We start from the raw sequence: 72089 nt of genomic DNA, 5'->3' as shown, positions 1-72089 counted from the left end.
TAAACCCTGCTGCACTTATGTCTTTGCCGAACACAGATAATGAAGATTGTGTGGACCATGACTGCCTTGATGTAACTGAATTTTGCACCAAGGCCGAGACCTGACATTGTTGATGAACCTCGGCCTGACTCTGATGACATTTTCTTTGTTGATGGTTCATGCTTAAGAGACAATGTTGGTCAGTTGAGAGCAGCATTTGCTGTATGCACTATTACCGGAGTTGTTGAGGCTGCTTACTTAGAAGGAGTATACTCCGCACAGGTGGCCAAAATCGTTGCTCTGACTCACGCCTGTTTGGCAGCAAATCAGATTCAAATCACCATTTACACCGATAGCCAGTATGGGTTTGGTGTGGTTCACGACTTTGGACAGTTATGGTCTCAGAGGGGTTACATGACATCATCTGGTTCTCCCATCAGAAATGGGAAATATGTTAGACAACTGTTGGAGGCATTGCATTGTCTAAAAGAAATCTCTGTAGTGAAATGTGCAGCGCATGGAAAGGGCACAGATTTTGTTTCTCTAGGTAACAGATATGCCAACGAAATTGCACATTTTTGCGCTGAGCAAGGTTGTATTTTTACTCTAGATTATACAGGAGAGAGCCAAGAGAGAACCAAGCTCAACTTGATGTTAGCCATGGCAGACACTTGGAATGAGCTCAAGTGCCTGCAGGAAGAGGTCTCAGAACAGGAAAATGGAGGATGGGTCAAATCAGGCTGTGAGAAAAGGGACATTGACATTTGGGTTTCAAGTGATGGTCGAGCAGTATTACCAGATGACTTATTGAGCCCTATGGCAAGGCAAATTCATTGTGCTGTGCACCTTAGAAGGGATGCGATGATGCGAGTGTTCACACAGATGTGGTACAATCCACAGTTTCGAACGGTTGCTGAAGGAGTGTGTCAGAGATGTGTTACTTGTCAACAGATGAATGCTGGAAAGAAGACTGTGGTTACATTGAGTCACATTGGGAGGTCGGGAGGGCCTTTCAATAGGATGCAATTGGACTTTATTGAGATGCCGAAGTGCAACGGATTAAGGTACATTTTAGTGGTGGTGTGTGTTTTCTCACGGTGGGTGGAAGCGTACCCAACAAGAAGGTGTGACAACCTCACAGTGGCAAAGCTGCTGTTGAGGGGGTTGATTAGTAGGTTCGGTTTTCCAACCTCTTTGGAGTCGGATAGGGGGACACACTTCCACAGCGAGATCATGAAGTTGCTTTGTGCCACCCTAAATGTTGATCAGAGACTCCATTGCAGTTATCGACCAGAGGCTTCTGGGATAGTGGAGCAGATAAATGGAACTTTAAAGGCACGGATGACAAAAGTGTGTTTGTCTACGTCTTTGTAATGGCCTGATGCATTGCCCTTGGTTTTGATGAGTATTTGCAGTTTCCCCGATAGAAGAACGGGTCTTTCCCCACATGAGATCCTGATGGGGAGGGCGATGCGATTGCCAGCAGTACCGTCTACAGCTTTGATAAATATCACTGATGACTTAATCCTTGACTACTGCAAAGGACTAGCTGATGTGGTCCGTTCTGTGTCTCAGCAGGTGCAGGCTGCCGCTGTTCCAGCTTCAAGTGTCCTATGCCACGATTTGTGCCCGGGAGATTGGGTGCTTGTTCGTAAGCACGGGAGGAAGAGCTGCCTGGATGCTCGTGGTGAGGCCCTTATCAGGTGATACTGGTAACGAACACAGCAGTGCAGTGCGGAGGATTGCCAAATTGGGTACATGCTTCCCACACCCGCAGAGTTTCAGCACCCTTGGAAGAAACAGCTCCTCTCACGAATGAGAATCCAGCTGTGGCAGCATGGCCACAAGAAGGGGCAAGCCAAGCGGTGAGGGTTGCTGGAGAAGCTAGTTGCTCGTCAGACCAGGCCGAGGAGGTTCACGTTATCCATAACCCCGATATCGACTCTGAGGAAGAAAGTGACATTGGGAGTGGCATAGAGTCAGATTCAGTGGAAGGAAGTGGTGCGCAGAATGCCAGAGAAGAAAGCAGAAGGACTGAAGGCATAGAAGAAGCCTGGCCTGGGAGACAGAGGAGGCTGAATCTGAGATTGGCTCCTGAGAGAGATCTTGCCCCTGTGTCCGAGGTCTCTGAATCAGAAGAGAGTGACGAAGAACAAGCTCAAAGCTTGGGGAGATCAAAAAGGACAAGAATACCTTACCAGAGATACGCTGCCCCGGAGTGGACTTACGTAGTAACTGATGCTGGGAGTAATGAGGTCCGGGGGGTTGAGGTCTGTGAAAGTGACCAGCAAGAGTCCTCGAATGAAAATTGATGTGGAACTGCTAGTTCCGGGACTTGAAATCGAGGGTGTGTTGACCAACATCGTTCCAGATCCCCCAGTTTTGAGTGAGGTACAAATTCTGATCTTGCACAGACTGGTTTTCCCATCGTTTGGATTTGAACTGCCACCACACCAAATGGTAGATGTTCATCTTGAAATTTCGCATCATGTTCTAGCTACAATTGGATCTGAACCTATTGTAGATTGTGAATGAACTGTGTTTTGTAAATAAGTGTTTAAAAGTAGATAACCTAGGCCCAAGTGGAAGAAGAAGAAATGTAGGGACTTTCCGTAGAAGAAGAACGAGGGTTAAGGAAGTCTTTTTGGACTGCGTAAATAAGGAACTAAAAGTACTGTAAAGGGAATTTCCAGCCTTTCTGGAGTGGTGTTTGAACTGATTTGAACAGCAACTTGTGGTGGAGAAAGAGACTCCAAGGGTTCGCTGCAGAATCCAAGACCGATGACAAAAATGGAGGCTGGAAATCCTAACCGTATGTCCAAATGTATGCTAGGTACACTCATAGGAGGAGTGATAGTTTCAATAGTTGTAGTTATCATAGTGTCAGTTGCTCCTTCACATGAGGTAGGAGTCACAGAGGTGAAGGGAACACCTACACCCAGTACTTCAACCAAGAAAGAGGGTTATCGTAGGAGCTGAAAAGGCTTTGCTAGATCAAGATAGTCGTGGATTGCATGTAGATTTGTCTAGAGGTGATTTTAAGCTTAATGCATATGCCAAGCTGTTATATGAATATGTGGAGGCGATGGATGCGAAATATTGTTATGTGTGTATGCAGTTGCCTGTCTCAGTGAACGAGGGGATTAAATATCACCATCTTCCACTGACGCATGGAATTTCATGTAGTATGTTGTTTAGTATGTTTTATGAGAGAGGTCATTATGAGTACTTCTTATCGAATTACGATGCAGTGCTTTCAGAGGTACCAGCTTACAAGCATTTGAATAAGTATGATTATTACAAGCAGGAGGACAGGATTGGGAAGTATTTCATACCGACTTCAACATTAGATATAGCATATGCCCATAGACACAATTTGACTTGCTCATTAACTGAAGTAGAGAAGAAATTTGTAGATCAAGTAGAAGATATATATAGACAGTTAACACAAACACGAGATACTGGGGAAAGTCCAGTAGAGTGGACTGCGGAGGAGAGATCTCACACAGCAAAGGGGAGATATGGCCCTATAACATTGGACTTGGTGCAGAAGGGGAAGCTGTGTGTGAAACGTTTACAGACCTATTATGATAAGATTTATGTGGGACAAAGTACGTGTGATCATGTTTTCACCATAGAAGCGTCTACAAAGGATTTTCTGCAGGGTTTGGTGCAGGTGGTGCCAACAGTACATTATGTGCGCGGAAAGAATGCTTATGTGAGATTGCCTGCAAATTGGTATGGAACTTGTTATTTAGGATTCATTTTTCCCAAGATTTACCATGCAGAGGAATTAGAGCTTCTGGAAGATGAAAAGCACTCTAGAGTGAGAAGAGGTGTGAGTGCGGGAGCAGTGATTGGAGATATCTTTGGAGCAGTGATACCAACTCTGGGAGTGATTCTGAATGATGTGAAGATTAGGAGATTGGCTACTGTTGTTGACGAGTTTTCAATGTATACAGCTAAGTCGTTGATACTTGTGGATGGAGAGATGTTGTCGATAAGGACGATGGTGATGCAGAACCATCTTGCATTAGATGTCTCACTGGCAAAAGAGGGCGGAGTCCGAAAAATGTTGAAGGTTCAAGAGTGCTGTACTTATATGCAAGATAACAGCAAAGATCTGAAGAAGTATATAAGCAAAACCACTGTGATCCATCATGAGATCCAGGATCTGACTGAAGAGGGTGTTTGGGAAAAAGTTGGGAAAGGATTTGGCAGTGTGGGGAATTGGTTTTCAAACTTGGGAAAGGGCATTCTTTGTTCCATTCTGAAGTCCATCATTATCATAGTGGTATGTGTGGTTTGCTTGTGGAGCTTTGCCAGAGCTTATCAGTGGTACAAGTCGAACCAAGTTGAAAGGTCCCTTAGGGAACAAGAGATAACGATTGCTAGACTGCAGGACAGTCACTATCAGAATATTAACAATCTAGAGAAATTCCGACAGGGGAGAATGGCTACGAGCTCTGTTTAGGTCGGTTCTTTCTCCAGGTATTTATGGTATTGATGATGACACGGGTCATCAAAGGGGGAACTAATAGAGCGCCATGAGGTTTTGAAAATTGTAGGGGTGCATCATAGTCACATATAGTCTGCATCCAAATATATCCTTATGTTGATTAACAGATGATCATTAGAAGAGTGTCGTGGCCTGGAATCCTCAGGATCGAACGTTGCAAGTAATGGTCCACCTCTCGACACCACCACGGTCTGAATTAGTATACACAGACTCAATGGAGTGGTCAAGCGGGGGAAGGGTAGGAAGGGGACAGCAGGGAGGGAGACCTGGAATGACAACCAAAACAACTATAAGCAAATAGCAGTAGTACACAGTGATCTTCCTTTCCCCTAACTAACCCTTACTAAGGAGGGTCTGCCCTAACAAAAATTAGTACCTGTAAAGAAAGAAATATCTTCTCCGCTGATTCTGGGAGTAGTCACACACATGGAGACATGCTGTTAGCTCTGCAGAAAGAATACCATGGTAAGTACTTGCAAGGCACGTTCAACATCAGATAGAGATTCGAACACAGGTTAGTGCTACCTACCTATACAACTTTCCTGTAGACTGAAACAGGGGTGTGGAAGAGCCGTCCTCTTGCTCACTCGCTATACCCCTGCTATTGGATATATATAAAGGAATCAGCATGAATTACATGACCAGTGTACGCATTCCACAATCTCAAAGAAGAACCCTATCCAGCCAGCAATTCCAATGAGTCTTAGACTGATCTACTGGGTAACAGCAATTGTATGCCAAAAGAAACTTGATATAGCAATGTCACCAGTAGTTCTTGGAGGTGCGTATAAAATAAGAGTTTTGTATACAAAGAAATCAATACTTATCTTTTCTCTGCAAGAGCTATGGGTTGCTCGCCAACAGGGAAAAGAGACGAGTTGGGCAATCCTGCCCTTTAGAGGAAACAATAGGCGTTTTCCCTGCAAGAGCTACTAATCGCTCGCCAACAGGAAATACGAGTTTTGAGTGCTTGTTCCCCCACCACCACCAAGAGTTACATAGGCAAGCCAAAGTGTGACGTCCAGGAACAAGATTCACCTCTCTTCTCCGCGAGAGTAACGGAACTGGGGCTCCAAAGAAAATGTGTGGTCCGCAAGGAACCGGCAAATGGTTCCGTCAAATGGAGCAACACCAGGTTAAGGTTTGACCCCCACACAGCCACTAAAGGAATCGGAGCATGGCGCTGACAAGAGCACAGTGGAGGAATCAACAAGGTCGGTGCATTTGCACCCTTACCATCCTCTTCACTCAGCGCGACTCCTTCTGGAAAAAGTAAGCGGCAGCGTCCTACTGCCCTGGATGCGTTTAAGACTAAATGTCTCACGCGCGTCATGAAGTCATTGACGTCGTTGCGCCGAGGCTTCTGGGAAATGTAGTTCCCTCAAGTTTTGTTCGTCGTAATGCGCTGAGTCAGTGTTCTTCTGAGGCCCTGCCGGTGGGCTGTAACAAAGAGTCAATGTATAATGTGAATGTAACGTTAGCGATATAATTAGTGTTAGTCAAAAGAGTTCATGATTTTTAAAATGAAGCTGCCTATCGTAAAGTGCCTAGTGAATTAATGTGTGTGAAAAGTAATGCATTAGATTTAAACGTGCACAATATTAAAGTATGCACTTGTAGGACTGATTACTTATATACTGAATATAATGAAATATAGTGCTTACAGATGCAACGTTTATTAATGTGTGAAGTTTTGATGTATAGAGGTCTAACTGAATGTCTATGTTTTCCTATGAAAAGGCCTACACGCGTTTCCTATGTTAGCTGAATTGTGCAGGCCGAGATTTACTTTCCTGGGAAGGCTCTCATATGGAGGTAGTCAGCGAATTTCATGTGCAGGGAAGGATTTTCCTTTCTCAGGTTCTGTTACAGGTGCAAGGACATCATCCTCGTTAGCTAAGACTAACCTTTTGTTTTAGGAGTTATGTATGGAGGAGCGTTTGCTACATGAGTCTCCAGGAATGCTGATAATTTGGAAGATGCTACTTTCTGCGCTGAGGGAGTCTGAGACTCAAGGACGTTTCAACCATTATTGGATGAAGTACAGGTTTCGATGGAAAGTTACCTCCAGGAGGTGTCCAGCAGAAGAGGTTTAACGAAGACGGGTCTTCCATGTTGTGCATTTTGTATTAGGGATAGTGCCCTGAGGGAGGTGAGGGAGAGAAGGAGCAGATGAGGGAAGGAAGAGATCGATATTGAGGAGGGAGACTTAGAGCAAGCTTGGTAGCTTTGGCTACTGACCCCTACAATGTGATTATACTTCTTAGGAAGTCTTCACGAGCTGACACCTTTTTCCAATCTTGCCTTGGGAAATGCTATGCAGGGATGTCACTTTAGTGTTAGTGTAGGGACAGACTAATCAATTTATTTATAGGTATCCATGAAGACTGATTTAGATATTGGAGCAGTTATCCTTTGCTTGATATTCTTAGAGTTCATTATTCTTTTTATGCTTCATCGAATTAAGTTGCTGCGTAGATTAAACTTTGTATTAGTTCCCATGTACTCTCTTAACCTCGTCATGAGGTGCTTGTAAGTCCAGTTATTTTTGGCTTTGTAATAAACCCCCTAAACTTAATTCGGAGTTATTGATTCTTTAGAGTATTACTTGTTTGGTTTATTGATCTTGTTTGGATGGATTGATTTCTCGCCTTTACACTTCACAGCAGAGAAAAAGGTCCAGTCGGCCGAGGATTCTTAAGAGATGGTAAGATAAGATAAGAATCCGGCGTTACCAGTCTTAAAGGACAGTAGAATTTAGATGCAGCTACAATACAAGCGATAATATAAAACTTTCAAAATAAATCATGTTACGGAAATTGTCCTGACTTTCCCATGCAGTTGCATGTCCATTTCAATAAATGATGACAATGCATGCTTTTCTAGTTTTCCTATATTGTGGTTTCACACTGATTTATCACAGCTTCTCTATGTACAAACACACTGACACCGGAAATCAGCCATCTATGTTTAATGAAATGCCTATTTATGTTGCTTGGTGCAGAAATATAAACATGTTCTTAGTTCTTAAAATATGTTGTATTCCAGTTTGTGTGGCTTTGGAAAAGATTTTTTAAATGCGTCACTTGGCCGGAAAAGGGCATGTCTTCAAAAACAAGTTTTATCAGGCATCCCAATCGGAGCTTCCGGATTCCTTGAGAGTTGTGAACATTCCAGTCCCTCCGGACAGACATAACACTCAAATGTAAAGGAGCCACACGTAGAAGGAAAGTTATTGTGAAACTCGTGTTAGAGCGTTGAAAGATTTGACGCACATCTGGCAAATAACTCATGACCCTGTCCTACTTTTCGTGCCACCTTTTCAAGTGACGAGTTAATCTGTGATATTAGACTTGGGTCTGTAGTCAAGGACATAGGGAGACTCTGCACGAACCACTGTTTAGCCAGCCCAGTGGACAAATGCACCTACTACATAGCTCTTTTGTATCCTGAAGATTAAAGGTTTGTATTCTGGTGGGCAGACCCGACCTATCATCCTTCCAAGGCAGATACAATGTATTTTTAAGTTGTCGTGTCAGGATAGCTCTTTGAGGATTTTCAGAAACATCAATGTAAGGAACCAGTTGCTAGCATTAAATAAATACCTTAGCCTTACATAAACGAAGAAAATGGTTTTTTGTGAAAAGGAAACTACCACAGATTCATGTATGCTGAACTTAAGATGATACTGCTTTGAGAGACCATGTAATACACTAAACAGGAGGGAGGCCCTAAAACGAAGCTCTGGCACTCATTAGCCTTCTGATTTCCATCACCTGACGACATTATTACTCTCTCCAAAGAAAATATAACCAATGTAGAGGAGTGAACTCGTGTAATCCTTCACCAATTAGGTGATATTCATTCTACTGTTGACAAAGTTGGAGTTACTCTTAGGCACCCGGGCTGTGATGCACACAACGTGTGTCACAAGTGACACTGTGGCCCTCTCGTGACACATCACCTTCCACAAATGATTTGAGTCACTGCCACTGGGGTAACTGCAGTTGCTGGAGACTGAATCATTTACACGTGTCTACCCAGCTTAACTCCATGCCCAGAGGCAGAATATCTACTGCATTAAAAAACACACCACACACCCGATGCAAAACATTTGTAAATCTGGCCCTGAGTATTCTCTGCTTACCTCAAATGCTGCCCTGTATAGCTCTCACCACTGCCTGCACACAATAATATCTGCCATTAAAACAAACTCGCTTTGTCTCATTTGCTCAAGAGCATGGCAGCCAGCACTGACAAATTGCCTAGCATCTTTTTAAATGTCTGTTATGTGCAGTTCTCAGTACAGTTACAAGGTTTAAGAATGTAATTGATGGAGAGAATCTGAGGCATAAATTGACTTCCAAGTGCTCATTTTCATGAGTCATTTCATTGAATGTCCAGAAGCAAAAAGATCAGAATTCTGCACCTGGTTGTCCTATGAAGGTGTCAATATTAGGCCATAAGAGCACTTCAGGGGATAGACAACTCGTCTACATATCTTACTTTGGTGGCTGAAAGAAAATGGTGTATTTGTTTGGGAGGATATGAGTCCTTTACAAGTAAAAAGTCTTAAATCCTGTCATGTCCAACATACAGGTTTAATAAATAAACCTGGGCTGACCCCTGGTAGCTACGACACAGAGCAGACAGGATTAATTTAAGAGCAAGAGTGTGTATAGAGGAGTACCAAAAAAAATTAAAAAGTTCAAAACACTACACAATGTGTTCTACCATCATCCTTAGTCTTTTTTATGGAGCTGAAAATGCTCCAGTGATCAAGACTGAAGCTATATCCGTTAAAATAATCTTGAATCTGCCCCTTTGCTTTAAGGTCCCACTGATGTTCCAGAGGTCTTGGATGTCACAAATCATTTAAGTTAAGACTTTTCTGATTTTCTGAAGTAGTTCCTCTTGGACTCCTCTAAGGCTTCCAGAACCTCACAGATAGAAATTAGGGTCCAGGACATCCGACATACTCCATTGGAGGCCACCAGTAGGATCCTATCAAGATGCAGTTTTCTCAGAGCAGCGAACATTCCAGGGACAAGGCCACTTGCAGATTCTTGCATCCCTGTAGGCACATAGGGCATCAGCCAACTAACCTTTATAGTCCACTTCTCATTCCTGGGGACAAGTGGGAGCAGGTGCCGCCCCTCGGGTCTCCAAGTAGGTGACAGACAGCAGGTCGTCTTCTTCTGTTGCCTCAGAAGAGTTCTGATGAGCTGTAAGTGAGGTACCACTTTTGTAGGATTCACCAGCCAGTGGGATAGGAAATCTTAAGGATAATTCCTAACCAATGAGAAAAAAGTTCCCAGGGACATCCCTTCCGACTTATGGAGCACATACTGTTTGACTTACTGTTTGCTTACTCAGTGCACTAATTTGAGGAAATTCCAATCACACAGGACTTTTCAGGGGCGGCTCCTCCGCTAAGGTGGAGGAGAGTCACCCCACTGAGCAGGTCCAAAAGGAAAAGAATAAATAATAATAACTCATTGTTATTAGCATTTTATTTGTCCGTTGTTGCTCAGCTGTATAGGGGCAGGGCTGTGACAGAGGCGCTGGAGGAGGAGTGGTTTGCACTCTCTTAAGTGCACATGACGGTTTGGCCGGCCATCGCAGGCCGGCTAAACTGTCATGCGCACTTCGCATGTTCTCCACCCGGCTGCATTTCAGCCTGGGTGGAGAACATGCCCAGGCTCCCTGTCCCCATCTGAGCACCGAACCACAATTCTAAGACCAATCACAACGCTGCAATGCAGCCTTTGGATTAGCTTAGAGGAGCCTGGAAGCCTAGGTGCTTTCTATTCGTGCCCTGGAAGAGGGCGAAGAGCACTGAGAGGCGGCAGCAGCACACAGGTAAGTGTTAAACGATTTTTTTCCATTCCCTCCCCCTCCCCCCACGACTCGCCCCCCACCCCACCTGTGTTAAATAGCAGCTGCCACTGGGACTTTTCTGTCCTTGGAAGCTGCTGGTTCACCAGCCGGCCTGTGTTAGAGGAAATGAGCAGATCCCTCCTCTGCTACTACATCAAACTGATTCTGGGACCAGTTCCTCCTCTCAATAGGCTGGTTGCAAGCTGCCTACAGACGGTCCAGGGAACGAAGGCCGCACTTGCTTAGGTCTCCCTTTACACTTAACTAGCAGGCCTCATTCCGGTCCCTTTCAAGTTAATGAAGTTCCGGTAACCTCCCCAACTGCTCTTCCTGAGCTGAGAGGCATCATAAACCTCACACTCAAGTGTTCCTGACAAAAGTCCTAAGCCATTGTTTCTGGTCTGAGATTCGTTTTCACACCTCATTAGGGGGAAGCACTGACAGGGCTAGCTGCTGGCTGGCAAATGCTAATCAGACACTGGAGGTACAGGCAGACATAGTATTACTTTTTAAAAGTTGCTTTTAGTACATATTTATTAAAAATCTGATTTAACCAGTGTATTGGATTTTAATAAACATTAAAAATAAGTGATTGAATTATCTCTTTAACATATCCCAAACCAAAGATAGTAGGATTTTTATTTCATGTCTCAAAGCAAAGCTACACCCTTCACCGTTCACCGTGAAAATAGCTTCAGGGTAACTGTAGGTTCATGCCAACTCTAAGTTCTTGTATGCACCACTGGTAAATAGTAAGCAAGCTACCTTGTTAGCTGCAAGGCCTATTTCGGGATGACTTATTAAAATTTAAAAATAGGCCATAATTGGTTATTTTGACAAGTTTGCCTGCAGGTTTAAAAGGTGCTGGGGTAAGACTACACAAGTAGACTTGAAGCCATGTTTTCTTTGTGAGTCTAGTGGATACCACAACATATACTGCAGTCCACAGGTGATATTTAATTGTTCTATGCCATTAGTGTATTTTCTGGCACCATATAATATGGCTTTGCTGGAAAGTCAAATATCCTAATTAGGAGTTAGCAAATTCTATCATGTTCATGGGTTAGAGCACATACGCTGGGACAAAGACAGCAGTGCACAAGTGTGCAGAGATCAAAAACCAGCAGCCTTGGTCCACTCACAAAAAATGGAGATGAACATACAAAACAAAATAGTTTTCCACAGAGACCAAGAGTGGTTTCTTTGAATCGCAGGCAGAATATACTCAGTCTTTCCTTGGCCCAGCCCACTCCCGTACCATCCCTATCTGAATCTGTTGTGATATTTTGTGAAACCCGATGGCTACTAGTGAATAGCCTATGGTGTACCAGCTTCTTAGAATTGTATACTAATGATCATTGCAGTGACCATTCGTTCTTGCCCAAGCATTTGCATCTGTCCAACCAAATGTCACAGTGCCATCTAGAAAGTGAGGCATGAGTTATTGTGTCACTGCCCACAAACTCTATAGACATCCCTTTCTTGAAGTGATACTGAAGCTGGACCTCATCAGCGGGTATCCACTTCTGTGCCCACCAACTGATCTGCCCTCGCACAAGGAGATACCTCCAACTTCTTCACTGAAGGAAGGACTCCCTTTCTTCTCCTTTTACCTCTACTACGCTACCATGTATCACATGAACCTCTATGATGTACATCATTCTTTTACTTTACAGCTCGGTGTGTGCCATATAAACTTAATGCATGTAAACACATGGTTCTGCCCAAAAATAGATGCCTCCATTGTGCATTATAAAGCAGTCGAGTATGATATTTCAAAAGCGAAATGTAGGCTTGACAAGAACTTTAGTGAATATCAATTTTTCTTCTAGGTAGGACTGGAGGGAATGTCTTTATTACTTTCTTAAATTCTAATATGTGTATTGGATTGAAAATCTGTTTATTAGTCACAACGTCAACTATCGTGTTTACTCTGCCCTACGATGATTTGTCACCTACAAACCCCTTTATTTTTAACAAATTATTTTTTGTTGTTGTACGAAATTAAGTAGTTATTTTCACACAGCTATTACTTCGGTTTTTTTCAAGAATCGGTCTCATTTAGTGAAAAAAATATTTTTGGGGGACAAATCGTTTTTTGTTTTCAAATCTTCCCTTTTGAATTTATTGAACGAGATTTGCGGCGATTAAGGAGGTATATGTAGTTCGCACCAAATCGATATCGTAGCCATAATGCATTTCAAATGCCTCTGATTTTTTTTAGTTAATAACCATGACTTGTTGGTAATCTACTTCAGAAGGAGAAATGCTGCAATTCCATGGATCTGTGGGAGAAACTCTTGAAGCCAATATTACACTGGAATAGTTGTTAATCTGGGTCTCATCGCAACAACAATTAAACACACAAATTAAACGCGGGAATGGCATTATACAAATCATTGAACAGTGGAGGGTAGGGGGGAGGAAGGGGCTTTGCCAACAGTAAACGGAGCAGTGATGCTCACTGTCAGTGAACACCTACATTTATTGTTTTTTGAAAATAGGCTCAAATATTCGTAAAGACATCAACGGCAGTGCACCACTGATGGGTGCCACGACCGCACCGTCAGAATGGTGTTTGTGGAGTAATTCCAGCTGGCAAAACTATTTTGTTCCCACAATTTAATATTTAGTTGATAGACATACTTTGAGAAAAAAATAAAACATTTCTCGAAGACCTCTCACTAACATCACTTTCGAAAGACTGTGTAGGGGTGGTGGGGTCGACTCCAAAACAGATGATGTAACACTCTGGATGTGTTTTGACTTGTACCTGGCGGAAGTTGTACCGAGTGACTCATGCAGGTGACTGGGGGGCGCTCACAGGGACTGTATAAAAAGGGGGCAGAGAGATGGCGAGGCAGAGAACCCGAAGAGAGACCTTTCACTGAGCAGAGGGAGGGCCAGGAGGAGAGAAGAATGAAGTCCCTGTCGCTGCTGCTGCTCCTGTGTGCGCTGCACACATATGCGTTCCCTGCAGCGCCTGTAACCGAAGACCGGGATGAGAGTCAACAGCTGGCAGAGGTGAGTCCGAATTGTCTTCTGTCTTTGAGCCGAGAATTGCAGATTTCTGCCTGCGTCGCGGACGAGTTCAAATATCTCGATCTAGAATTCTGTGCTACGTGTGGCAGGAAAATTATTTATATATTTTTTTAGGTTGTTGACTAATCAAAAAGTCTGCAATACAGTGCATGAAACAAAAGTAATAAAGCAAAAAATATAAGCCAGATTGCAGAAATGCAGTTTGTTGCAATGGCCAATATTACTTCGCTGCGGGAATGATCTGTGCTTGCACTTTCTCTAGTAGACACTTTACAAATACTATGAGGCCTGTCTTTTGCGGTGGATTTGATATACCTGAAAGAAATGGAGACCTTTACCATGCTGTTCTCTAATACTTCTATGCAAATATCGGAATAGTACATGAAATTTTAAAACATGGTCGATTATCAGCAAGCACAATATATTAACATGTACATTTGAAATTGCTCACAAATTGCATTTTGCATTGTCCATTAGTACAAATTTATTTGAAATACATTCGATGTAAAGGTGACTCAAAATGCAGAGAAAATGTCTTCTTGATGATCTTAAAGTACTGGTCCTTCACAGCAGTATTATAAATGAATCGCCATTGACACCAAATACAAGGAAGTGTGCCCAGCCAGTGAGTCCTACCTGCACACAAGTCCTTCCTGGATCTTTAGAAAGTATTTGCTAGAGTACAACTTGTTCTTCTCTTCTAGAATTATCTAAAGAAGTTCTACAACCTCAAGACTGATGGAAAACCTGTTGGAAGAAGGAAGAACAACCCATTCTCGGAAAAAATACAAGAAATGCAGACTTTCTTTGGGCTGGCGGTGACAGGGAATCTGGATTCCAACACGCTGGAAGTGATGCAGCGGCCAAGGTGCGGAGTGAGTGATGCTGAAGACTTCAGCCATTTTGGTGGACGCCCTACATGGAGAACAACCACTTTGACCTACAGGTATCACGTCAACAAATTTGTAGTTTTGAAATAATTGTACCCAATCTCCAAAGTCTCCACTAATTGTGCAACTTCCTTTCTTTTGTAACAAAAAAAAAAGAATTTTGAACTACACCCCGGATATGTCTCAGAGTGATGTGGATACGGCGATCCGAAGAGCATTCAAAGTCTGGAGTGATGTGACCCCATTGACGTTTACCAGGATCTTTGATGATTCAGCTGACATCCAGATCTCGTTTGGAGCCAGAGGTATGACCAGATGGATATACTGACAGACACAGGTGGTGGAACCCAAACCTCATGGCGATAAGGTTTAGGAGTATGTTTCTTCAGTTAAGACGTTAGCAGAGGAGAACACGTCCCTTTGTTTTAGACTTTAAATGCAATGATCAGTGCATGTATTGATTAAATACTTCTCTTTGTGTCCCTGCTCAGCACTAGTACAGCTGTTTGTGAATGATTTCCTTTTTTTTTAGTGCATGGTGATTTCTACCCATTTGATGGACCTCATGGAACTCTGGCCCATGCCTTTGCACCTGGAAATACAATCGGTGGAGATGCTCACTTTGATGAAGATGAAACCTGGACTGCAGGGTCAGCTGGTAGGTGATCCAAAGTATAGGACAATTCCCTTAATCCTTAATAGGATGTGTGGTTGGGTCACACATGCAGAACTGACTGCATTCCAAGTAACAGAAAAAACAAGTTTCATCTGCAATCTCTCTGAAGCACCCTGCTGAGCCGAAGGTTTGTTCCAGTAGAACAGTCACTTTATGAAGTGCAGGAAAATTAACTGCTCCAATGAACGCAAAATGTGTTTTTGAAAAATAGTTGTATGCTTGTGTGTGTGTGGCTGTGTATGTTTGTAGAGCACATACGCAGTTAGAGAGCAACGGATTGACAAAGAAGGGCAACATAGCATCTTTTTGAGTCGCTAATGATATACGATTTGGGATCAAATATGAGAGGCAGAGTTTTCGTGGGTGGCATGTATTCCATAAAACAAAAAATCTACTATAAGGAATGCTTAATTTGAGCTGGTGGTTGCCAATGGGGTCCGCCAGCACTCATTGTTGGAGACAGGCACTTATTTTCAGCATCAGACATTTCCCAAAAGCAAGAGAGGGAAAAACACAAATCAGAAAGATGTAGAAAGAGAAAGACGGGAAAACTGTCACAAAGCAAGTAAGCAGGAACCTGCACGAGTGAGATAAAGGGACAGAGAGTGTCTGGTAGTGGATTAAACAGGCAATGGGTGGATATAAGCTTACGCAGTCTTGGTACTCAGCATGTGTCATTTAATTGCACTGACTTTGGGCACCAGCACTCATTGTTTAACAAATTAAGCACAGACTATTAGGATAAGAAAATTATTAATAGGTTATATTTACCAGCGTAACCTCTACAGAAATTATAAATGGGCACATTTTACAGCATAAACTAATATTCATAACTTTTATTACTTAAAAAAGAAGTGAATTTGTATTGACAGAAAATTCAATGGTCTAAATAGTGCTTTCTCAGGGTTTACATTTATTAGTACACAGTGCAAATATATTTTATGGAAAAGTGCATAATCTTACTAATACTATACACTGTTCTGTTTCAATGGCAAGCTAGGCTTGCTACGGGAGAACTGATCATTTAATTCTCATACTACATATCATAATATTTTGCCACAACTGCTAGTTGGCTCACCAAAGAGTTCAGCTATTAATTATGTAGACTGGACGGGGTATCATTTCTAACACCTCGTGCTGGGTTTGCATCACATAAATGATGCATATTGGTGTAAAGTGTTGTTTTGGAATTTACTTTCCAGTGCAAATCTTGGCCCATGTTTATCATTTTTCACACAGTGCAATGCAACAGGCCACCTTCCTGTGCTGCATGAAATGAAAAGGTCAGGAATGCACCGTATTTAACTTTTTACAGCGCATTCCTATCCTTTCCTTGCGCTGGCGAACCTTTAGCTCCCTAGCGCCAACGCGGGCATCCTTGTGTGATAGTGCAAGGGTGCTTGCGTTGTAGGCATGATTACTTTTGTGCAGGAAGGTACACCTTCCTGCACAGTAATCAATGCATTCCCTGGGTTGTACATTGCCATTCCCAAGCAACCACCCATGGTTTTTGATGCAAAACCCTAACTCCCAAAAAGTAGACCGGGTTTCGCATCACAATATGATATTGTTTTAACCATGGCATTCTCGAGATTAAATGCTTCTATTTCCCCAATCTTTCATGACTGCACTGCATAGCACACATACCAAGTCTAAAATAGTTTTAAAGTTAGTCTAAGCTAGTATTTTATACTGGAAGGTATTTAAGTAAATATATACCTTGGTGTGCACGGCAAGTTTGGGAGGCCACTCCTTTAGCTCCTCTGGCTTTGTGAAGACATGAATTGCAATGCACATCTTTGATGTGGCACGCTCAGTATAAGCTCTGCCTCTGCTTATTGTTTTTAAAGCATCTGAAGTGAAAAAGCTCAGCAGGCCATGTAGAACTAAATAATCACTTAAAGGCCTTGGGAGATGATGGTCCTGGCAGGTTTGGGAAAGCACAGGTCGACCTGACTGTCCTTGGTAAGTCTAGACTGTTGTGCTTCTAACAGAAAAAGGTTGACTTACAGTTTATGTTCAGTGTAGTTTTTTTTTGTTTTTTGTTGCTTCTGTGTACATGCAACGATTTATTTAATACTGATCATTTTGCAAAGATGCCTTATTGTGATTGAATAAACTGCATGGATCACCACTTTTAAAATGGTGATTTGTTTTTACTTTCAGGATACAACTTATTCCTGGTGGCTGCCCATGAATTTGGCCATTCACTGGGCCTGTCTCATTCTAGCGACCGCAGTGCTCTGATGTACCCGACTTACTCCTATACGGATCCATCCCAATACCGACTGCCCCAGGATGATGTTAATGGGATTCAAGCCCTGTATGGTAAGTTGTGCTTAGTATTATGTCTAGAATGCTTCAATGGAAAAACAAGCATGCTCATAGGTGTGCAGCGCCTGGATAGCCTCATGGGTGGTAAGCCGCGCTCTACAAGTATTGATTGATTGTATGGTAGGCAAAGATAAACATGATCTGCAGAAAAATCATGATTTTTAGAAAGAATGTCGATTTTTCCCCTACTAGGAGCATCTCCTCACCTACCTCCTACAACAACACCATCTACCATCCGAACTACCATCCAAACTACTGCCCAAAGTAAAACAACAACCATGAAAGATTCCACCACATTATCCAATTGTGATACCAATCTGGTTTATGATGCCATCACTACATTGCGTGGAGAAATCATCTTTTTCAAAGACAGGTAAATATTTGATCAAGCAAAATAAAGATTTCCACTTTTGTGCTTTTTGTACAATGAGTCCTGGATGAGGAGCTAGTGTTTCAGATACCAAAGTTGTATAATTAACCAAAAGAAAGATATTTGCAATATGATTTATGGTGCAAACTTAAGCATGTCGTCCTTCTTCATTATGTTTTAAGTATTTATTATCTTATAAGGATCATTTTATAGAAGAGACCTTACCTCAGAGAGCCATGAAGCACGGTTTATGGCAAGAATATATTTCACATATTCAGGACTTGCTTTTTATATATTGCCATGACTAAGATTTGCTAATAATAGGTGTTACTATTTCCAATGTAGAAGTATTTCATATATCAAGTTCGGAAGCATGAAAGACTAGGGGCCAGACGTATGACGGATTTGTGCATGCGAAAATGGGTTTCAGACCAGTTTGCACGTGCAAAAATCCTGTGGGCCATGTACTAACACTGTTTTGCGAGTCGCAAATAATTAGCGACTTGCAAAATAGTATTTAGCGACTAGCTATTAGGAAGTGGCGTTCCCTTTCTAATAGCAACCTCACAAACCATGTAAGAATGTTTTGCGACCGCAATTGTGGTACCAAAGCACTCGCAATTTACCGCCCTCTAAAGCACTTGCAAATGGGAAGGGGTCCCCTGCCTTCCCCTTTCAAATGAAGGGGGAAAATATTTTTTAGGGGCAGACAGTTGTCCCAGGGAACGCTACCTGCCCTTAAAAAATGAAATGAAAAGGTTTCATTTTTCTTTTTTTAAATGTATCCCGTTTTTCTTTATTTAAAAGCAGTCCCAGACATGGAGGTCTGCTGAGCCCAGCAGCCCACCATACCTGGGAGGGCCAGCCATTCCCAACGTGGTTGCAAATTGCGAGTGCCTCATGAATATTGATGAGGCACAAAATTTGCGACCCCCATTGGGAATCGCAAACAGTGTCTGTGACACTGTTGTACATTGAAAATTTAGACTCACAATTTTCGACTCGCAATTTGACGCAAATTGCGAGTCACAATTTCCAGTGGTTGTACATATGGCCCCTAAGTAAACAATCATGAGAGTTGGATATGGGTGTGCAAAATTCTGAAGGTTTTCTACTGTAACTCCGCTATTTTGTATAAAACGTTGCAGTATTTGGGAGGTTTCATAAGCTGTAAACAAGAGTGAGAAGTCTTGAACAAAAAAGACATGAGTGAAAAAAATCATCAAAATTCACTTCTTATGCAAGAATTAATCTCTTATTTGTAAAGCGTATTACACAAAATGAGAAGGTGGCACATTTCATCTAATTTCTTGGCCAAAGTCAAACTTTGGTGCAACCCCAATAAAACTGTGTGACCTGGAGAGCACACAAGATGTAAGCAGAGCAAATAAATCTCATTATTGCCATCTTAATGGACATGGCACAAAAAGGGAAACATACATATCATAGTTAAAAGTACAAGGTATTATGTAATATCATGGTAACAACATGTTAATGTGTAAAAAGGGCCCTCATGAGTGCAGATATGGAAATTACGTGAGACTCAAAAGGAGATAAAAGCAGAGTTTGGGGTGTTTGGTCTTTGTTTTGGATTTTTAGATACAAATAATTTTCTTCTAGTGCTCTGGTCTTGACTTTGAGACAATCAAATATGTTTGCCAGATAGATTGGTTGCATTGTATTGACTTCCTATATGATGTGTATCGGGTTTCGAACTGAGTACTTCCAAATGCCTATTTGTGAATATTTTTGATAAGGACGTAGACCCATTGCACTAACAATTCCACCAGCCATACTTAAAGAGTAAATGGATGCAATGCATTGACCGCATTGTGATAATCAGTTGTTTAGGTAGTATTGACATTTCTATCCATACCAATTGACTCACAAACTTGTTATTCCAAACAGCATCTTCTGGCGTAAGATCTCCCAGAACTCAAAGATCATCAATCAAACAATTTCAACATTTTGGCCCACATTGCCATCAGGAATTCAGGCTGCTTATGAAAACCAAGAGAAAGACCAAGTTCTCCTCTTTAAAGGTATGTTCATTCAGCTTACCCTAATAACCATCCATTGCATTCAATGATAGTAGATTACAGCAACATTAAATCTTGCTTGATTGAGGCCATGGTAAAAAGCTAAACGTAGAAGACTGCTTTGGTCTGAAATTATGAAATGGCCGCCCTTAGTTATTATCTGATAATGTCCAGCCTGCTCTAAAATGCCACCTACATGGAGCTCGATTCATGAAGGTAACTTACGTGTAGTAAAGTTACGAGTGCGGAGTCTCGCACTCAGGGCAGAGTCTTCGCACTCTGGGTGGAATCTCCACCCTAGGGGCGGAATCTCCGGACTGCTCACTTCAGAGAGGGCGCAGTTTGGAGAGTCGTAGACTCCGCACTCGTAACTTTACTACACATACCTACCTTTGTGAATTGGGCCCATATACACTTATAGACAATCGTATCCAGGAGAAGAACTGGGCAATCTTACTACAAAAAGAAAATGGCTCATTGAGGTGGTCTTTGTAATGCTATGGCTTAAGCTGTCTGAAGGGCAAAATAAAGCCAATCACATCATTATTTCATAACCTAAATAATTTCAAATGAAGTGAGAAAGCCTCCCTTTCATGAGCACTAACCAATTATCGCTGATTATCGATGGTGCAATCTATACTGAAGTGACCCTATAGGGACCTAATTAAGAGAAGGATGAAATCATTAAATGGAAAAGAATATGATGTTGTATATATTTCAAGAAGAGAACACTAATGAAATTATTCCACAATAGAACAATATAATTTTGGCATTATAATGTTAAAATCAAGAAATATAGATGAAGGTGTATGCTGGAGGTTTACCATTACAGCCGCGTGTGTGACCCATTTTTCACAATTTCACCCCGTGCATTATATGGAATGGAGCAAATATATCATAGAAAGGTGTTTGTACCAGGGCAAAAATGAGGGAAACCTATTGAGCCACTGCTGAGCAATCATAATGCATGTATTGCTCATATATCATGGTAAAGGTTTATTTGATAATAAGAGAGGAGGCATGTGAAAAGGCTTTTTTTTTGTAAATGGAACAAACTAATTTTGCCTCAGACTAAGTCCCATCGTTCACATTTGGAAATCTCTTTCTTGTTAGACAAAACAGCAACAATAGAGTGATATCAGTTTGCTCCATGTTTAGTCCTGGTACAGATCTTCAGTTTGGAGCAAATACTGTGTGCTCAATTTCCTACTACCAAAGCAACATAAGGGGTGAACACGATTCGCCCATTTTATTTGCACCAGTGTTTTTGTAATATCTGGTACAAGCAGCACACCATCTATAACAAAGAGAGGTGGCCGAGAGAAGATACCAAGGGCAGCTGCAGAGGTTCAAGTGTATGTAAGACAAATTAGATATTATTGGGATGAAATATCATACATGCAGTGCCAGTTCATTGATAAGCATGATACTGTGCTCCGGACACATATTTGGTATTATGAATAGATGGATCAATTTGAAGTCATATCACAGTAAGAAACAAACTGAGATATGAAGACAAATATTTTCAGAAATATATATATTTTTTTATAGGAAACATTTATTATTAGCTTTTCAACACAAACAAAACAACAACCACAATTTCGCTGCAACAAGGATCCATGACAGACATGTAATACCTCTGGCCCCACCCCCCGCCCCCCCCCCCGACATTCAAGAATATTTTCAGAAATATATGTCTTGAACATAGACATACTAAAAATACTTTTTTTGACGGGGTGCCACCTGGAGAACTCAAGGTTTCAATTCCATTATCCTTTCATCCCTCCTTGGGGAATGAAGTGAGCTCCAGTGCACTGAGTTCTAATAGCACTAATAATTCATGCACCCAGTTATAGTTCAGTTTTGGAGAGCGCTCTATCACACACATTTTCTTAGTAGTAAGATACACCTATGAATACTGAAAAAATGACATATTTGTGTGCTGTGGGGTGGGTTGATAAAAGTAATTTCATGCAGTCTGCTTTCGGTCATTAGCATTTCACTGCATGTCTTTCTTTATCTGGGCACTCCTTTCATACTGTACTGCGGATTTTGTTCATTAGCTTTGTAAGGATGTTTGTCTGTGGGTGGCAGAGATTTGGTTAAAGTCTAGTTTCATAATGGTTTGTGTTAGTTAATGAGAAAGTGAAATTTGCATGATTCTGCTAAAAATCTTTGTAGTGTGTTATGTGTAGGGATGACTGAATAGTGATATTCCCTCAAATGATGTGTTTCACTTACTAAAACTGAAAGACCAGCTATGGAGCCTTAGGATGTAATACTATGAATGTTCACTGATCACACTATAGCCTTACAGCCCACCGTAGCGGGCTCTACCAGCCATTAAAGGCAGTCGCGTCTCCTAGTGGGAGTGCTCGGGCGGTGGGGTGGGGGAGGGGCAGGGTGGGGAGTAGTAAACTCCGGCATACGGCCAACCGGAGTTAAGTACATAAACAAATAAATAAAACAAATTACTTTGCATGCGCTCCAAAGCCGATGGCGTTGCAGCGCGCGCAATGTAATTAGTTTTTTAAAATTTATATATGTACTTAACTCCGATCGGCCGTATACCGGAGTTTACTACTCCCCACCCTGCCCCACCCCACCGCCCCGCAGCACTCCCACAAGGAGCCGCAACTGATTAAAGGCCTGTTTCAGCGTTAAAGGCCCGAGCTGAAGGTGAGCGGGCATTTAATGGCCGGTAGAGCCCGCAATGGAGGGATCAAAGGCTATTAGGACATTCCGCCCCAAGAGGGCAGAATATTCTAATTAGTAAAAACAAACGCATCTCAGAGTCCGAGGGGGTTTAAATCCCCTTGGGTTCCTTGAGGCTTTTGTACACAGCAACAGCTGTGAACAAAGTCAAACATTGGAACGTTGGTGCTCATGGATTCTACGAGCCATTAGAAGCCCAGAGCACTCCATTGTTTTCAATTGAGCTCCCAACATTCCTATGTTCTAATAAGTCTTAGGGCACCCCAGTTGGATAATAAAACATATTTTAGGACCACAACAAAAAACCTACGTCCTTCCATTTGAGTAGTTCAAATGTAGGAATATTCCGTTGACAAACAATAATGCATCTTTAAGGAAAAATATCATAAAAAAACCTGCATATGGTTTCATTCGTACATGCATGTGAACATTTCAGATACAAAGTTGAAAACATTGATGGAACATCACTTCAGGCAATCTTGTGTTGAAATGGGTGAGCAGGAATGTTAATGAGCGGTTAGACAGACGTTTGGGGCCAGATTACGAAACATTTTTGACAGACACTATTATGTGCCCTTGGTGGAAAGTGATGCATTGCTGGGTGTAAACAAAGTTTACCACAGTATTGCGAAACAACATTTTTGTTAGCAGTAATGCGTGAGCAGAATATTTGTACTCACTTATTATGTTGCAGTTTGCTGTTGTGGTGTTTCATTGTTTTTAGGGCTGCTGTGTTTGGTACTGCATCTCTGCATTTTGTACAATGTGTTGTGTGTTTTACACTGGGATTTTGGGCTGTATTCTGTTTTGGCTGTGTTAGTTTTTTTGTTTTGTTTATTTGCTTAGTGTTATGTCTTAGGGGTCTTTGTTATGTTGTTATGGTAGTTTTACTTGATATAGTTCACAAATCACCCTAGGGCATCTCGGCGCTGTTAAGGAGCAAAATCAAGAGTCGATGAGGGTGATTAAAATAAGTGGGCTTTGAGTTGTTTCCTAAATTTACAGTAATTTGGACATGAATGAACATGGAGAGCAAGCTTGTTCCAGTACACAGGGTGAGATAGGAAAAAGCCTTTACACCGTTGCATGTTAAACGAATGCAGGGGACCCACAACAGGGTTTTCGAGCCAGATCTTACATTACGGCAGGGAGCATACACTGTCAATGACTGGTGCCATATTTCCAGTTAAACGTAGCACATTCATTTAAAATGCAAGTCACAAACAACCATAGTTGTACAATCTGAAGTGGTGACATACTGGTGCTTGAACTTTTCAACTATTTAAGACAAGTCAGCCCAAAACTGCAGCCAATAACTGACTTAAATTAGCACTAATATTGTCCTCCTTATGTGCTACAGAATTTGTGTATTTTAAAGCCAAGAAACTGAACAGCTTTATAAATAAAAAATATTATTAAGGTAAATCTAGGCATTAAAAAGAACCTTGCAAACATATTAGAAGTAGAGTTGCTCATAAATGTACGTTATTGTTCATGCTTTTACAGGACACAAATACTGGGCCCTTCAGGGATTTGACATATTGCCAAGTTACCCGAAAAACATATACCAACTTGGATTCCCCAAAAATGTGACGCACATTGACGCAGCCGTACATCTTCAGGGCACAGAGAAAACATATTTCTACATAGGAGACCAGTACTGGAGGTAAGAATAAGCGATGGTGAGGGTTTTCTTTTTTAGTTACATAAAATGATGTTTCCAGCATATTTCTTTTCCCTCGCTACAGTCAATGGTGACTATTAGAATATGCAAAGTTAACTTCTACTGAAGTGGAAAGGAATGGATGGTAGAAATCCAGGGGCTGTAGTGTTCACTAGCCTTTTGGCCAGTTTGGCAGCCTGGAAATGCCAGATGGGCCATCTGCAAAAATCATGTGTGGACATTGTTTTGGTCCAGTAGATTGTGACAGGGACCGAAACAAGATAGCCCACACCCTGGCCCTTTCAGTCTGACCCATCTGGCAGGGCCAGACTGACTGAAATGGCAGTCCAACACTGAGGGGCCAATTCACAAGGAGCCTCCGCAGTCATGGTGGTGTCTCCACACCCATGATGGAATCTCTGCACTGCGGTTTCTCACCGCTAAGATTCTGACACAAGTCCAGAAATTCCATCACGACTGCGGAGGATCTTTGTGAATCGAGCTCTGAGTGCCTGAACAGTTGCAACTTTGTTTCCCTGCTAACCAAAAAATGCAGTTGTAATTCTTTTAAAAAAGAATTGAAGACCTCAATCGTTTTGTTAGGAGTCCTCCCCTGCCACTGGTGAGTCCTCGTGTTCCTGCTGCAGGAAGCAGGCAGCTTCCTGCTTCCCTCCCCTACGCAACACACTACGCACACCAATCAAAACGCTGGTAGGTGCAGCAGGCGAGCGCCCCAGCCGGGACATTTTCGCTACATAGAGAAAAAGGGAGTGGGCGGTCCTGCTCGAGGGCAGGGGGGAGACTCTTACCCACTGTTGTGGGTACTGGCTGTTTGGTCAGCTCCAGGGCTGACCAAACAGTCAGTAACCACAACAGTGGGCAAGCCACTCCCCCCCTGCTCTCGAGCAGGACCGCCCACCCTCCCGCCCCCAACCAAGCACAGAGGCACTTCTGCTTTCTCGCAATGCAAGAAGGCAGAAACATAAATGGTCGTTTTTACCGTTTATGTTTATGTTTCTGCCTTCTCGCACTGTGAGAAAGCAGTGGGACGACGCCCCACGCCCTAAGGGGGGAGCCGCCACTGATAGCCGGTATAGCCCGCTACGGCCGGCTTTAAGACTATAGTAGCACCCTTTATAAATGTAGTTAAGTTCAGCAAGTCAGAATGGCTAGAATATTGGCATTATCTACTGCTTGCCACCAGGCATTGGAACGGTTAATTGTCCTTTCCACTCATTTAACTTTTGGGACATTAACAGAAATTAACACCCTCCATAGTTAACAAATCCTAATTAGCCCATTCAAAAGAATGTTGATGGCTGGACAGACAACCAGATTGCTTGAATGCAGCCCATAATGATCTCTACAGGAACGTATTAAACCTGCTTCAGCTAAGACAACTTAGCGTGGGAGGGGTGAAAGAGCACATTAGTGCACTTGCACCATTATTGGCCTCAGAGACATCTTCTAGTACTTCTTATCCTCTCTTATTTCCGTTTTGTACCTCCCAGTATTGAGTCCAAAAGTAAAGTATGGGCAAATACACAATAGCGGCTCGCAGAAGTAAGAGCGGTGATGTGGGGTGGGAGCGCAGTGGGGTGGGAGGTGGTAGGAGTCGACAGATGACAGGATAAGTAATATTAAATAAATAAATAAAACCACTTACTTTATCCTCGCCGCATCACTGCTTCGGCGATGTGTCGAGCGCAAAGTAAGTGGTTTTATTTATGTATTTGTTTAATATTACTTATTCTGTTATCTGTCGACTACCACCACCCCACCCCCATCCACCACTCTTACCTGTGCAAGCCGCCACTGCCAATACATAGTGATATTGATGATCTAGTCAGTAAACATTACAGTTATATACAGCAATTTAATTCTTTAAAGTAGGTTAATACACATAAAGGAGTATTTAATCTGACTTATGACTATTGTTGATTTTCAGCAGGAAATATAATTGCCTGATAGATATATCACACCTTTTTTTTAAATATGTCCTTCTTTAGTTTCGATGAAGCAAAGCGGGTCATGGACAAAGGCTCTCCACGACGGATAGAAGATGACTTCCCAGGAGTTGGCAAGAAAATCCACGCTGTTTTTCAAGATAATGGTAAGCTGAGCAACTAGTAAACCATAAAAATATTGGGCAAGGTGATCATTTTAATAGAAAAGTAGCAGTTGTAACATGTTGAACACCTGATCTCTGGCATTATTTCCGAGACTAAATGGTTTGGACAATGACTTTCCTTGTGCTTTTCTGTTTACCCACCCAAGACATACATTGTAGACATTTTTCTTTATAGATTAAGCTAGGGCTATGGTTAGGGTGGCTGAAAGCCATTCTTGGTGTGCGTGGAGGGGTGGCGTTTTTAGATGAAAGATGCTCACTGGTGACCCTCCATCACCACAGCAGGTCTGGCTATTATAAACAATAAATATATAAGCAAAGCTCCATTTAAATGCATTTTATCCTTAAAGTCTCACTGTGCTCCACACCAACAGCATAGCCTGAATGAATGAATGAATGAATACGCGTTTTGTAAAGCGCATAGCTACTCCTGACAGGAATCCTGTAAGGATGCTGCTTTCAATAAACTGGTCGCAGAGGCCCCTCACACACTGTACTGCGGTGATAAATAAAAAAGGTGTTCACTAAAAAGTGCTCAGCTGCTCCTTGGAGTTAGTTCTGGTATTTACAGCACACCTCCTTTTAGCACAGCTCCTCACTTCCGTATCGTGTGGAAAACTCCACAGATGCAGAAATGCAGAAAGATATACCATTTAAGTAGAAAAATGTTCACTAATGGAGATTCTGTACTACTATATATGTGTGCTCAAGGGCAACTTTATTTGTAAAGGTCTGAAAGTTGTTGTAGATAACTGGAAAACATAGATTTACTCCTAAATTGGGCTATTTAAGGATAACTCATTCATTCATTCATTAACAAAATGTGTTTAGGGTGAACCTAACTACACGTGTAAGAGCAATTCCGATAAACCTAAAACAATAAAGCGCCGCGCTATAAGAGGCAGGAGGAGAGGGGAGACTTGAGCAGACAAACAAGTGAATTAAATGACCACCTGGGTCTTGATGGAGGCGAAAAGGGATGGTGGCGGGGCTAAGGTGCATTTTGAACACATGCGTCTCCAGTTTTTCCGGAAGTCAGGGCTGGGTCTTACTTTCCTGACAGACTGCATTAGAATATTGGTGTTTGGCAAAAAGGAACTGGTTCTCAAGGACTGATTTGTACAATGATATGAACAATACAATAATTTAACTTTTTTTTTTCACAGGACATTTGTATTTCTTCAGTGGACACAAGCAGTTTGAATTCAACATAAAGTCTAAGAAAGTCACGCGCACGCTCAAGAGCACCAGTTGGTTTGGATGTTAAGAAAAGCTCCGAGTTTGAATTCTCAGCTGAAAGCAGACTGTTCTTCAGAAAGTGAAAGATTGCTCCAGGAACATATTTTATTTTTGTAATCGCACACGAACATATTTTAGTAAATAAGTGGTAAAAGCTGACAACGCTGTTTATTCTTTAATTCAGGATACTCAGAAAGTGTATATTTTAATTAATATGTTATATTTGTGATGATATTATTTATATGTTTGTCAATGAACAATAAACTATTTAAGTTCACATCTATTTACTATAACTCCATCATGATTTCTGACTTTGAAAGGTCAAAAAGAATTGGCTCATAACAATGTCCTTTTCATACCGTGCACTGTCTTGGAAGACAGGTTTTGAAGAGATAATGTACCTGAATTAACAATACTGAGAGGTATTGCACTGTGAAATAAAAGTGAATTTCAAGTTAATTATCTTAGAATGTGGAATAACATAGCAGAACCTGGAATACCAGATAAAATTTCGCATGGTTTTCTTTCCGGAAGGAGAAATAATGCGCCCAAATCTGCAAACATTCACCACCTGCCTTAAGCAAGTGGTAAACATATCAGGGACTTTTTCTTTAGCCTGTGCTGAGTGGCTGGGGGTGGGGAGCCGCAGGAGGGCAGGTTCCTTTTCACTTCAGGTAATGCTTCTACTCACCCCAGCTGAAGATGTGAGTGGGCATAGACCAGCACAACAGCTGCCCACAGCCCTGCAACTCTGTTGAGAAGTCTCTGGCCTTGGAATTGTGTGGCCTGGAGTCTGCAGACCCGACAATTCCGGGCCTGGACACACTGGTACGAATGCAGTTGCCCGGAGGAGTATCCCCCTGCGGATACTGCTTCAGGCAAATTGCAATGGGGCCATTAGTGGTTGTATAATCTTGAATCACCTCCATTTTTTTTCTGTCTAGAGATGTATTTGCATGATTATTTTTCACGATTTACCACCAAAAGGACTAGTGAAACCCATGAACTCTCATAAATCTTCCCCCAACATTTGATGATTCCTTGTTGGAAACTACCAATTTTTGTGTGGTATGCCACCACATTTTTGCCGTCTTTTACTGAACCCATTTTCGTTAGCCACAGGACTCTGCACACTTTACCATGCTAACCAGTGGTAAAATGCTTGTGCTTTCCATTTTAAACATGGTCAAATTGGCATTCACCTAATTGGCACATTTAATTTCCTTATAACTCCCTAGCATATAGTACTACCTGTAACTAGGGCCTGCAAAGTAATGCTACTAGTGGACTGTAGCAGTCATTGTCCCACCCACTAAAATAGCACTTTAAACATTTCTTCAGGCTGGCCACTACAGCCTAAGTGTGCAGTTTTAAACTGTCATTTCGACTTGGCAAAATAACCCTTTTTCCAGGTCTAAACCTCCCTTTTTAAATACTTTTTAGTCACCCAATAGGTAGTCTTTAAAAGCCTTAGGAGCTGATAGGGCAGAGTGCATGGTATTTGAAAGCAGGATAACTATATTTAATGACTACAGGTCCTGGCAGCGAAAAAACCTCCAAAGTCATTTTTCACTGTTTCAAGACTGGCTCTCCCATAGATTAACACTTGTTTACACTATTTCATTTAGTAAGTGCTAAATGCAGTTTGTGTACAGCTAGAAAAATATTTCAAGAGCTCATTGTAATAGCAATTTAAACCTTCCCATATAATAAGCTTTACCGATACTGGGCGAGGTGGTTTGTTCTTGTACCAGCATCTTATCCTTGAAGCTCTTCCAGTACAGAGCTGATTTACCCTGCTAAAATATAGCTTCATCTGGGCTTGAGCTATAGAGGAAGACTAAAAGCATACCTAGGGAAGTTTCTTTATGCCTGCTGAAGCCAGGGCAGTACCTTGCTCTTAAAAAACTAATTTCCATAGCTTAACGGTGGTAGGATTTTAATGGTATCATTTACAGTATTGATAACAGAGCGGGGCCTGTGAGTTCACTGTCCATGCGTAGTAACGATGAAGAACACAAAAAAGTGAGGAATGGAATACTTGAATTAATCTTAGCCGCTGGCAATTACTCAGGGATGCATCTCAGCCCGTCGTGCTTGTGTTTTCATTCAGAGGGGACCTGGCATGGCAGTTTAGGCTGGACTGTTCCTATCGCAGGAGGACCAAGTCTGATTTGTATATGGCTGGATCTAATGTGAGGTGGTATGGTTGGCAGAAAAAATAATGGACTGGGTTAAGGCCCCTGGAGTTACCAGTGGCTGAGATTAAGTCAAGCATTTAATTCATCACTTTTTGTATTATTCAAGTGTAGTAAAAAGGCAGAGAGCAAAACTGCAATTGGTTTTAGATTAAATGATGATGATGGTGGCCACCTCTTCATGGAGTCAGATATATTAACATATTATATATTGTTAGTGTTGGTAAAGTGCATTATCTCATCACCCTCTTCCTTGTCCCATTCCTTACATTAATGAGGAAAGAGGCTCTGCCTCCTTAATCTGGTACCACCTTCCCAAGCTCTTTATTCCTTCCTCATTTGTATTTCTCTGATCCTTACCCTGTCCACTAAGCAGACTATAAAGGGCAGGTACACCCACACCACTTCCTGTTTTTTTATGATTACTTCTGATCAGATGTCCCCAGAAGGAGAGGAGCTCTGACCTTATCTTTTTCTTAGAATGCAGAAGAGGGCAGAAGGGTTGCAGGGTGTCTGCCGTGGTGTACCTACGTTATGACTCTTCTGCATACTTCGGAGCAGCATGGGTAACAGAATGACAGGAGTATTACATCCATATTTGAATGTAAACCTGTGGTCTGGGGAGCAGGGCTGGACTGACCGTAGCAGGCACCGGGCATTTCCCCAGTGGGCCGGGGATGTGGCGTCGCTTTTGTGGCCATAAGGGCCGGTTTTGTCACTGGGGGCCGGTTCAGCAGCAGTGCAGCAATATTGGTCTCCTGTAACAAAAGCGAGAGCGGTGCTTCTTACTATCTCCCTCCCAGTGTCGGCTGTAGGGCGGTGCGACCGGTGTGCCCACACTGGGCACTGACCTGGAGGGGGCACTGACCTCAGGGAGTATAATGTGTTTAGCAATAACCTAAGATTTGAAAGCACCTGCTGCAGAGTTACTTGGGCATCCAGCTTTCAGAGAGCAATAAAAATGGCAAGATAACTCTTGTGGTAATGTTCCTGCTAGAGAGAGAGATCAGAGTTTTGGCACTTTTGACACGCCATAAAGTAGCACAGAGGGTTAATATTCCTACTGCAAAGAACAGATCTGTTTTTATGTGGCTACCTGAGTGTATTATTAAAGCCAGCCTTTTCCAGCGCTTTAAAAACCATGAAATGTATTTGAGGGCTGGGCTATGGAGATGTGAGGGACCCTTTTGCTGGCTGGTAGTTTGGGAATCCGTGGAGTAAGTCATGGGGAGGGAGGCACCAAAAAGAAGATAGGGAAGGCCATACAGGATATGAATACAGGGAAAACTTCAGGGCCAGATGGGTTTCCCCTTGAATACTACCAAAGATTTCCAGACATTCTTATTCTGCACCTCCCAAATCTATGTGGAAAAGTAGTTCAAAGGCAGTTGTTCCTTCAGGAAATAGAAGTGGTCACCATAGTGGTCCTACCCAAGACGAGCCACCTACAGGTAACTGTGCTGCATACCTGCATATGTCTTTGATCCATACACAACTCAAAATATTCACAAAATCACTTGTGAATCACCTCCACTGCTCTGATAGACCTTGTCCACTCAGACTAGTTTGGCTTTATACCCACCCGTAGCATTCGCCATTGCATTAGATGAGTCAACGTGGCGCAGGCCAGCCGGCAGGGCACAGCTTAGCCTGGTGCATTATTATTGGTGGACTTCGAGATGGAGTTCAATATGGTGGACTGGTCCTACCTGGATCAAGACCGTTGCCGCATTGGTTTTGGCCTCCGATATCAGCTGCTTTGAAGTTGTGAAATCGAAGCAGCACCTGTTCGCCGCCACCTCATTGACTTGACTTGTGATTGGCGTTCACCAGCCCTTGCAGATAACAAAAATACCATCATATAAGAAAAGTTATAGTTTTCCTAAATCAGCATTGCCTCTGTAAGGCTAGCCAGGATTAGTAGGTGTGAGAGGTCATGTGAGGTGCTGGGCTGGGATCATTATGACTTGATGTGCCATGCGTCAATGCTGTATGAAACCTGAAATGAGAGGTGAGAAGGGAGTTCAGACTAGGGCTTAACGGACACCCTGGCAGCTCAACGATGCGGGGGCGCCCCTTCTTCTCTACATGAATGGGGCCCCCTTAGCATGTCTGTGCATCATGACTCTCTAAAGCAGCTGCAGAGTGCAGCTTGCTCTGAGCTGAGACAGACTGAAAAGAAACAAAATAACGTATTTGTTTGTCTTCAGTCTGAGCCTGCCAGGCACTTTACATGAGGGTTGGGGTCCCCTGAGTGAAAGCATCCTCAACAGAGCACTGCTGGTATTAGAGGGGAAGAGGAATCACAGTGCTGGCGATAGCAGAGGAAGGGTTGCCTCCTTTCTCAGAATAAAATACCAGCTCTCTCTCTTCATGTTTTAAGATTCTGCAAAAGCCTGCCCATTATTCTTAAGTAGAACTTTGGGCCAGATGTACGACTCGTTTTTGCCGTGCGCAAACGGGTTTGCGAACCCGTTTGCGCATGCCAAAACATCATGGGCCATGTACAAAACCTATTTAGCGAGTCGCAATTTATTTGCGACTCGCTAAATAGGTTTTGCGACTATTCCAAACAGCGAGTCTCAAACGCATGTACCAATGTTGTGCGACCTCAATTGCGATCAAAAAACACTCGCAATTACCACCTACTTCAAGTACGTGGTAATGCATTCGCACATGGGGAGGGGTCCTTCATGTTTGGGAATTCTTGCCTCTGGTTCTGAAGCGTAATGCCTAGTATCGTCAAAATTTCAATGTGCTTGTTTTCCACAACCTCCATGCTTAGTGTCTCTTGAATAAAACATGAAACCGTCTCTGAGAATCATCTGAGAATCTTGCATGTTCTTTGTCAATTATTACGTGCCTGTTTTTTCTATCCTTTCTTGATATTCCTGACTCTCTTACATGAAAATAATATGGCTGCCTTCCAGAAAAATACTGGTACTGTTCAACTAAATGCATTGAAACTTTTCTGAGAACCTTTCGGTATCATGTCTTTAGAAACACAAGAAAGAGGCCAGCTGAAAAATGTTGATATTCTCTGTGCTAAGAAGTCACTCTCTAATTAAAACTGCGTAAATCAGAAGCACCAGTAATAGTTGTCTAAAAACCTTTTGTAGTCCCATTGAAAAGAGTTGTACTTTTGCGTCTGTGCACTAGCGTGCTTCATACCTTTACCGAAAGGTGAGAGTGAGGGAGGTCACAACCATACTAACCTATCCCAAAGTGAGAGTGCTCAAACGTAATATAACTTAGAAAGTATTAATTTATGTGTACAGCGCATAATACCATCATGCTTCTCAGCACTTGAATTTTTTCACATGTACAAACTGAGACGCACGGAAATAACTTGATTGCCCAGGATTATAATTGCAGGTAATCAACCTAACCTTACAAGTATCTATTTCTCACTCTCTTTGTGTATCTCTCTCTCTCTCTCTCTCTCTCTCTCTCACACACACACACACACACACTCTCTCTCTCTCTCACAGTTGTTAAAAAATATATGCAATAGATAATCAAACTTAAAAGTTGTTTATGGTTACAAAAACGCAGACAAGTTGATGCTAATGCATGGTGCTCACACTGTATTGTTACTCTAACCCTGCACCTATTTTCTTCTATCTTTGCTTTCTTAGCCCACGTGTGTGATCTAAGGAAGACTAGACAAAGGCGTCGATTCCGATCCTGGAGAAACCGGGTACGAACCATCGGACGGAGGTTTTTCTCCATCCGACTCGTACCCGGTTGTAAAACTTTACAAACATGCAAGTACGATTCGCACGGAAACACTATTTTCGTACGATTCGTACAAAACACCAACCGAGGAAAATAAACATACAAATGACATCCGGAAAAGCGCCGACGTGACGTCGGGACGCATGCAGCCTGCGTTCCACGAACCAGGAAGTACGATTCGCACCGACGTCATCCCGCACAGAGAATATTTTCCGGCAGCCAAAAACTGCCGGGAAATCAGGACGACGCGCACAAGGAGCACCTGTACGCGACGGACAGACATGGACCCGAACCTACGTGTCATCCTGGCCCTCATAGCAGTCGACCTCCTCTACAGGTACCGACGCAGACACCGCAGAAGGTCAGAACAACACCCAGGGGCAAAGGGGGGGGGGCAGGAGCAGGACACAAAACCCCCACCCAAGTCACACAGCACACATGCCCTGGACATACCTGACCTCCAGGCCCTGGTCACTTCGAGGGGGTGGGGGCGTGTCCAGCAATGCCAGCGTCCGCCACAACGGAAGTGGGCGACAACACGAACCGGCAACACAAAAATACAGGTACGTACCGTACCGACGCCTTAAGAGCGGGGGTACGAGTCGTACCACGCCCACACCCACGTCACCCCAACAATGGCGGTACGGCACGTACCCATGTGCCAAAGGCCTGGGTACGGGCCGCACAAGCATTCCACAGCGTGGGCACGGGTACGTACGGACCGTACCCTCACCCGCGTATGTATGGAGCGTACCCCCACCCCAACAGTGTATGTACGGACCGTACCCCCACCCGCGTATGTATGGAGCGTACCCCCACCCCAACAGTGTATGTACGGACCGTACCCTCACCCGCGTATGTATGAAGCGTACCCCCACCCCAACAGTGTATGTACGGACCGTACCCCCACCCGCGTATGTAAGGAGCATACCCCCACCCCAACAGTGTATGTACGGACCGTACCCCCACCCGCGTATGTAAGGAGCATACCCCCACCCCAACAGTGTATGTACGGACCGTACCCTCACCCGCGTATGTATGGAGCGTACCCCCACCCCAACAGTGTATGTACGGACCGTACCCCCACCCGCGTATGTATGGAGCATACCCCCACCCCAACAGTGTATGTACGGACCGTACCCCCACCCGCGTATGTATGGAGCATACCCCCACCCCAACAGTGTATGTATGGACCGTACCCCCACCCGTGTATGTATGGAGCGTACCCCCACCCCAACAGTGTATGTACGGACCGTACCCTCACCCGCGTATGTATGGAGCGTACCCCCGCCTCAACAGTGTATGTACCGACCGTACCCTCACCCGCGTATGTATGGAGCGTACCCCCACCCCAACAGTGTATGTACGGACCGTACCCCCACCTGTGTATGTATGGAGCGTACCCCCACCCCAACAGTGTATGTACGAACCGTACCCCCACCCGCGTATGTATGGAGCATACCCCCACCCCAACAGTGTATGTACGGACCGTACCCCCACCCGCGTATGTATGGAGCGTACCCCCACCCCAACAGTGTATGTACGGACCGTACCCCCACCCGCGTATGTATGGAGCGTACCCCCACCCCAACAGTGTATGTACGGACCGTACCCCCACCCGTGTATGTATGGAGCGTACATGGCCAGACGCAGGAGGGGTGGGTGCAGAGTCCTCCCAGCAGTGCCCAGACACAGGAGGGGTGGGTGCAGAGTCCTCCCAGCAGTGCCCAGACACAGGAGGGGTGGGTGCAGAGTCCTCCCAGCAGTGCCCAGACACAGGAGGGGTGGGTGCAGAGTCCTCCCAGCAGTGCCCAGACGCAGGAGGGGTGGGTGCCTATCACTCCCAGCAGTGCCCAGACACAGGAGGGGTGGGTGCAGAGTCCTCCCAGCAGTGCCCAGACATATGAGGGGTGGGTGCCTATCACTCCCAGCAGTGCCCAGATACAGGAGGGGTGGGTGTAGAGTCCTCCCAGCAGTGCCCATGGAACGCAAAGGGTGGAGTAACCACAGATACAATGCCCACAAATGTCAGTCAGGTGCACAAAGACCCTGCAGTACATGTACCACATGTGTGCGAGGCTGGGAGTACACACATGCATAGCGCCTAAAAGAGAACATGTCCACATGAAGTCATGTCAACAGTCTACATACACAAGTACAGTGACCACCAAGGATGCCACAAATGATGCAGGTGGAGACATCGCTCAGCATGCATGTGCAAAGTTGAAGGAGTCCGTCACACACCCAGCTGATGTAGGCACAGCTCAGCACCACATAGTGGAAACACCCTGCAGGGAAGATGTCAGGTTACACAGAGGAAGGAACACACCTTGGGACGATGTCACCATGCAGTAACTGCTTACATAAACAAAGTAATTTAGCCAACAGCTTGTGATGGCACACAGATACCAGGGTCCACCCTATGACCAGCACAAGACTACATTTCCCACACACCCAACACATTATCACCACCCAAAATCATGGAGCAGGTCCACCAACAGCAATACCAGATAAACAGTAGTGTTCCATGGAAAAAACAAATTGCTTTATTCAGCAGGATGTAAGTAATAATCATCATAAATGTCAATATATACAAGGCCCATAGGGCAGTCCATGACTCAAATCCGGATGGGGGACACAGTGGTACGTGTGTCCCCTAGCTTGCCTGCACAGTCAGACTCCTTTGTCTTCCACGGGGGGGGCATCATGTTGGGGGGAAGGACCAGGCACCGCAGGGACAGGAGGGGCAAGGGTAGGTGTTGTGGGTGCAGGGACGGACGACTCCAACACAGGGGGTGGGGCAGCGCCAAAGGTGGATTGGAGCACGGCGCTGCACACTACTGCCAGGTCGCCCAGCGTCTCCCCTGCACCCGAAGGAACCACAGGCCCCAAGGAGGGGGGGGGGGGTCACAGGGATGGGTCGCAGCGCTACCCGGGGATGGTGTGGACAGGGGGGGGACTCAACCACCCTGACCGGGGACTCCTTTGACCGCTTGCGGGGTGGTGTCACTGTGGGGCTCAGGGACAGAGCGGCCATGAAGGAGTCCTTGCTGGATTTGTGGCCAGGAGAGCTGAGGGGAGTGGATTTGGAGGGAGTGGATTTTGCAGAATGCGGACTCCCACTCTGGCTGCGTGTCTTACGTTTGCCCCCCGACCCAGTGGGTGTGCCTACTTCACCCTGTGTGTGCGTGCCAGGAGGTGTGTGCTTGTCCTTCCCTGCTGGTGTGGTGCCTGTGTCTGGTGGGGTGTGTGCATGCTGACGTCTGGGTGTACGTGGGACAGGCATGGGAGTGGGAAGTGTGGATGGGGCATGGGTAGGGGGTGGGACGAAGTGCTGCAGGAGACCCAATGCTGCAGTCAGTGTTGAATCAATAGACCGCAGCAAGTTGCGTTGGTCAGCCTGCGATGCTGAAATGCCCTCCAAGTATGCCTCCATGTTGTTGAGCACTTGGCTGTGGCCATGGAGGACATTAAGCATCGCAGCCTGACCAACCTGCAACTGCCGCAGGATGTCCACAGACTCGGCATTGGCGGCAGCAGTGGAGACAGGGGCAGGGGGTGCGGTGCCTGGCAGGAAGGAGACACGTGGTGACCTAGCACGCCAGGAAGGGACACGAGCAAGTGGGAGGCCGGTGATGGCAATGGAGGGGGCGGGGAGAGATGTTGTGCTGCTGTCAGCTGTTGGAGCAGCCTCCGCCCCCTCGGAGAGCTCAGCCTCGGACCCGTCAGCTTCATATTCTGTGGTGGCAGTGGACAGGTCTTCCGGCTCACTCCCCTCGGCCTCAGTTCCACTCGATGTGCCAGCTAAGATGTCACTGCTGGCACTGGTGCCCGGTCCCTCCGCACGGTCCGTGCCGGTGTCTCCATCCGTGTCCCCCGACGATGCTGTGGGCAAGGTGAATAAACAGGAATTAATCAGACACCTGTATATATATGTCACATGAGTCAAATCTACATAGGTTACAGTGCATAGCCTGAAAAGAAAGATGAGTAACATCTACAATACAAGGTACATATATAGGCCCTGCAACACACAGTTGGTTCACCCACCATGCCACTGAGAAACTATGGAGAGCATGACACATTTGCAAATGACATGATATGAATTTGGACAGAGGAGCCAGGCTCTGGGGACAATCCAGCACTGCATCTGCAACACACAGCGTTGCCGTAACTAGGGATGAGCAGGGACCATCTCCATGAACTTGAGGCACATGCTGCAAAGGTAATACTTAAAGACATGCCCAACATGAATGGGTCACTGCACCTTGAGTGTATGTCCAGACAAACATCACACACTGGCCAGACCGAGCAATGAGATTTCAGGTGTCGACATGTAGGCCTTGCCCGCACCAACCACCCCCTACATGAGACAATTTGATTAGACACAGGAAGCACTTGCATCTCTTAGTCTGGGAGAAATACACATGGGCTGCCAGAAACCCATATTGGACCCAAAATACCCCATGTGCGCCTGTACAACGATCTCATTTACAAATGGCCATCATCAGATAATTGTAACAAGACACACAGGCACTGGCCACCGTGAGTATGAACGAGGAAAATTAGGTCAGGCTGTACAGTGGACACTTGTAGAACACGTTACGTAAATATACATGGTGCCAGGGGACAATGGCACAGAGCACATCCTATGCTGTAGACACTGAGAGTGTCCACATATTGTGATGACACACATGATACCTAGCAAAATATGCCCCAAGGGACAGTAGTGGCCACAATATTCCATGGTCCTGAATGGTAATGACTGCAACACAGGCCACCATCCCTGCACTCTGCGTATCGCACACTCATGCACATCATGTCACAGGCCACAACATAGGACATGCTTGCTGTAAGGCATTACACTTCAGAGACATACTCCTATGTCTGGACTCAGTATCAGTGCCAATTGACATGGACCCCACAAGTACTGAACTGGACAGGGCACAGGCAAGGTCCCAAAACCTGTTACACACCACCCCCACACATGATGCTGCAAGCATTGGTCATGTGGATAAACTGCCAGCCCAGATGACCATGTGAAAGAGTGACTACACACAGACCAGGGAACACATGGCAAGGAGGGGAAGGGAGGAAGGACAGCACCGCTATACTGTGGGTGACAGGACCTGCACCGCACATTTAAACACTGACAGTGTATCCATGCAACTGCGTACTTACAAATGCTGGTGACACACAACAAACACACATGTACCTACCCCCTTCCTGCTGCTGCTTCTCCCGTAAGCGCCTGTCCATGTCTGGAAAGACCACCGCCAGCACACGCTTGTGGATGTGGGTCAGACGGCGACGCCCATGGTTCTTAGGGCCCACAGGTGAGTCCCCCAGCAGGACCCGTGTGAACCTCCGCGTCCAGCACCGGATATCCTGCCAGCGTTTTCGCACCTGGGCCAGGCGCCGCTTGCGACCCTACGTCCTCCTCACGGCACTGACGGCGTCCCTCCAGATCTGCTCCTTGGCAGAGGCGCCTACCTGTGGGGTTGAAAAAGTGAGACTACATCAATACACCTGCCACATGTCACAGAGACACACATTAGAACAATTTTGCTGGTTTCAACAAGGCATAGTATGCAGCCAAAGCATTGCACCTTTGTCATAGGGACATTTTTCTCTGTGTAAGGGCAAATGCACCACGTGCCATTGAAAGTACACAGGTGGCATGAGGGGTACGACACAATAAATGATCCAGACTCACACTGTGCATCAGAAGGTACACCAGGATTATGTGCAGCACCTCAAAGCAGTCACATGCCACAGGCCACTGACGCTACCTCAGCAGAGTACACAGACACACACAGGCACAGGACATTCACCTGCCATTGCCAAATGCAGCTACAAACCTCACTCTGCACATGTGCCAATAGACTGGGGGGACTCACAGGTGTGGGGCTGGCTCTGCACGTCAGACACACAGCACTGCTCCCTGCTCACATCAGATGGGCAGGGTATATCCATCCCTCATGCAGCTGGGGTGCTACACTCCACATATGCACCCACCCACATGACAGGGGACTTACACACACACCGATGTCCAGGGTACGAACACATCATGTGGACACTCTCAGCACAGGTACACTGAACAAACACACATCTGTGGGTACAGTCACCTGTCACACTGGGGTGACCACAGAATCACATGAGGACTGTAGAAGCAACATTCCCAGGAGGATTAGACAGGCAGAATGTGGCATGCACATGCAGTGATTGTCACAGTAAACACAATGCAAGTGAGGACGGCAGACATGCACCACAGCATGCTCTGGCTGGGAGACATCAGGCATTTCCCCCCCTGGGACCCACTCTACAGTACAATGAATGTGTGTCACCCCTGGACACAATGCCAGAAGTCCCAGTCACAAAAAAGGGACACAGTCTGTGCTAGTGGACTCAGCACTCACCTGAAACCCTGGTCGGCCATACAGCATGGGCTCCTGTGGGAGGATCACATCCAGCAATGCCAGATTCTCCTCCAGGGTGAAAGGCTGGGCCTTCTCCACAGACCTTGACATGGTGCCAGGGAATCATGAGCAGCAGCAGTGTTGTTGAATCAAAAGATGTGCAGGCAAGTGCTCTCTCATGGGACCTGGCTGCATTATATCTGCCTTGCTGGCCTTTCATGCACAGGAGTACAGAGTGATTGGTCACTCACATTTGCATCCTATGTTTCCTCCAATCCATTTAAACCTACCCCTGTGAGAGGGTTAGATTTTTTTAGAATTCAGCATGATGTCATTTCAACAACAACTTTGCAACAAAGTAGATTATTTCAAACCGACTTTTGCAGGCCACCTCATTCAACAAATTCAAAATTTAAACTCGGTCTCCATGGCAACCAGCATGCATCTCTGGCTTCATACTTGTCCCTCATGTGTCCCCTATGTAATTTGGAGATTCACACACAGGTACGGTGCGTTCCGGGGCCCTAGGGCACCCCAAATGCATAGCTACGGCCCGTACAGGCGTGCGTACGGTCCGTATCACTATGGGTACGCATACGCGAGCAAACCCATAGTGATACGGACCGTACACATGCGTGTACGCTCACTATCACTATGGGTGTGCTCGCGTATGCGTACCCATAGGGATACGGACCGTACACACGCGTGTACGCTCACTATCACTATGGGTGTGCTCGCGTATGCGTACCCATAGTGATACGGACCGTACACACGCATGTACGCTCACTATCACTATGGGTAGGCCTACGGCAGCACTCCCATAGTGATAGGGAACGTACACACGCCCTCAGAGCGAATGTACGGTGCCTTTCACAGATAACAGTGGTGACAGGCAGCACACAGAAAGGAATAGAGCTGACATACTTGTCCATGGATGGACATCAAGGCATTGTCTGTGCAGTACTACATGTGTGGGGCACAGGTGTGAAAGGCTGTGATGTGGCACATTACTCCTGAGTTGTGAAGGCAATAGATGTATGATGAGATGTGTACAGATGTTATGTGTGAGGATGCACTATGTGCCAGACATGCCCTTCACTCCTTTGACATGTGTGCATGTCGTACAGAACACTTGAGATAAGCGTCACTGACATGGCACAGTCAACAACACACGCAAGTGTCCCCTGATGCCCGCTACAGGGGTTACCACACCTGACATGTGACTACCCACGTTGCACGATGTGACTATGTCATGTATGTGTGGTGTGTTCCCATTAGCTTGATGTTGGTGTTCCCTCAAATGCATCTGCAGTTGCTGCAACCAACATGTGTCTGTGTGTAGATGGCCATGGCACACTGTTACGCACACCAGGCCACATGTGGTATCGGATGTAAGGTGTGTATGTATGCATGGGACACGGAGTAGAGTAACAAGGACCTGTCTGCATACTCACAATGTATGTGTGATCAGTCATGACATGTACACCTTCATGGCAAGGTGTGTGGGCTGTCCTAGTGTTATGTCATGTGACCTGTGGCTCTAGTGTTCCGCTACCTGTCTCAACATCCTACATCTGCTGATATGTTGATGTATGTCACTCCTGTATTGCGTCTGGCTGTTCACTTACACTGGGACACAGCTAGTCCCATGCCATGGGATGTGGAGGTTCACAATCCCCGTGTGTAGCTGGGTTTTGGTAGGAGTGTCACCTGGCAGCCATACGTGTCCAGGGCATGTAGCACATACCTGACTCCGTATGTAGCATGTGTGTATTGACAGATTAACATGTGCTCAGTACATATAAATTGTTGTTGTGGTGCACTCACTCTTCCTTGTCACTTCCAAATTACTGCAGAGCGCCGCCTCTTCCCCGACCAATTCCGGACTTGGCTGACATGCGGGAGAATGACTGTATACGCTGCTACCGCTTCCCCCAACCGTTGATTGAGGAGTTGACGGCAAGGCTGGCACCACACCTGCAACCGCTGCACAGGTATCCTACGGCACTGACACCCAAGCTGAAGGTAATGGCAGCCCTACATTTTTTTGCCAGGGGTACCTTTCAACATACCATAGCTCATGTTGGTGGCATGTCCCAGACCATGTTCAGCCTTGTGCTGCATGATTTTTTAGAGGCCATGTTGCTTCACCTTGATGATTTAATCCATTTCCCAACTCCTGAACAGTTGACAGGTGTCAAGCGTGGATTCTATGCCCTGGGAGGGATGCCCCATGTCATTGGGTCCGTAGATGGGACACATGTGGCTTTGGTACCACCACAGGCACTACCACTCCATCAATGCCCTTGTGGTGTGTCTGTCCAACATGGTGATTTCACATGTCTGTGCTCGTTTTCCAGGATCAGCACACGATGCCTACATCATGAGGCATAGCAGGGTGCCTGAAATGATGACGTAGCTGCGCAACAAACGAGCATGTGTTGTTGGTGGGTACACTCTGTCTGTCCTGTATTTTGCGTAGACTTCCTGCCCGACTGCTTCTCCTGTCCTACTTTTGTCCATGTGGTTTCCATGTAGGGGACGCTGGCTATCCCAACATGCCATGGCTGATCACACCTCTCCGCAACCACAGCACGCCGGCCCAGCTCCGCTACAACACCGCCCATGGCCGGACAAGGCGAGTGATAGAGAGGACATTTGGCCTCCTGAAGAGCCGATTCAGGTGCCTACACAAGACTGGCGGCGCCCTCCCATATGCCCCGGTGAAGGTCTGCAAAATCTTCATGGTCTGCTGCATGCTGCACAACATGGCAGTTGAGAAAGCTGTGCCACTCATCCTGGATCATTATGATCAGGACCATCCACCCGTGGAGGACGAAGGGCTTGGCAATGGGGCTAGTGATGTGGAGGATGTGGAGCCGCAAGAGGACATCCGGAGTCGGCTCATACGCGACTTCTTTGCTTAGTGGTGAGTACCAGTGTCTGAGTGTGCACGCATTGGTCCTTGTGTGGCATGTGTTGCAATGTGTGTGTCCATCTGCATGTATGCCACATGAGTCAGAGGTGTGTGTGGATGTGTCACTCGAGTAATGGTGCCAGTGATGAGTGTATTTCCGCAGTCATAATTGTGACCTAGCATGTTGTCATCCTTATATGTGTCGAGTACATGCACATGCAAGTGGATGAGCTTTTTGTGGCTGACTTCTTGTGTGTCTCTCATCCCCAGGTACTTGCGCATGCCGTCTGCTGGTTGCATTGTTGTGGCACTGCTATTCCTCATGGACACGTCATCGTGTGCTGACTCAGCGTTACACGCACGGACAAGTTTGGAAGTCTCCTTAGGGTAAGGGATGCATCAGGGGTGTATTGGGTGTGGCAGTTGTTTACGATGTGTGCACACTGCCCCTGTCGATGTTTGGTTCCTCTGCAGACATGTCGCATCACCATGGGACACATGACATGTAGCTGGATTCACCTGAATAGATGGTCAGACTTGTTGACAGTCATCTGTAATGGGATAGTGGATTGTGATGAAGGCATCAATGTGTGTATCACTGCCCTCGGACACATACGGTTTGCATTGGCTTGACATGGTGTGGGACTTCCACATCAGAGGATCAATGGTGTATGGCAGCCTCTCCGTGAGCAGCAGGGGGTGTTTAGCTGTTACCCAACACTTGTGTGCCAGTTCCATGGATATCAAGCATTTGTGGTGCAGAAGGGGGGTGCCAGTGTTGGACCCACATGTTACTCCACATGACCTGTGTATGTGTACTCCGAGTTGCCTCTGCATTCCGGAATACATGACTAATAAAGGTGTCCCTATGCCTCCAAGGTGCCTCTTCTCAGTCAATGCTGGTGTGTTGCCACGGTGCATACGGCATGTCTGGCATGGTTCTCAGTGATAGTGTCTATGTGTCTATGTGTAGAGTAGCAAGAGGCAAGCTGTTTGTCTGGGATTTGACTCTGTATTGTGCATGATGTCCATGACTGTGTGGGTATTGTGACATGTGCCATCCCCATGCATCCAACATTGGCCAGGCCACCATTCTCTGCATCCACCTGACTCAAGCTTGCAGGACATGGTTCTGCCACCTGTCTACACATACCTGGGTGCCCCCCAGGACACTCCACATGATCCCTGACCTCTGCGCATGACTGTTGCTGTACTCAATATGTCTGTCGGCACGGTTGTGCGGCCACCCCCTCAGCTGGTTGGGCCCATCACGGGTGTGTATGGTGCTCCATGTCTGTCTTGCCTAATACATTGTGACCCATGTGTGTCCTGTGCCAGACTCAGGCCCCAGGGTATGGATGGTTGAAGTCATATGAGAACTCAGGCATGGTTAGACTTTACAAGACACATGTGAATGTAATAATGCAAAATGTAGGCATCATCTCTTGATCGTGTAAGTTTTTATTTGTGTTGGGGTACGTGTTGGGGGGGGGTATGACAAGAGGGGCTTTCCGGGTGTGTGGAATCCAAAGTTCACTGGGGGAGTTGGTATCCTTGCCATTGGAAATCATCAGAGTCCATGCCACAGTGTTCGTCAACATTGGTCAGACAGTGACCAGCAAGTCCATGTGGCAGAGAATGTCATTTGCTGATGTGCTGCTGTTGGGCCAGTGGGCCAGGTGCCAGGCCAGGTGTCCTGGGAGATGGTGCTGTTGCGCCGACCCTCACGGTCTTTTCCGTGGACGACCCGCCCTCCTGCGGGAACCCTCAGAAGCAGGCCGTGACGATGCTTGGGATGCTCCGTCGGATGTACCCTCCTCCTCCTGATCCCTTCCTGTGGGTGGTGATGTTCTTCGCCTGGTGGCACAGGGAGGGTTGCTCATGTTGTCGGCTATCCGACGGAGTGAACGGTTAATTCCCGTGAGCACCGTCACAAGCTCAGCCTGTCTGTCCTCCATCCGTCCTTGGTGTCGCTATTGACAGGCATGTTGCTCCGCATGTTGCTGGGCCTGCTGGGTCTTGATCTCCTCGAGGGTCCCCTTCATCTCGTTGAGGGTGGACACAACCTGGCTCATGCCCGTGGTGTCCTGCCGGTATGTGTCCAGGATGTTTCTTACATGGGAATATACCGGTTCCGCAGCCAACTGCTCAGGCTTGCGCCTCCGCCGTCCTCCACTCCAACCACCCCTGCCCACTTGCGCCTGGCCTGCCCTTGTGGGCACATCGGGTCTCCGGGACTCCTGAGGGGTGGCATTTGCGTTGTCGCCTGCCTCCTCCTGGGTGCCCGGTACACCGTGTCTCTCCTGGTCAGCCTGGCTGCGTTGTGGTGGTGGGGCAGGGATCCTGGGTGTCTCCTGGGATGTGGCAGGAGTGGGGGTGGTGGTTGGCCCAGTTGTACCTGACGCAGGTGCTGCAGGTGGTTGGACACCAGAGGGGCCAGGTTGGTCGGGGTCGTCCACAGAGTGGTGAGAGTCGTCGCTGCCGGTGGGATCGTCATCCCGCAGAGACAGGTCCTCTGAGTCTTCCCCCCCAGTGTTGGGGGTGATCCACGACGTTGACCTGTGTGTGAGAGAGACAATGTTATTTTTGTTCCATGCAACATCCATGTTTCATTCGTTTCAAAGTTGGCACATTTCCTCTGGGTATTTGGATATGTCTTGCATTCCACTCACAGTGCACTTGTGCATGGGTATGTCCCTTGGCCACAGCTTTTGAGACTTTACCTATGTGTGACACAGTCTTACTTGCTGCGTCAATTGTGACTGCAGTCAGCAGTGGAGTGAGCAGGTGTGGCGAGCCATGCATTGGCGCCTTCCGTGTTGCACTGTACGTGGGCAAATGGAGTTGTTCCACACACTTATATAATGCAGGTAGCTGGCGTTGTGCTCGTGCACAGGTTGACACATGGCCCAGCGTTTTGCCATGGAGAAGAGAGGGGGATTCAGGCACTGGTCACCCTTGTCTACATGCACGCAGTCCACCTGCTGACGAGCAGACATTCCCACACCACCCAAGGCTGAATTGGTCTCCCTGTGTATCCCTTTCTCACTACCTCTCTGTCCCCCTCTCCCTCCCTCCCTGTGTCAGCCTCCTCCCTCTGTCCGTCTCCCTGTGTCTCCCTCCCTCTCTCTCCCCCTCTCCCTCCCTCTGTGTGTCACCCTCTGTCACCTCAGCCCAGCTTCCTAGGCACACACTGTTTGCAGATCTTTGAATGGCCCTTGGCTTGTTCATGTGAGTTTGTTTCTGATCTCCAGGCACCCATTGGGTGTAGTGTCTGTGTCTGCCCTGCTGCTGTGGTGGTGTGTGCTGCCACTCTTTCACAGTGTTGGCTGTTCATTAGCTGCTGTCATGTGCAAGAGGTGCCTTCACCCCCATGTCTTCATGCAAGGCGTCCGCCATTTGCAGCCAAGTCTTTCCTGTGTGGGGACACACTGTTTGTCTGGCTGTGACCTAGGCCATATGGGCTGAGGGCATTGTTGTCTGCTTCTGAGTTGCACTATGTGATTTTTGAGGCCCACACTCCCGCCATCCGGGTTACCGTGTCTTGTGTTGGTGTTTTCTGTGGCCTGTGACTTGGCATTGTCTAGCTGGGTGCATGGGGCATGGTGGTGCTAGTGGCATGTGCGTGTTTATGGAGTGTGGTTGAGTCATGCGATAGCTTTGGGGTGGTTGCGTGCATGATTGTGAGTTTGGTTGTGGATGACGTTCCCCCCATGTGAGGTGAGTTGTTTGTGTACTCACCAGGCTCTCGGAGTCCTTCAACTCCCTCCACTGCCACCACCGGCAGCATGGCCATCACCTTCTCCTCCCAGGGATGGTATTGTGCGCGTCTGCGGGGCGGCCCTCCTCCAGTGGTGTTGGCCTGGTTGTGGTCGTCGGTCATTTTGCGGCGGACCGTCCTCCGCAGATCGTACCACCTGGCTTGGCATTCATGCCTGGTCCTTCTGGTGGACCCAAAAGCATTCACAGCATCGACAATCGTCTGCCACATGGCAGATTTTTCGGAAATGCTGGTCTGTCTGACCAATGTTCCAAAGAGGTGTGGCTCGACTCTGATGATTTCGTCGACAAGGACCTCCAACTCTCAGCTAGTGAACTTTGGATTCTTGTTAGTGGGCATGGTGAGGGGTGTGGGTGTGGATGGTTGTGGGGGGTGTGGGTGTGGATGGTTGTGGGTGTGTGGGTGTGGTTGTGCAGGTGTGTGTGTAAATGTGATGAGGGCGTGTTTGTGAAGGTGGTTGTGTGAAGGTGTGCAGGTGTAAGGTGTAGTGGAGGTTGTAGTATGGTGCAGTTGTTTCTCTGTGTGGTCTGGCAGCAGTGGGTCTGTTGCAAAGGATCATGGTTTGTGTGTGTTGGGCCTTTTTATTGGTCCATTGGTGGGTGTGGCTGTGTTTGAACTTTGGGTGGGTGTGTTATAAGGAGTGGTTGTGTTTTGGGCCTCTGTTTGGGAGTTTGGCAGTTGCAGGTCAGTGAATAGGTTGTATTCGTGCTTGTTGGACATGTTTTGTGGCTTTGTGCGATTCGAATGGAGTCTTCTTGTGTTTTTTTGCTTTGTCCTGGTTGTGTACGTGTGTTTTTAGCGTCTGTACGGTGCGTACATCGGCCATTTTGTTGTACAGTGCTGTCCTTGTCTCTGGCTTGGTATGAATCGTACATGCACGATGTTGGGTGAGGGTGCTGGTGTTGGGGCCTGGGGTGCGCTCCGTACTTAGACTGGTGGGGTGTGTGTTCGCTCTGTACATACACGGGTGGGGGTACGGTCCGTACATACACTGTTGGGGTGGGGGTACGCTCCATACATACGCGGGTGGGAGTACGGTCCGTACATACACTGTTGGGGTGGGGGTACGCTCCATACATACGCGGGTGTGGGTACGGTCCGTACATACACTGTTGGGGTGGGGGTACGCTCCATACATACGTGGGTGGGGGTACGGTTCGTACATACACTGGTGTACATACACGGGTGGGGGTACGGTCCGTACATACACTGTTGGGGTGGGGGTACGCTCCATACATACGTGGGTGTGGGTACGGTCCGTACATACACTGTTGGGGTGGGGGTACGCTCCATACATACGCGAGTGGGGGTACGGTTCGTACATACACTGGTGTACATACACGGGTGGGGGTACGGTCCGTACATACACTGTTGGGGTGGGGGTACGCTCCATACATACGCGGGTGGGGGTACGGTCCGTACATACACTGTTGGGGTGGGGGTACGCTCCATACATACGCGGGTGGGGGTACGGTCCATACATACACTGTTGGGGTGGGGGTACGCTCCATACATACGCGGGTGGGGGTACAGTTCGTACATACACTGTTGGGGTGGGGGTACGCTCCATACATACGCGGGTGGGGGTACGGTCCGTACATACACTGTTGGGGTGGGGGTACGCTCCATACATAAGCGGGTGAGGGTACGGTCTGTACATACAGTGTTGGGGTGGGGGTGGCTCCATACATATGCAGGTGGGGGTAGGGTCCGTACATACACTGTTGGGGTGGGGGTATGCTCCATACATACGCGGGTGAGGGTACGGTTCGTACATACACTGTTGGGGTGGGGGTACGCTCCATACATACGCGGGTGTGGGTACGGTCCGTACATACACTGTTGGGGTGGGGGTACGCTCCATACATACGCGGGTGTGGGTATGGTCCGTACATACGCTGTTGGGGTGGGGGTACGCTCCATACATACACGGGTGGGGGTACGGTCCGTACATACACTGTTGGGGTGGGGGTACGCTCCATACATACGCGGGTGGGGGTACGGTCCGTACATCCACTGTTGGGGTGGAGGTACGCTCCATACATACACGGGTGGTGGTACGGGCCGTACATACACGGGTGTATATACACGGGTGGGTGTACGGTCCGTACGTACGGGGGTGTACATGCATGGGTGGGGGTTCGGCGCGTACATACGGGGGCTGGGGGGGTGTTTGGCGCGTATGTGGGCACATGTCTCCATGGTTGCTATGGGAGTTCGGTGCGGACGGTGTTTTTTCCATACGGTTGTAACATCGGACGCACGGGATGGATCGTACCTGCGCGGTCGGACTTCACTTTTCACATTTGTACGGTAAATCGTCCGGGGACGTGTCGGACACATTTTCCGACCCGAGGACGTGTGGGGAATTATTCCCAATGCGATTCGTATGGACTTTTTCCCATGCGAATCGTACTTGGCAGTTTGTACGGCACTTGTACGATTCGTACGGTAAAATGACCGGATACGAGTCGTACGGGGTAATTTTTTCCAGGATCTGAATCGGCACCCATATGTCCAGCAACTTCAGTACACCAGCACTACTGTACATAAGGGAATAATCGCTGAACACCATGTGTAAAAAGACATGTGTGCTCCAGAAAAGTTGAGGTACATTACAAGATTCAAACAACAAAAAACAGAAAATAACATAACAAACAAAACAAAGCATTTTGACTCTCCGTCCATCATTTAATTAGTGATGTTGCTATGTGCGCCCTAAGTGGATAAGGGTAAGCCCATAAGTGGGTCCCTTGCTTGCTGCACCACTGGATTCAAGCTAGCATAGCTAATGAGGTGTGATACCAAAACCACTCCCTGGATGCTTGTTTCTGGTCTGGGGGAACCTGGCTTGGCAGTTCGGGATGTGCTGTTTCCATGGGGAGCAGAGTCAAGACTGATTTGCATATGGCTGGATCCAAACAGGAGGGACGTGGCGATTGTTTGAAAAGTTTCAACACTCTGTCCATCATTTAATTTTGTGATGTCTCTTTGTGCGCCCTAATGACTAGGCGTATGCCCAGATGTGGGTCTCTTGCCTGCTGTGCCACTGGATTCAAGCTAGCGTGGCTGGTGAGGGGTGATACCCTGAAACCAGTCCCAGGATGCTTGTTTCCAGTCAAGGGAAAACTTGGCTTGGCAGTTCAGGCTGGACTGTTCTCAGGGAGCAGGATCAAGACATAAGGTTGGTGCCTCTTTTTAGGTCTCGGCCTGATGCCTCGTCCCAGCTCCGCCTTCAACTTTGATTCGTGTGCGTTGTTTGGCGTCACAAATTATGTCAAAGGCAGTGCAATGATTGCACTGAAGGCATGTCACTCGCTGATTGTTGCCACCCTGTCTCCTTTTAACCACGCCCTGCGGGATTGGATCTTTTACCCGAGGCGTTAGACAGTAGGTTTATTTTTTGCTTCTTGCACTTTTTTTTAAAAATGACTTTGTAACTGTATGCTTAATGCTGTCTTTTGTTTCTTTTATTTCTAGGTTTGTTGTGCCTTGTTGCCCTACATGGAGGAAAAAGTCTGTTATATTTTATAATCTTTGTTTCTTTAATCTATTTTCTTTTTTTTTAACAGGTCCGGTGTCATTACGTGCCCCATTGACAACCGAGCACAGGATGGCGGAGCGCAGCGATGCAAAGGTACGCTTTATTTAGCGCTATGTTATGTTTTCTAGGGATGAGGTTGTTGACAATTGTGTAAATGTTTAATGTGTTTCTTTTTTTCCAGGTCCGGTGTCATTACGTGCCCCATTGACAACCGAGCACAGGATGGCGGAGCGCAGCGATGCAAAGGTACGCTTTATTTAGCGCTATGTTATGTTTTCTAGGGATGAGGTTGTTGACAATTGTGTAAATGTTTAATGTGTTTCTTTTTTTCCAGGTCCGGTGTCATTACGTGCCCCATTGACAATCGACCACAGGATGGCGGTGGCGGAGAGCAGCGTTGCAAAGGTACGCTTTATTTAGCGCTATGTTATGTTTTCTAGGGATGAGGTTGTTGGCAATTGTGTAAATGTTTAATGTGTTTCTTTTTTTCCAGGTCTGGTATCATTACGTGCCCCATTGACAAGCGACCACAGGATGGCTGTGGCGGAGCGCAGCGTTGCAAAGGTACGCTTTATTTAGCGCTATGTTATGTTTCCTAGGGATGAGGTTGTTGACAATTGTGTAAATGTTTAATGTGTTTCTTTATTTTCAGGTCCCCCATTGGCAAGCGTGAGCACAGGATGGCGGAGCGCAGCGATGCAAAAGTACGCTTTATTTTGCACTATGTTATGTTTTCTAGGGATGAGGTTGTTGACAATTGTGTAAATGTTTAATGTGTTTCTGTTTTTTCCAGGTCCCCATTGCCAAGCGCGAGCACAGGATGGCGGAGCGTATCTCTCTACTACACACTCTCTACCACTCACTCTCTACTACTCTACTACTCCCTACTACTCACTCTCTACTACTCTACTACACACTCTCTACTACTCTCCTGCACACTCTCTACTACACACTCACTACTACACACTCACTACTACACACTCACTACTCTCTACTATTCTCTACTACTCACTCTATAATACACAGTCTCTACTACACACTCACTACTCTACTACACACTCTCTACTACACACTCTCTACTACTCACTCTCTACTACACACTAATACACACTCTACTACACTACTACTCTCTACTACACTCTCTTCTACACACTCACTACTACACACTCACTACTCTCTACTATTCTCTACTACTCACTCTATACTACACACTCTCTACTACACACTCACTACTCTCTACTGCACACCCTCTACTACACACTCTCTCCCTACACTACTACTCTCTACTACTCACTCTCTAATACTCTCTCTACTACTCTACTACTCTCTACTACTCTACTACTCACTCTACTTCTCTCTACTACACACTCTACAACACACTCTCGACTACACACTCACTACTACACACTCACTACTACACACTCTACTTCTCTCTACTATTCTCTACTACTCACTCTATACTACACACTCTCTACTACACACTCTACTACACTACTACTCTCTACTACACACTCTCTACTACACACTCTCTACTACTCTACTACTCACTCTTCTTCTCTCTACTACACACTCTACTACACACTCACTACTACACACTCACTACTACACACTCACTACTCTCTACTATTCTCTACTACTCACTCTCTACTACACACTCTCTACTACACAATCACTATTCTCTACTACACACTCTACTACACACTCTCTACTACACACACTCTACTACACACTCTACTACACTACAACTCTCTACTACTCACTCTGTACTACACACTCTCTACTACTCTACTACTCTCTACTACTCTACTACTTACTCTCTACTACTCAATCTACTACACACTCACTACTACACACTCTACTACTCTCTACTATTTTCTAATACTCACTCTATACTACACACTCTCTACTACACACTCTACTACACTACTACTCTCTACTACTCACTCTCTACTACACACTCTACTACACTACTACTCTCTACTACACACTATCTACTACACACTCTCTACTACACACACTCTACTCTCTACTATTCTCTACTACTCACTCTATACTGCACACTTTCTACTACACACTCACTACTCTCTACTACACACTCTCTACTACACACTCTCTACTACTTATTCTCGCCTACACACTCTCTACTACACACTCTACTACAGTACTTATCTCTAGTACTCACTCTCTACTACAAACTCTCTACTATTCTACTACACACTCTACTACTCTCCTCCACACTCTCTACTACACACTCTCTACTACACACTCTCTACTACTCTACTACTCTACTACTCACTCTCTACTACTCACTCTACTACTCTCTACTATACACTCTACTACCCACTCTTTACTACACACTCACCACTACACACTCACTACTGCACACTCACTACTCTCTACTACACACTCACTACTACTCTACTACTCTCTACTACCCACTCTCTACAACACACTGTACTACTCTACTACACACTCTACTACACACTACTACTCACTGCTGCTCGCTCTCTACTACACACTCTCTACTACACACTCTCTACTACACACTCTACTACACTACTACTCTCTACTACTCACTCTCTACTACTCACGCTCTACTATTCACTCTCTACTACTCACTCTACTACTCTCTACTACACACTCTACTACACTACTCTCTACTACACACTCTGTACTACACACTCACTACTACACACTCACTACTCTCTACCACACACTCTCTACTATTCTCTACTACTCACTCTATATTACACACTCTCTACTACTCACTCTCTACTACTCACCCTCTACTACACACTCTCTACTACTCTCTACTACTCACTCTCTACTACACACTCTCTACTACACACTCTACTACACACTACTACTCACTACTGCTCGCTCTCTACTACTCACTCTCTTCTACACACTCTCTACCACACACTCTCTACTACTCTCCACTACTCACTCTCAACTACACACTCTCTACTACACACTCTACTACACTACTACTCTCTACTACTCACTCTCTACTACTCACTCTCTACTACTCTACTATTCACTCTCCACTACTCACTCTCTACTACTCACTCTACTTCTCTCTACTACACACTCTACTACACACTCTCTACTACACACTCTCTAATACACACTCACTACTACACACTCACTACTCTCTACCACGCACTCTCTACTATTCTCTACTACTCACTCTATATTACACACTCTCTACTACTCACTCTCTACTACTCACTCTCTACTACACACTCTCTACTACTCTCTACTACTCACTCTCTACTACACACTCTCTACTACACACTCTACTACACTACTACTCTCTACTACTCACTCTCTACTACTCACTCTCTACTATTCTACTATTCACTCTCTACTACTCACTCTCTACTACTCACTCTACTACTCTCTACTACCTACTCTCTACTACACACTCTCTACTACACACTCTCTACTACACACTCACTACTCTCCACTATACACTCTCTACAACTCACTTTCTACTACTCACTTTCTACTACTCACTCTCTCCTCCTGTACTACACACTCTCTACTACACTCTACTACACACTCTACTACACTCTCTACTACTCTCTACTACACACTCTCTACTACTCTGTACTACTCACTCTCTACTCTCTATTCTCTATCTCTCTCTCTACCTCTCTCTCTACTACTCTCTACCTCTATCTCTCTACCTCTACCTCTCTACCTCTACCTCTACCTCTCTCTACGCGCACACATATGCATATATATATGCATTTATATATATGTATATGTGTATATATGTACATACATATATAAACATATATATACATCTGCATATCTATATAAATACATGTATACATATACATATATATATGCATACATATGCATGTTACGTACATGAAAGTTTGAAAAACACTAATAAAAGCAAAGCTAAAAAACCACCTAATTACAAACAGAATTGCTTTATCTTAAACGAGTGCAATGCATGTTCTTTGTCAATTATTACGTGCCTGTTTTTTCTGTCCATTCTTGATATTCCTGACTCTCTTACATGAAAATAATATGGCTGCCTTCCAGAAAAATACTGGTACTGTTCAACTAAATGCATTGAAACTTTTCTGAGAACCTTTCGGATGTTAGTTTGATGGGGGCAATGTCATTGAGGGCAAAGCTAGTCCAGTCGGAATAGTCCTCTGCCTCCTGATCTAGATTAACCCCTATTTCGGACAGTGAGTTTATAAGTATGTGATTTAATTCAGTAGCTGGTATTTTATGACAGGCACGACCAGCAGGTTTCTTGTATGCAATACTGGGAGAAGCCTTTCTTGTAGTTTTTTCTGCTGGTTCACCACATGGTGCTCTGACCAGGTCAGCGGGAGGTAGTGGGAATATACAATGGGGCATATCAGCAACAACCGGCGATAATTATCGCTAAGCGCACTTAGCGCTAGGATAATTATCGCCAGCTAGCGTGGATTTTTATCGCTGAGATAGGGTGCTATTAGCAACGCTTATCTCAAAAGCGATAAAAATCCTAGTGCTAACTGCCAAACTTGAGTTTATCGCTGGGAACCCAGCGATAATCCCACGAAGTTTGGTGATAGCTTGCTGATAGGGCCTCACATACTTAGCCATGATATCCACCTTCCACAGGATATCATGGCTAAGTCAGTTTCAAAGCAGGCGTAAGGAAAGTAGCGATAACAGAGGTTATCGCTACTTTTCTTGTTGCTATGCTGCTTTGCGTGAGGTTTGATAATAGGAGAAATGTCTGGGGGTGTTACTGGACAGGGAACTGAAATATAAAAATCAATTACTAAAAGTTTCCTCATCCTCTTTCCATGTTCTTAGAGTGATTAAGAAGATTGACTTTTTTTACCCATTCGATCTCCTAAAACAGTAGTCATTGCACTTGTATTGTGTATTGTATTGTAGGCAGTCTTGTATAGCGCGTAGTTACCCTCGGGCATCCCAGCGCTTGATCAGTCATACCTTGTCCAGAACACACAGGAGCACATCAAAGAGGAAACAAGTGGGTTTTCAACAATTTCCGGAAACGGAGGGTGCCCGTTTCTGAACGCAGCTCCCGCGGGAGCAAGTTCCAGAGGGTAGCAACGTGCACTGCAAATCTTCTGCCACCCGTACGGGCCTTAGACACCCTGGGGACCTTGAGTAGTGATTTCTGGTCAGAGCGAAGAGTTCTGGAAGCTTTATAGGGCACCACCAGTTTGGATAAGATAGGGGGGCCCTTGCCCTGCAGGACCTTATGGGCTATGCAAAGGGACTTAAACTTAATCCTCTCCCGCACCGGAAGCCAATGCAAAGTCTTGATGGAAGGCCTAGCTGACTGCCTCCTAGGGGTGTTAGTCAAAAGCCTAGCCGAGGCATTTTGCACCTGTTGGAGCTTGTTCAGCGTGGCTTCCGGTGCACCCAGAAAGATAGCATTGCAATAGTCCAGCCTAGATATAATAAGGCCCTGAATAAGCAATTTCCTAGAGGTGGGGGGAGGAGGGGCAGGACTTTGCGGGCAGCACGAAGGAGCCCGAAACAAATCCCAGCCGTTTTCTTGGCCTGCGTCTTAAATGAGAGGTCCTGCTCCAGCCAGACTCCCAGGCTCCTAATCTCCTGCTTGGGGGCGGGGAGGTCCCCCAAACAGCAAGGCCAGCTGGATATAGGGAGAGGGGGGGCTTTATGCCCTAATAGCATGATTTCCGTTTTGGAGCCGTTAAGCTTCAATGATGAGTCACACATCCAGGTGTATGCTTGAGACAGGCATTGGTGCAAAACATCCGGGCTAGCAAGACTTGACTACTGTAATAGTCTTTATCTAGACTTCCTCAATAGTTCGGTAAGGAAATTACAAACTCTCTTGAACGCCTCTGCTCAGTTCCTCTTGAAAATTTCGAAATTCTATTCAGCAAAAACAGCCTTCAGCCAACCTCACTGGCTCATATTCAGGAAGTGCACTATCTTCAAGGCCTTGTGCCTGGCCTATAAAACCCTTCAAGGACAGGGCCCATCCCACTTCAAGAACAACCTTAGATGGTACACCCACAGTAGGACCCTGCGCTCCAGCTCTGCAAGGCACTTAGCGTTGCTAGCTTTCAAACGCTCCTCTTGGGGTGGCAGGAGCTTTTTCAGGTTCATGGCTTCCCTATGAACTGAAAGCAGCATTATCACTCTCTGTTTTTAAGTAATCCCTAAAAACATGGCCTTTTACCTATCTAAATTAGGAAATTTCATAACTGAATTTCAATGTCCTTATGTTTTACATAGTGTCAAGACGCCCCCCAGACCAGTCGTTGCATTTAACAAGACTAATCAATCAAGGAAAGCGGCCCTGCAAGAACAGATCAATGCCAATGCACTCAATAGCAAAGAGCTGTTCGCCGTGGTCAAAGAATTCTACAAACCCAGCACAGAGACAGCAGACATCCTACCCTCCCAAGACCTCTGCAACAACCTCAGCACCTTCTTTCACCACAAGATTAAAGAGATCTATGACAGCTTTAACAGCCCCGATACCCAAGACCCTCTCACCATACTCACAACCACTGCACCCAACGATACCAGACCACAGCAGACCCTGCTCAGCTGGACTCCCTTCACCGCTGATGACACTCTCAAGATCATGAAGAGCATTCACTCCAGAGCACCCTCAGACCCCTGCCCCACACCACATCTTCAACAGAGCTGGCACCTCCATCGCCCCCGAACTCTGCTGCACCATCAACTGCTCCATCAACTCTGCCACATTCCCAGAAGACTGGAAACACGCAGAGATCAACCGTTTGCAAAAGAAACCCTCTGCCGATCCAAAAGACCTCAAGATCTTTAGACCCATCTCTGTTCTCCTCTCCTTAGCCGAGGTCATTGAGAATGCCATCAACACCCAACTCTCCGAGCTCATCGAAGCAAACCACATCCTTAACCTCTCCCACCTGGCTTCCGAAGCAACCACAGTACCGAGACCGCCCTACTTGCTTCCAGAGACCACATCCGCACCCTTCTCGACCGAGGCAAAACTACAGCCCTCATCCTCCTGGACGTCTTGGCCGCCTTCAACACCGTCTCCCATCGCACCCCATGTACTAGACTCCACAAAGGCCGGCTTTCCTGACAAAGCCATGGAATGTTTCTGCTCTTTCCTCACTGGCTGAACACACAGGGGCTGATTCACAGAACTAATCTGAGACAAAATCCTCAAGTGAATTCCCACCAAGTCTAGAAAGACAGTCACCCACGCACTCATAAGCAGCAGACTCGTCTACAGCAGCGCACACTATGCCGGCATAACCCAAAAACTCCTCAAGAAACTGCAGAACATTCAGAACACCTTCGCCTGACTCATCCTCAATATCCCCACCGCAGCCACATCAATGGCCACCTGAGAGACCTCCACTGGCTCCCAGTCAACAAAAAAATCACCTTTAACCTCACACGTGCCTCCAAAGTCCTACACGATGCCGAACCTGCATACCTCAACCACCACCTCGCATTCCACGCACCCACCAGAGACCTCTGCTCCACCCACCTGGCCCTGGCCACCTTCCCACATATCTTCCAGACCACAGCTGGGGGAAGACCTTCTCCTATCTCACAGCAAAGACCTGGAACACCCTGCCTCTCCACCTCAGGCAATCACCGTAACTGACCAAATTCAGTGGCTTCGACAGATTAGCCGTCCTCCACAACCCTCCAGCACCTTGAGACCCTTATGGTTGAGTAGTTGCGCTTTACATGTCACTTTATTGATTGATTGAATCATTCTTTCATTCATTTGAGACTGATTTGTACATGGCCGGGTCCAAACTGGGGTGATGTGGAGGACAAAATAATGATAGATTATACCCAGATCTGCCCAGCATACTATTTTGTGATGTTGCTAAGATTCAAATAGCAGCAGTCATTTACATTTCTTCTGCAAGAACATTTTAAATGTAAGAGCAGTGCTGGAAAGCAGGGGGATCAAGCTGGATCCCAGTTGTGGCAGCTATTTCTGGCTGACCCAGGGAAGCATGCTGAATTTGCCCTGGAGCAAATTCCCTACACCAGGACACATTTTAGTAGTGCCTGCATTCTTTCTGCATTTAGTTTGAGGCATCAACCTGGCGGCAGTGACTGGTCTTTCTTATTGGCATTTCCATCCATATGCAAACAAAGGCCTGATTTAAAGGCCCATCAGCTGTCTTTTGTTTGAGTATAATACTATATGGGAGCTACTTGGAGCCTAACACCTTCACACCAAAGCACAAAGCAATAGAAGAAATCAAAGGTGCACAACATCTTATCACTTCACAAGTACTTAAGAGAAACTATGATTTGGAGGCAGGTTTTTAGCCTTGCTCGGCTCCCTATGTAAGAGTTGTGCTTGCACGGTAAAATGCATGCTTGATGTGTCTGTTTGAGAAATTACAATCATATTTATGTAAATAGCACCTAATATTTCTTTTCTATATTTTTTGTAGCTCCACTGACCCCACTGTAGTGTGTCAGAGCACTTGACTTAATACACAGAGGCACAATAAATCATACACGTGTGTAAATGCATGTGCAGGAAATTTTACAGGAGACAATGAGATTTATAACTAATAAGGTGTAGGAATCACATATCATCCATACTTGCAGACATTTTATGTTAAGAGTGAACAGTCGGGAGAAACACAAAGTCATGATATAAAACCGAACAAAGTGATTGTGATGATCTGTACCAATGTGCAGAGGCGGCTCCTCCGTTAAGGTGGAGGAGTGTCACCCTACTGCTCTCAGCACTGCAAACAGGAAAAATAAAATGATAATAAAGTGAAGTTATTATCATTTTATTTTTCAGCACTGAGACAATCTAGGGCGCGTTGGGGCTGGGCTCAGCCATCGTGACGGAGAAGCTAGGAATGGGGGGCACCATAAGTGTGCATGACAGTTTGGGCAGCTGTCTTGGGACAGCCAAACAGAGGATGTGGCCTAATGGCTAGAACGGTTGACCTCAGAGCTGGGGAACCGGGTTCGCGTCTCGACAGGTACGCTCAACATTCAGTTATTCTGATCAAATCACTTAATCTGCCCGTGCCTTGCAAAATGAATGTGTCCATCTCTACCGCAACTGGTGCTGACGTAAAGCCCTCTGATACCTTCGGTCGAGTAAATTTGCAACACAGCCTGGTGGAGAACAGTCCCAGGCTCCTAGGCACTGTCAGAGTGGCAAACCAAGCCGCCCAGACTAATCACAATTACCAGCATGACAGCGCCATCGTGATTGGCTTAGGGATGTCTGGGAGCCTGTGTGCTGCCAGGAGTCGACAGGAACAGAAGAGGATGGAGGCGGCGGCTGGAAGGTAAGTAAGGTCTCCTCTTGTGAGGTGCCCCCTGCCCCTACCTAGCTCTGAGGGCGAAAAGAATGAGAATTTGTTATTTCTATGATTTGCAATGTTTCATGGGATTTGTTTTAAAGTTTAGTAAGACATAGTGGAAATTATTAGAACCTACATACAGTAAGTATTAAATGTAGCTTGGGCGCTGCGATTCAGTAAGTATTTGGGGCAGGTGAGCCCTTTCAAGGTTTTCAATAAATTATTTATTTATTTATTTATTTAGTGCATTTTTATAAAGCGCGGACATTACCCAAAGGTGTCAGAGCGCTGTACAATAGAGCTAGTTACGTTACAAGAGAAAAGTGGTATAGAATATAACATTACACAGACTAAAAAAAGAAGGGTACACAAACACAAAGTCCAACACAGCACACAGGGGGGAGGAATGTACAGGAAAAAATACTAATTTACAACGAAGAGCGAACTTCCAAGAGGAGCCGGAGTATGAAAGTATTAGTTCTGAAAGTGTCTTTGGAAGAGAAGAGTTTTGAGTTCAGCTTTGAAGATCCGGGTAGAGGAGGTGGCACGGAGCAATGGGGGAAGTGAGTTCCATATTCTCACCGCATTGCCTGAGAAGGATTGTGCCATCAATCTTTCCCTTTTGAAGAAGGGAGGCTCAAGCAGAAGCTTTTCCGCATTACGAGAGAGTCGAGAGCCTCCGGACAGTTTCAATTTATTTGCCAGTTAACGAGGGGAGGACGTGTGCAAGGCTTTGTGTGTGATGCAGGCAGTTTTGTAAATAGATCTTGCCTCAATCGGAAGCCATCGAAGAGAGGACAGGATAGGAGTGATGTGGTCGCTTCATTTAGACCCTGAAATGAAGCAAGCTGCTGAATGGAGGATGGATTTGAGAGGGGAGGGGTGGGATTTGGGTAGGCCCGTCAGAAGAGAATTGCAATAATCCAGTCTTGAGAGAACCAGCGATTGTACCAAGGTTTTTTTATGTCAATTATGTCAAGTTCTGAGTAGTTTTAGTGCACTCAGGAAGCCACTGTAAAGCAATAAAGAGATTAAAAGTCGAGTGTACATTTTTGTTTTTAAAACAACAGAATCCGTTATAATGATGTTTACCAGCAACGCTGTGATAGAAGGGCTGATATACAATATAATGTCACTAAGTCGCCACCTACTGGTGTGTGAGGGAATCTCCTTCTCCTGAAAGCTCGCACACAGCATGGTCAGAACCAACGAGGCTTTCAGGCGGCGGAACGATCATTATTACAGCAGGCGCAGTGGCAGCGGTACCCATCATCCAAGTCGATGCACCCACACATTTTTCATGCTTGAATCAAAGGCAATTGCAAGGCCCCGACTGCTTTTCTTTCTTTCTTTGAAAAAGGGTTTGTATGCTAGATGAATGCTGACTGATTTAATGAGTGTTAAGCAAACATATTTTAAGGAAATAGATGTAACTAGCAGACGTGCAAGTATTATAAAAGAACAGCGTCCAGTGATGACATTGTTTTGAATATCACGAGAAAAGCTATGATCAGAGTTCGGAAATAGCGAGATCGTCGAATGAAAATGTATTCTTGAATGGAAAAACCAATAAAGAGCTAAACCCATGGCTTGCAGCTTACATGCAGCTCCTTCATGCTGGTACATAGAGCCCTGTGCTATATTGGAAGGCTTGCGACTTATGAACTGGAAGTTACAAAAGCATCTCTTTGTGAAAAAACCTACCCCACTCACCTACCCGAATAGGAAAAAAAATCTATGATCGGAGTGCTGTTACATGATGTGCTTTGCAGCAGGCACATTGACCACCTATGCTACTTTATGAGTGCAAACTGTGATTGATCTAAACACAGAACTCTATCTTACCAATATTATAACTATCTCAGAATTGCTGGGCACACAATGATCTCTACAGGCGGTGTCTTAACCCTATTAGGGGCATATTAACAAGCCAGGCGATAAAATTATCGCCGCTTTAGCGGCAGAAAACTGCCGCTAAAACGGCGATAATGGGCTTGATAATATGCTCTATGGAATTCCAATTGAAGCTCAGGTTAGATGTCCTTCACATTTAACATGGACTTCAATTGGAATTCCATAGAGCATATTATCAAGCCCATTATCGCCGTTTCAGCGGCAGTTTTCTGCCGCTAAAGCGGCGATAATTTTATCGCCTGGCTTGTTAATATGCCCCTTAGTTTGTTTCAAATGTAGCCCTTTGTGGCCAAATAAGTAAGATAGAAGTTTACTGTCACATATGTCCTTGTTGCCAAATTCTTTGCAGCGAAATAAAAAAATAAAAAAAATGTTAAGTTGAGTGTCCGACACTGCTTTACCAGCTCAAACCCTCGTGCCTCCACCCCCTTTCCTCTGCCATACCTTCACCCCCAATGCATGGGTTCCCAAATAATTTTTTCCCCAATCCCAGCAATGTGTAAGAGTAAAAAACTATTATTATTTTACACATTTCAAACTGAATAAAGCAGTTTTGTAGCAGTCCAGAAAACATCCTATCTTTTTAGAGGTATTTAAAATCAGTGCATGTGGTGTGCGACTGCGTGAAAAGGTAAAGCAATCAACTGATTCATTGTTAAGCAAAGACTGACCTCTGCTGGACAATCAGTATATAGACAAGTTAACTCGAGTTTTATAATAATTGGTGGGTACTTAGCTGCACCAATTCATTGCAGTGACATTGACGGTTCTTTTGATGACATTCACAGAAATTTAGTAAATAACTGAGATGAATATTGGAGGATATTTCTAAAAATGTAATTGGAAAACATGGACCAAAGATTCCAGGCCAAGAGCTGACATTCGTTACAGCAAAATATGTCTAAGCATGGAAGCTCAGTATGTGGGTTCTGACTTGCACACCTACCTATATGATGTGTATTAATTGTAAGCTAATATTTTTTATATTACTGGAAATTGTCACTAGACGTAATTCACCAAGCGATAACCATGCTGTCCCCTAATCATCAGTTCGGGTATTGTTCTAGGGGGGTGTAGGAAGCCCAGCTCTCTATATAATGCACCAGAATGGGATACACTGTGCAGAGAGCTCGAAGAGGCCCTTATTGGTTTACAGAGGCAAAGGTAGACACTACTAACGCTCTATCTTATGGCAGTGTGCGCGAGCAGTTAGGCGCATAAGAGGGCAGTGCTAGGCATTTTCTGGGCACACCAATGCAATAAATGAGACACACACTCAATGAATTTGACACCGAATTAGAAAATAACACTTCTTTTTATATAAATATTAGACCAAGAACTTTGGGTACAAGGTAAATAATTTTTGCAGTATGATAAAGCACAGTAAAATTCAATAATCACAGTTGTGTGCAATTATGCACAATACATTTCCTAAGGGAGGAAAGAGGCAAGTCGGAAAAGCAATGTAAAACAGTTGTGTAGTTACCCTTTTGGAAATCGGAAGGTTCAGGGCCAAGGTCCAAAGTGCCAAGGCCAAGTTATCGAGAGCTGCCGGGGTTTCTCGGGAAACAAGGGAAAAGGACACTTGGTAGCTGGCATGCTTTGAAGCTAAGGGGCCACCTGTGAAAGCAAAGCAAAGGGGGTCTTGCAGGCAAGTGCAAGGGCTCTCTAGGGAAAGTGGAGGTCACGAGGGATCTAGGGCTTCAGGAGCACAGCTGGTTTGAAGATGCCCCAGCCAGGCTGGCTGGGTGCAGTACAGATGGGCAGCTGGGAAAATGCTCGCAGAGTTGGTCCTCGAGGTCAGGGGCTAGCACCTTAGAGTGACAATTATGGAGCTGCTGAGTCACTGCTGAAGTGGGTCTCCGGAGTCCTGAAGTCCTTCGTCATTGTTGGCTCGCTGTAGAGTTGGCATCCGCCTGGACTCAGTTTTGTAGGCTTTTACACCAGGTATTGGTGCCTAGCAGCTCTGGTGGGTCCTGGGGCCTCAAGACTTGGTGCATAGGCTGAGTTGACTCTCCAGGGGATGAGAACAGGAGGGGGGCCTACTCCTTCTAACCAGAGAGGCTGGGGTCACGTTTCAAAGGCAGTAAGGCGTATGATGCTTCCTACCACGGATGACACCCAGGACCGGTTTTGTTCTCGACCTCTGAGCATGCTGGCACTCAACCCATGAGGTCAGAACTCTGTCTGGTGTTAATAGGCTGGCTTAGACCACACTAAGGATTGGTAGGTTGCATCTGTGTGCAATTTTTAATAAATCTGACACTGGAATCAATGCAGATTTATTAAGACAAAATGTTTGGTACCAAATATCCCATAATATAGTGAAGCCATCATGGGCATGGGGAACTTGTAATGTCAAGCGCCCATTCCATGTACTCCTCATGGCTACCCTGTTCACTCACAATATCTAAGAATCAACATAGATATTGTATGGGCATCTCTGCTCATGCAGAGATGTTCTCACAGGGAATATAGTGCACCCTGCCTTTAGGGGAAAAGGCCTGCCAGAGGGATATCTTACCTCTATCCCATGCAGTGTCTGTGGGCATGGCAAACAGGGATGTGTGCCCTGTCGACTCTTCACTTTTGTCTGCGCCAAGGCATGCAGTCTGCAATGGCAGGTTGCATGGCCTTGGTGACTGGACCCTAGGGTCATACAATTTGTGCTGCTATCTTTGGGATCTCTTTTCAGAGCCAATGCCCAATGTACCATGGGTACCATTTACTAGCAACTTACAATGGGTTCTGAAGTCATGCCAATTGGTCCACAAAAGGTACAGTTTAGGGAAAGAGCTTCTGGCACAGGGGACCTAGTTGGCAGAGACACCGTGCACTTCCAGTCAAAATTATATCATTTTCCAGTCAAAAAGAGGGGGCTAACCATGTCCAAAAGAGGCACTATCCTACATGACCTCCCCACCCAAACAAAAGAGAATGAGACTAACCTACCCCTAGAGAGTCTTCATCACCTAAGTGGAAGAACGTGGAAAAGCCATCTGCATTGGCATGGGCAGTCCCAGTTCTGTGTTCCACTTCAAAGTCCATTCCCTGGGGGATATGGACCACTTTAGCAGTTTGGGATTTTCACCTTTCATTTGAATTAGCCATCTGAGAGGCCTGTGGTCGGTTTGAACAATGGAGTGAGAGCCAAACAGGTATGGTCTCAGCTTCTTCATGGACCAGATAACAGCAAAGGTTTCCATCTCAATGGCGCTCCAATCCTGTTACCTGGGGAGTTGCCTTCTACTGATGAAAGCAGCTGGCTGGCCTTGACTGTGGTCATTTATTTGGGATAGGACCACACCTATCCCATGTTTAGCGTGCACAATGAATAGCTTGGCACAATCTGGAGCTTTCAGAACAGGTTCAAAGCACATTTTTTACTTCAGAGTGTCAAACGCCTGTTGACAATTTACTGCCCAGTTCACCTTTTTGGGCATACTTTTGGAGGTCAGTTCTGTGAGAGGTGGAACAATGGTGCCATAATTCTTCACAAACCTCCTGTAGTACCTAGTCAAGCCAAGGAAAGGCCCTGATGTGAGTCTGGGTTGGTGGAGCCACACAATCCAGAATGGTCTGGATCTTTGGCTGTAAGGATTGAACTTGGCCTCCACCACCAAGGTGGCCCAAGTATATATTAACACTGATGAGGTGAGATAGGTCTTTCACTTCTTGAAGGGCTAAAAGGAATTTGTGAGGGGATTGCACCCTCCCGTGTAATAACACGGTTGCACAAAAAGTACTCCCCTAGTTATTGAACCGACGGAGCCGGTTAGCTATAAGGAATGAATCCTGAATGGACACAGGTGGAATGTCCCTATGTGAAGCTAAGAGTAGTGCACCACCTGTAGGTGGGGAAGGAGGCACCTCCTTTTGTTTAATATTCCCTCACACACCCAAGTGGTGTCATGCTTCATCATCGGGACACTCTGACGCCTAGAAGTCAGGGTGGGCTCGACCATGTTTCAGGGAGCTCTTAAAAGATTTTTTGGGGCTAGGGGGGGATAAAGATTAAAAGTCCACTGTCAGATCCCAGTTTTCCTTTATTCTTGGATCTGGCAGGGATATTAAAAAAGATATAGGTGTCGTGATGTATGGGATATTATGGTCCTAAGACCCTATTGCCAACATGTTTCAGTCCACTTGTGCCCCATGAAGGGTGCTGAACTTTCTTCAGGGCGAAGGCTGTGACCCCTTGGAAGTAGAATTGGAAGGGAATTACCCTACACTATTTATAATAAGGGCAGAAAACTGCACCTTGTCTTTATATGTGTTTTTATTATTACTCCATCTGTAGAATGAGAAAAACAACATAATAACCACAATAGTATCATATTCACATTGTACACTAGGTTGTGTATCATGCGTTTGTGCCGCTACCCCGTGAATGAACATTCCGAAGGTGACACAACCATGAACTATACTTTTCAAAAGAGTGCGTGTGTCTGTTCAATAATGTGTATCTACAACACACTCATATCTGTGTTATACCCGTGTGGTGGTGGCAATTTGTCGCATCCTGTCATCTTTCATTACACTAGTGTGTGTAACATTAGGTGAAACTCTTGTTTTATCCACTCGCATCCACTCCTGCCGTTAAAAACGAAAAGACCTAAAAAATATGGCCACGAAAAAGTATACCCTTACATAAAAGACGACTATAAATGCCAGGAGAACTCAGAGTCGGGTTTGTCTTACCAGGGTGACTCAAGTAACTCAGATTCGGAACAAGAGGGTTGGTCAAGTGACGGTTCAAACAAAAGTTGGAGAGGTAGACCGAGGAGACCAAGACAAGGGAACTACAATCAAGGTTACCAACCACCCCAGATGTACCCATGGCCCGGTCCATTTGGTCCAGTTCCATTCCACGGACCACCACCATTTCAGGGACCACCGCACTACCAAACAGGACAATTTTTCCAACCCAATTATAATCAGAACTGTTTTTAGGACAGGGCGGAAGAAGGGGCAAATGTGGCAGAAAGAATAACTTCAACAAACAAGTACAATGGGAAGACAACAACAAACCAGTGAGCACCCGGAGTATGACGAAGGGGCCAACGGCAGGCACGAGTGCAACAAGGTATTAGTGGTGAGCCTGACAGACTGTACTCTAAGTACTGAAGAAACCGCTGTCCTTAATAAGGGCCTCGGTTTTGTACCAACCGCATACCTGGATAAATTCCAGATACGTTGCGAGTTGAGCGAATTCTTCTGGAAAATACGGATAAAAACATTCTTCATAGACAAAGAATCACTGGTGGAGGATCATAACAACACCACTCTACATTTAAAATCCACTTTTTTTCTGCCGTCATCCCTGATGCCCCCTGAGGTGTTCGCCTTTGAAGAAAGCGTATCCAAGGAGATTGAGGACTTATCCATGAAGACCGGCACTTTCGACAACCTTAGCAAAAAAGAGAGAGAGGCCCTGAAAACTTTAAGCATGAGAACTGACATCAACATCAAGCCAGCGGACAAAGGGGGCGCAACGGTAATACAGAGCTCCACGGCATACCGAACAGCATGTATGAATCTACTGGCTGATACCAGGTACTACAAACCAATCATGAGAGACCCAACAACACGGCTCAAGAAAACCATAAATACCCTGACCACAGAAGCACTGGACCAGGAATGCATAATTAAAAAAGAACACGAATTTCTGAATCCAGATGACCCACGAATACCGGTGTTGTACACGATACCGAAAATTCACAAGGGCAAAATACCACCGCCTGGCAGATCCATCGTGTCTGGGATAGGTTCCCTCCTGGAACCTCTTTCAAAGTACACCGACTGGTTCCTCCGTCCTCTAGTGACCCAAATCAGGTCATACGTACAGGATACAAAACACCTGCTTAACCTATTAACAGACGTCGCTTATGACCCTGCCCTCAACATCTTGATATGCCTCGACGTCGAAGCACTTTACACGAGTATCCCGCAAGAGGAAAGTATTCGGGTCACTGAGAACCTCCTCAAACAGGAAAATTGGAACTGGGACACCCCGGTAAGCTGGGTGATCACATTGATGTGCCTAGCCCTTACAGAAAATTTGTTTAGGTTTGAGGACCAGCTGTATCTACAGGTCCACAGTACATCAATGGGCAGCACGTTTGCGCCCAGTATAGCATGTTTGTACGTGGGCCAAGAAGAAGAAGAGCATGTCTGGCCCCAAAACCCATACTCTATTAACATAAAAAGTGGTGGCGCTACATAGATGATATCCTGGTGATATGGGAAGGTGTCACTGCCACCCTGGGAAACTTCTTTGACTGGTTAAACCAACTAAATCGACACTTGAAGTTCACCATGACTCATAATAATGAACAGGTCTCCTTCCTAGATGTTAAAATCTGCGCCAGAGACGGGGGTTTGTATAGTTCACTCTACACAAAACTGACTGAATTAAAAAAAAGCCTACTGCATTTTGGGAGCGCTCATCCACGTGCCCTCGGAGAAAACCTTCCTGTAGGGCAGTTTTTACGTATTCGTAGAAACTGCGCTGACCTCAATGACTATAGAGCAGAGGCGGAAATTCTGTCTAAAAAGCTAGAGGAAAGAGCATACCCCAAAAGGATTATAGAGCGAGCCGAAAAGATATCTCGTACCACCCCGTGAGAGGCGCTACTGGAGTCCAATCCCAAAGAAGAGAAAGAGACACTCATATGTGTAACAACATATAAAGCTTCTTCGAATGACATCAAGAGAATTATAAATAAAAAATAGGCAGTCCTGACTTCGAACAAAATTAAGTTCAAAAAGCATCAGGGACTCATTGATACATACGGACTTCCCAAAAGCGAAAACAAATGAACAATCAACACTCTCGAACCAATAACCGGTCACAGGCCACTACCCCTGCGGATCGTGTGTGGTATGCCCCCTGACTGAACACACCAAAGAAATAGACCTTGGGATGCACCACGCGTGGGAGTAACAGACACACACCAATTGTAACAGTGACAAAGTAATTTACTTGATCAGGTGTCCATGCCAACTCATGTATCAGGGCATGACAGGTAGAAAAATAAAGGTCCGCATAAGCGAACACAGAAGCACCATAAGGCGTGCAATCACGGCAACAAAACTGACAGCCCACTACGTGGAGAAGAAACACACACACATGGACCTATGGTGGACAGTGATTGAGAAAGTCAAGGGGGAGGGTGATACCAGAAAAACTTTATTGGAACGCGAACAACGGTGGGTGTATAGATTGAAAACCAACATTACAGGATTGAATGACTCCATACCATGGAATCAACTCAATAGGAACAGATAGACCAGCGTAGATTTTTACATACATGACTTACTGTACAGGGCCCTCTCATCCCTTGATTGAACCGATGGCCCTATTATTTGACATCAATGTCCATGGTGCGTACGGGGGTAGAGCCCCTCTTCACCCTAATGATATAACTGTACAAGCCCCCCCACCAATCTTTCCTTGATTTAACAGTTGGCGTAGTAATCAACCCAACGTGATGGCGCCTTTCAGACAACGCTTTTTAAAGTGACATTTCGAATGTGGTGAACCGTTTACCCCAATTCGAAAGAAGAGACAAGCTAAAGATATTTTATGACAATCCTCTTCTAGGGGTGTGCTTTTTTAACCCTCCGTTACCTCAATCCCTCCTTTAAACATCTTGAAAAATGTGATCTCTATTGGGCACAAAAAATTACCAAATCACTTTATAAATGTTTGTCCTGGGTTCGCCTATACGAGAATCTCCCCAGAAGAATTGCAGATAAAAATTTTTGTTTGCGCTTTTACTAGAAAACTGCATTTCCCATCAAAACCCTGGGTTAGGGAGTGTCCCGCAACTCGGGCAACCTCCACTGTTTCATGTCCCAGAATGCCCCGGGCAAGCGCGATGACGCAATTGCGCCTATCCGATAGTGGGCGGAGTCACGCATTCACAAGGGAAATGGATTCCTTTAAAATCGGGAAAGTCCGGCCAAACGGAGCTCCAAGCCACTGGGACCCACATTGAATAGAACAGACAGCGGGGCAGGACCCTTGATGGAGTGAGTACCCTGTGTATAGCAGCAAGATGCAGGTACGAGTTGACCCTTTTCTGCCAAGGAGCGGCACCGCTTGGTTTTATCTCACTTTTTTTTCCTTTTTTCCTTTTCCTCTCTTCTTTGTTTTGGCGTCGTGTACAATACACAGTGTATTTTAACCACATACCTTTTGGAATCTATGCACTATTACAACTATAGTGTTTGACTACAGGGCTACCCCATTACTATGTGAGGTCCAGCATGGAGTGGAACCTCTCCCAAATTGGGGTAAGACGCGCCATTGGTGTGAAAGGGATGAGTGAGAGGGATGGCGTTTTTAACGGCAGGAGTGAATGCGAGTGGATGACACGAGAATTTCACCTAATGTTACACACACTAGTGTAATGAAATGTGACAAATTGCCGCCACCACACAGGTATAACACGATATGAGTGTGTTGTAGATACACATTATTGAACGGACACACGCACTCTTTTGAAAAGTATAGTTCATGGTTGTGTCACCTTCGGAATGTTCATTCACGGGGATAGCGGCACAAATGCATGATACACAACCTAGTGTACAATGAGAATATGATACTATGATAGTTATTATGTTGTTTTTGTCGTTCTACAGATGGAGTGATAATAAAAACACGTACAAAGACAAGGAGCAGCTTTCTGCCCTTATTATAAATAGTGTAGGGTAATTCCCTTACAATTCTACTTCCAGGGGGTCACAGCCTTCGCCCTGAAGAAAATCCAGCACCCTTCAAGGGGCACAAGTGGACTGAAACATGTTGGCAATAAGGTCTTAGGACCATAATATCCCATACGACCCGACACCTATATCTTTTTTAATATCCCTGCCAGATCCAAGAATAAAGGGAAACTGGGATCTGACAGTGGACTTTTAATCTTTATCCCCCCGGCCCCAAAAAATCTTCTAAGCGCTCCCTGAAACATGGTTGAGCCCACCCTGACTTCTAGGCGTTAGGGTGTCCCAATGATGAAGCATGACACCACTAGGGGTTGTGAGGGAATATAAAACAAAAGGAGGTGCCTCCTTCCCCATCTGCTGGTGATGCACTACTCTTAGCTTCACATAGGGACATTCCACCTGTGTCAGTTCAGGATTCATTCCTTATAGCTAACCAGCTCCGTCGGTTCAATAACTAGGGGAGTTCTTTTTGTGCAACAGGGCCCAAGTATATAACCTTCCCCAGACCTTTCTGGCACTTGCTTGCTTTGATAGTGAGGCCTGCATTTCTCAGAGCCTCTAGTACTTTCCCAAGGTGGTCCAGCTTATCCTGCCAGGTGGAGCTAAAAACAGCAAGATCATCCATATAAGCTGCACTAAAGGATTTCAATCCTGTGTTCTCCAACCTCTGTGTCAGGTGCATATTTCAAACCAAAGGCATCACAGTGAACTGATAGTGACCATCTGCTGTAGAAATTGCAGACTTATCTTTTGCTCTTGGAGTCAGACCTATCTGCCAGTACCCTGATATGAGATCAAAGGTACCCAGATACTTGGCTGCCCCCAACCAGTCAATCCGTTCATCTGCTCTAGGAATGGGGTGTGCATCCGTTTTGGTCACAGCATTGAGGCCCCTACAGTCCACACCAAACCTCATCTTTTTTCTTACCATCCTGGGTATGAGGCTTGGGGACTAAAAGAATTGGGCTGGCCCAGGGGCTCTAGTTTGGCTCTATAGCTCTCAATTCCAGCATCTTACTTACTTCAGCATTGATGTTCTCTCTCACATGATCAGACTACCTGTATATTTTATTCTTGACAGGTAGGAATTCTCCAGTATCCATATCATGGGTACACCAGCTAGTCTGACAAGGGTTCAAAGAGAAGAGCTCAGCAAAGTGATTAGGACTTGCCTGCAATCAGTCTGTTGCAGAGCAGAGAGGGTGTCTGACAAGACCACTCCTTCCACTGACCTATCTTTTGGACTGTTGGACAGGAGGCCAGGGAGAGGTTCACTCTCTACTTCCTGATCCTCATCTGTAACCATGAGCATGGTCACCTCTGCCCTGTCATAGTAGAGTTTAAGGCGGTTCAAATGGATGACCCTCTTGGGGTTACTCCCTTTTCTTTCTAGGATAGGGTAGGGTCCACACCACTTATCTTGGGGGGCCCTAGGAGCCACTGGCTCCAAAATCCACACCTTCTGCCCTGGTTTGAACTAAACCATAGCAGCCTTTTGGTTGTAACATTGCTTCTGGAGCACCTGGCTGGCCTCATGTTTTTTATTTGCTTTCTCCATGTATTCAGCGAATATGCCTCTTGACCCCGCATCCCGTTATCCCGCATGTTGTTACAACGCGGTCGTTACAATGACCGCGTTGTAACAATGCATACCATTACCCCGCAAGTCGTAAGAACGACTTGCGGTGGGGGGCACTGGATGTTGGAATAGTATAATTTACTATTACAAATCTAGTCTGTGCGGACAGTAGGGAAGGTGTTGGATTTTAAATCCAACACCTTCTCCCCCCTCCGCAAGTCGTTGTTACAACTTGCGGGGTAATTGTATGCGTTGTTACAACACAGGAGTTGCAAGGACCGCGTTGTAACAACATGCGGGGTGATGGATGAGGGATCAAGGTTGTTTACCATATTCAGCCATCCTGGAGTGGAGGCCAAGCACATAGTCCACTATATCTTGTTTAGGCTTAATGAGAGATTTCTCCCATCCTTCCATCACATGGCACAATGGTCCCCTGACTGGATGACCAAACAGAAGT

The 72089-nt window shown here is 45.7% G+C and overlaps 1 protein-coding gene across 1 annotated transcript; it reads left to right on the top strand.

Moving 5' to 3' along the window:
- Positions 1-13223: 13223 nt before the first annotated feature.
- LOC146801924 (matrix metalloproteinase-18-like) lies at positions 13224-27760 on the top strand. Its single transcript, XM_085621450.1, has 10 exons — positions 13224-13402; positions 14125-14366; positions 14467-14615; positions 14843-14968; positions 17153-17314; positions 17513-17693; positions 19599-19732; positions 23951-24110; positions 26117-26220; positions 27405-27760. The coding sequence occupies exons 1-10, from the start codon at positions 13298-13300 to the stop codon at positions 27503-27505; spliced, it is 1464 nt and encodes a 487-aa protein (XP_085477576.1). The 5' UTR covers positions 13224-13297; the 3' UTR covers positions 27506-27760.
- The last annotated feature ends 44329 nt before the right edge of the window (positions 27761-72089 follow it).

Source organism: Triturus cristatus, chromosome 8 (assembly GCF_964204655.1).
Source record: "Triturus cristatus chromosome 8, aTriCri1.1, whole genome shotgun sequence".
NCBI lineage: Eukaryota > Metazoa > Chordata > Amphibia > Caudata > Salamandridae > Triturus > Triturus cristatus.
The sequence above is the reverse complement of the archived record's forward strand: the minus strand, read 5'-3'. Positions and strand labels throughout refer to the sequence as shown.

Coding starts and splice junctions, on each gene's coding strand:
- LOC146801924 (XM_085621450.1), top strand. CDS start 13,298: ATGAAGTCCCTGTCGCTGCTGCTGCTCCTGTGTGCGCTGCACACATAT. Junction 17,315..17,512: donor TGGGATTCAAGCCCTGTATG/GTAAGTTGTGCT, acceptor TTCCCCTACTAG/GAGCATCTCCTCACCTACCT. Junction 19,733..23,950: donor CCAAGTTCTCCTCTTTAAAG/GTATGTTCATTC, acceptor ATGCTTTTACAG/GACACAAATACTGGGCCCTT.